Raw genomic sequence first — 72,089 nt, 5'->3', positions numbered from 1 at the left:
ATCCGAAGGTAGAGAGAGACTTTATTATCTAATTCAATGTGTATTAGGTAGAGAAGGGTTATCTAGGTGGGTTGTCCAACAGCTTTTTATGCAGACTTTTGATAATCCCACTGTTTTTAGATCCTCATCTGCTTCTATGATCCTTGGTACCTCCACTCTTCAGACTTTCTGGATTTCCATAGGTACAAATTGGCTTATCTTTCTTTGGTATTCCTCTCAAAGGTCTTTTAGGTGATGGAAATCCCTGCTCCACGAAGACAGAGCCAGTTTACTTTCAATCTCCAATTGACTGGTTTAACTCTGTAGTCTACTATTGATTTATGTCTGATTTTCTTTGTTTCTCTGTGTTTGTATATTCTGAATGAAAGTTTTTGGAGCTGGAGAAGAGATACATGCATATGCTTTTCACCATGTGCTTTGCTTAGTCACTCAGTCATGTCTGACTCTGTGATCCTGTGGACTATAGCCCACCAGGCTCCTTTGTCCATGGGGATTCTCCAGGTAAGTATACTGGAGTGGGTGGGCAGGCCCTCCTTCAGGATATCTTCCCAATCCAGGGAACAAACCCAATTCTCCAGCATTGCAGGCAGATTCTTTACCATCTGAATCGCCAGGAAAGCCTACTTTTGACCATGTTAAACTACAAATCGATCTTCATGTTATTTAACTTGATTTTTTTCACCATTGAATTATATGTATGTGGGTGAAAAAGGTCACAAAGGAAAAATACAGGTGGTGATGGACAGTTTTCTTAATGGAGTGTTATTTAAGCTGAGATCTGATAAATCAGTATTAACAAAAATAAGCCAGTTGAGAGTAAGGCAGTGGACATGGCAGAAAGCACTCCATTCAGGCCAGGGAGAAGCATATGCAAGGAATTTACAAAGCTAGATGGAGAATGACACATTTGAGAACTTTAAGGAAAGCTTCACACAAGACATCGAGGAAAATCTACTTTGGGACCAGTTGCAGACCTAGGCAGACGTCATATTATGAAAGACTTTGGACACTGTGGACTTAATTCTGATGGTCTTTTGAAAGTTTATGCAAGGAAGTTATATGATGTCGTCTAAATAAATCATTCCCACTGCAGTATGGGGAATAAATTGGAAAGAGGCAAAAACTTATGCAAAAAAGGAATGTATTGCAGTGGCCATATGAAATAAAATGGTAGTGAGAACTGCCATTATTGTCAGGTAACATGAAAAGAAATGGATAAATGTAAGATTTTTAATAGTAAAGTTGGATTATTGGAATTGTTGGTAAAATTATGGTGTGTAATAAGAGGTAGGCATTCAAGATGATCCCTAGGTTTCAGGTTTGCAAGACTAGATGGATATTGGTGTCATCCACTGAGACAGGAAATAAAGGAGGAAGGTCGGTTTTGATGGGAAAGATTACAAATTTTGTTATAGTTTTCGTTTGTTGCATGAGATATCAGATAGGAAGCTGACACATAGCCTAGAACTCTGAAGAGAGCTCTCAGTTGGAGAAACAAATTTACAAGCTATGTGGATGATAATAAAAGTCGTGGGTATGGACTGAATCATCTCAGAAGAGAGGAGAGAGTGAAGAGAGAAAATGCTTATACTCTTTAAGAAAAAGGCTGACTGGTACAAAACTTGTAATTTAATAAAGGTTAATTTTACATAAGGATAACACTATGAACCTCTATTATAGAGCCTGGCACGTGATTCAGCATATGTAATTGAACTGAGCAACAAAGACAACACTTACTAATCATAAAGCTCTTTAAAATTCATCATTGTCATTTGGTTTGCAGAGAATTACCTCCAACAACCTTCTTTCCCCATCCAACTCTTATCTACTGTTCATGATAATTAAATGTTGTAATTGTTATGAAACTCCTAAAATATCATTTCTAAGAAATGGTTACTTGGTCCTTACAACAACAATACTTCCTTGGTATTGGTCATTATACTTGTTTTTTTTTTTTTAATTTAGTAATTTATGTACAATTCTTACCTTTCTCTTTCATATCTTCCCTGAGGTCAAGAGCTAAGTCCTTTTTGTGTTTTATATTCTACACATCTGTCTAGCACAAAGGTTGACACATTGTAGAAAAGTGCTTATTTAATAAATGATTAATTTGTCATTAAGCTCAGATATCGGCTGTTGTAACAAATCATTTGTGAAATCCGGGTCCCGGGATAATAACCTTATCATATCCTAGGAATGCTGCTAAGTCACTTCAGTCGTGTCCGACTCTTTGCATCCCCAGAGATGGCAGCCCACCAGGCTCCGCCGTCCCTGGGATTCTCCACGCAAGAACACTGGAGTGGGTTGCCATTTCCTTCAAACTTTAAAGGTATTTCACATTCTTTTAGACTTCTGTGGTGATATTATATTTATCTTATCACATTTGTTATTTAGAAGAAGGTAGGTTCATGCACTTATGTTTCAGATTGGATTTATATCTAAATAAATATACCATAGACCAAAATTGGATTTTTATTTTCTTTAAATTGTCAAGCAACACTAGAGGGAATGAGACATTTAGAGCTATTATTCCTGCTTGGGGGCTCCAGATAGTTCATGCTGATGTTTTATTTACATATCTCTTATTTTTAAAGATATCTAGAGATAAAAGTTTCATAGCTTGCTACAGGATATTTTATAATATTAACCATCTTCAAGATTAGAAAGCTCCTTATGTTAAGCTACTGTTTTTAATGTAATTTTGCTCAAATTCATGGTAAATATTCAAAACTACATGTCAGCACTTTATTTCCATTTTTCAATTATTTGGAGACTGTTATTAATTTGTCCCTAGTTAACTTACATGAAGATTACACAGTTTCATATTTTCTCATTATGTGCACCTTATTCTCCATTTTATTATTTAATAAATCCACTGTTGACCATTTCATTTTTACTTATCCTTCTTAATTTGTTTCAGGAATATTTTATTACAGTTCATTAAATAATTATTTAGCACCAGTATTAGCTCATATTTTCCCTTCAAATTTTGTAGGACTATTTAATAATTAACATTATTAAGTTAAATGTTTTAAAGGCAAAGTTTTATAAAAATAACTTTGTATTTTTATTGTCTATTCCTGAAGCAAAATATTAGATAAAAGAGAGCTATAGTAGTTATCTTACAAAAATATTTTTAATAAAAAACCTTCACACAGTGATTCATAATAGAGGTTAATTAAAACATTATTTTTCCCTTAGTTATCAACAACTAGCTTTGGCATAGATTATTGGATCTATAATTAGATATAATTTGACTTAATTAGTTGACTATAGCTCTTAATTATGGTATACCTTTTCCCATTATGGCCACTGTAACAGTACTTTAGGATAAACATTGATGATTCCCCTTGCCAGTGGGATTAGTTCTATCCCTTGGGTTATTTGTGTGATAATAAGAATGAGATTTCAGGAATGTGACAGACGGTCTAGGCATGAAATACCATATTGGCACAGCTCCCTTCATTGCCTTTCAAAAATGGCAGCTTATTCCACCAAAAAAAAAGAAATTTCATGTGGATTGTTACTGCTTTGGTGTGGTTTTCTATAGAGGGAAGTCAAAAGGGGACTAGGCAAACATTTAAATAATTGAGAAAGCCAAGTTTTCATTAGAAATTTCAGGAAATCTAAAATATTAATATGAATTACCTAAATTTGCTTTGATGAATAAAATTGGTTGTACATATACCTTGAATTCCTTTGTTTGGAGATTCAATGCTTTTCAAGCCTTACCCACAAAATCTATTCTTAAAAGGGTGACTATTAAAGAATGCCGTATATCTTCAAGCTAAAAGAAAGCAATTTTGTATGCTTACTGTGAATAAAGTTGAATGATACCAATTTTCAAAGGAATTAGAGAAGAATGTTTCTTAACTTATGAATACTCACATATGTTAAATACGGAAGCACACATCCTATGTTCCACAAAAGTAGTTTGGGGGTGAAAATAAAAATATTTTCATAGAGATAATATGGTAATTCTGTACTACTTCTCTTATTTGTAGACCAAATCATTCTTATTCCATTTCATAATAGCCAATTACAGGTTACTCAAGGGACATGGATCATGCAAATCAGCTCATATTTCACTGAGTGACTGTTTCTCGTGTATTTTGAGCTATTATCTTCATTACAGTACGGCACATGAATCCGACTCATCTGTACTGTAATTGCTATAAATCAAGCATTCGTTTGCTATTATTTACTGCCTACTATAAAGAGTTTTAATAATATTTAGAGGGCACTGCAATAAAAGCAATCATTTATTGTGTTCGTTACAGGGTCACTCAAGGTTTTCAACAAAAGCCAATGTCATTTCCTAATCTTTTAATATTCATAAGGTAACATCACTTGCAAATGGTACATGATGATTTATAAACATTTCCTGGCCAAGAACATAAAAGCATCATTATAATTCCTTCCCAGGAAAAGCAGTCAGATTCTGTGGGGCAGATAGCATCATGGGATACCAGAGCCTTGCTTTCTGAACCAGATCCTGTTTCTCATTGTCCGTGTGCTCTTGATCATCCCACTTAAATTTGTTCTCAAGCATAAATTACGGAGTGCTTGGCAGCATTCTTCTGCAAGGGAGGATCTGCATTAGTATTTTAAAAGGAGGTTGTGTTTTTCCTCTTTCTCATCTCAGTAATAACAGAAGTGGCATGATGTGGTAGGCAGTTCTGGCAAAAAAGGCACAAAGACCTGAGTTCAAGATCTAGTTACATCAATTACTACATATGTGACCTCTGGCAAATGAGTACACCTCGATAAGCAACTGTCTTTATGTAAAATGGTAGTAATATGAATAATACTTGGTCTATCTATTCAAAGGTAGACCTCCGCAAGGATTATATGAAAACAATTTGTAAGGTATAAAGCAATCCAACTCTTAATTGAAAATACAATGTCCTTGTGAGAAAGGTAGGGTTAATTTTCCTACAGAAAACTATTTGCAAAATTATAAGAGATTGAAGAAATGTATTTCTTTGCACTTATCTAGAAAACTCAGAGAGTCTCAGTTCTTGGGGGTTTATATCAACTGTACATATTATTGTTAAATTTTGTCTCCCATACCCCCAGACTTTGCTTGGGCACCTCCTGTGAATGCTGTGCTGTGCTTAGTTGCTTCACTTATGTTCAACTCTTTGCAACCCATAAACCTCAGGCTTCCAGCCTCCTCTGTCCATGAGATTCTCCAGGCAAGAATACTGGAGTGGGTTGCCATGCCATCCTCCAGGGGATCTTCCTGACCCAGGGATTGAACCTGTATCCCCTGAATCTCCTGCGTGGTTGGCAGATTCTTTACCACTGAGCCACTGGGGAAGCCCCTTGAGTACTTGCAGTGATGAGCAATTCATTGCTCCTGACAATAACATACTAAATCTAATAGTTCTCTCTAATTCAGTACTAAAATATCTTTTAACTCAAGGACAGACAAGTGTCTCTCTTCTTTGGGGGTCTCTATGATATTTGAGGGGCTTCCCTTGTAGTTCAGTAAAGAATCTGTCTGCAATGCAGGAGACCTGGGTTCGATTTCTGGGGTGGGAAGATCCCCTGGATAAGGAAATTGCAACCCACTCTGGTATTCTTGCCTGGAGAATCCCATGGACAGAGGAGCCTGACAGGCTACAGTCCATGGGTTCCCAAGAGTCGGATGAAATTTGAAGACAATTGCACGTCCTTCCCAAGACTTGTCTTTTTCACATTAAATATTTTTCAATTATTTCAACAATTCTTTATGAGACATGATTTCAAGTTACTATTAATAGTATATCTAGGTCAATATACTTAGATATATTGAGTAAACAGTTTGAGTAAACTGAATTCAATTCTATTAAGAAGTATTACCTATCTATTAATACTAGTGTCAGAGACGTGCCTGAAAAATCCATGGGCAGAAGAGCGTGGTGGGCTAGAGTCCAAGGTATTGCTGAGTCAAACACAACTTAGTGACTAAACAACAGAGATGTGATAGGACCAGAGATACAGTGATTGCCCTTAAGGAGCTCCTGCAGTAGCCAAGCCAACCTTCACGTTCATGGCTATAGTACAATACCATCAAATGAAATGTTGAACACTTATTCTACATCAAACTCTTCTATGGGCTGGGAATTCAGTAGTGAGTCAGGCAGGAAGAGATTTTGCCTTCATTGAGCTTTCAATTGGAGGGGAACAAAAACAAGTTAAAGAGTCCTTTATAATCAAGTATATAGGTAAGAAAAGAAAGAAAAGAGTGTTATGCTCCTGAAGGCAGAGACGATTTTTATCTTCTTCCCCTGTAAAAGACTGCAAAGATTTGCAGAGTCAGACATGTATCTGACTTGACTGAGTGACTAAGCGCTCACTCAAGCAAGCAGAAGTTAAACCACTCTGAATTAGAAGTTATCAAGAATGTAAAGATTAGGGAGATCATAAAAGAGAGGAGAGATAGTAAGAAGAAGAAGAAGAGAGAAAAGAAAGAGATAGAGAAATAGTACAAAATATGCCAGAAGGTCAGGCTGGCAGAAAATCATGTCCACTGGGAAGTTTTCAGTGCTGGAGAGGCTGATGCAATTTTAAGCACAGAAATATCAAATACTGCATTATTAGTTGTTTGCAATGCTGTGATATACACCTGCTCCATCACCTCATACCTTCAGCGGAGTTCAATACTCCATACAGCACAGTATGGAGTTGTTTAAAGTTTTGGAGCCATAAAGGGCAGTGGGTCTGATGCAAACAGACCTTAATAATTGCTCCATTTTTTCCATTCCTATGGCACTTTGGACAAATTTCTTAACAAGCTGCAGTTTTCTGAGTTAACATTTAATAATTGCTTTTTAAAACACTGCTAGCAATTATTATTTATTAACTGCTAACCATGTGCCAGGCAGTATTCTATGAGGTTTTGCATTTAACCCTCAGAATAACCCTATGAAGGTATAAACTATTTTATTTACAACCTTAACGTGCATCAAGTGAAAAAACTAAGGCACATTGAAGTTAAATAGCTTCTTTGAGGTCACACAGCTTGAAAGTGAAGGAATTGGAATTTAAAGTAAGAACTCTAGTTCCAGAGCTTATACTTTCATCCAACATGTTATAGTATTCCCCAGAGGCTGGTTACAAGGTCAGGAGAACTAAACAAGATGAAGTACGTTCACGTCAAGCATGGTGACTGCCACAGAGAGATGCTCAGAAATTTTAGTTATGGTTCTCTTTTTATTTTTCTTGAATTCACTCTGTATTTATAAAACTTATCTACAAAAAGATCAAAAGAAATTCTATTGAATGTCTTTAAGCTTAGATCCAATGTAATTTTTATATTTTCCTGACCAAGAACTGAAAGAATTCCATGAAACAAAAGAGGTTAGATACATCTTAGGCTAAGCAAACTCTACTGTCTGTTCTATCCTAGGATTTTGTTTAAGATGGAGACCAAGCTCATTTGTCTGTAGCCTCTTGATTTTTAATTCATATATTTATCAAAGTAGAGTAATATACCTTATTTGACTTGCTTCCCATAGCAACATTAACAAGAATGATATTCCTCATTTCTGTGAATGAGGCAACTGAGACTCAGAGAAGTAAATGCCTTGTTCAAAACAAGGAGCTATATGAAAAGTTGGGATACAGTTAAGGACTTAACTGTCAGGGTCAACATGGTATTTTATAATTTTCATTGTCAGTTAATTATGCATGTAAAGAGAGAGATGGTAACAAAATACAATATGCAATTAAATATTTTTTGCTATAGATAGTAGTATTATGTATGCCCCCAAATTAGGAAAATTTTCTAAAACAACACAAGATATATATCAAAACCATGTACATCACTGTCATTATTTCTATTCATTAGATTAAATAATTAAGAAAGATAGCATTCAGGATTTCCTGCATGTAACAATTTCAACAGATAAAAATAACTGAATCTTAAAGAAGAAAGAAAACCAAAACTGTGGAAATAAAAAAATCAGAAGCCTAGATAATACATTAAATTTAATGATAACAATTTTTTTCTTCTAACCTGTAATACTTCTGCTGAGCTGAAATCTGAATATCTTAAAAATTCTTACTTAAATATAGTTAAAACCATGAACAAATCTCTATAGCAAATAGACTTTCCATGTCTGCAGAGTCAAGAGCTGACAAATAGTTTCTATTAGGCCCATTTTAATTGGTACTTGAACTTTTTGCTTTAAGCTGATATGACTTCTATAATCTTTCCTATCAACTGAACTGGCCAACTCCTTTAAAGTTTACTATATCTGCACGTGCTTCTCCTGTTTATGTTTCAGGTTTTGTTCTTGTTGTTTTTGACATTTCCCTCTTGTTCTTGATTGAGGTATTGATTATGTGATGTCACAAATGAATTAGCTTTGAAATTTCCATGTACTAAGATATTTAGTTTCTTCAGTCTTAAAGTCCACTTAATTTCATAAAACCCAGTCCAACAAGATATACAGATGAACAACAGGCACATGAATAGATGTTCAACAATATTAATCATCAGATCATCGGAGATGTAAATCAAAACCACAATGAGTCAACAACTCATACCTGTCAGAATGGCTATCATCAAAAAAAAAAAAAAACACAAATAACAAATGTTGGCAAGGATGTGGAGAAAGGGGAACAATGGTACACTTCTGGTGGAAATGTAAGGTGGTGTAGCCACTGTGGCAAACAATACAGAAGTATCTCAAAAAGCGAAAAACAGGACTACCATACGACTCAACAATTCCATTCCTGGGTATATATCTGAAAAAAAATAAATAAATAAAACGGTAATTTGAAAAGATACGTGCACCCCAATGTTCATAGTAGCATTATCTACAATTGCCAAGACATGGGAGCAACCTGTCTATCAACAGATGAAAGGATAAAGAAGATATATATATGCACACATATACACACACACACACACAAACACACACCATGGAATATTACCATGCAATAAAAGAATGAAATTTTGCCATTGGCAACAACATGGATGGATTTAGAGGATATTATGCAAAGTAAAATGTAAGACAGAAAAAACAAATACTGTATAATATTGCGTATCTGGGGACTCTAATGACTACAGCAAACTAGTAGTTTCAAACAAGACAGAAACAGACTCACAGATTCAGAGAACAAACTAGGGTTACCAGTGAAGAGAGGGAAGGCAGGAGGGACAAGACAGCTGTAGGGGATTAAGAGGTACAAACTACTATGTATAAAATAAATAAGCTACAAGAATATATACTGTACAACGTTGGGAATACAGCCAGTATTTTATGATATCCATAAATGGAATATAACCTGAAAATTGTGAATCATTATGTGTCTCCCTAAAACTTATGTAATACTCTATATCAACTGTATCTCAATAAAAAACAAAATCCAAACCAAAAACTCAACCCACATATTCCATAAGCTGACAGCCAACCAACCGACCAAAGAATAATGTATTTATACATAAAATCATTTTCTTATAGCAGATGCTGGTAGTTAGAGAATAGTGTGCTACTGGCTCTCGAAATTAAACATTCATTTTACCCAAGTTGCAATAAAAGAACAGTAATTTTATTCCTTTGCCTTCTCAAGCATCTCCAGCTGGTGAATTGCCTAGATTTATGTCCTAGGAGCTATAGAACAGCCGGCCATTAACCGCCTCCAGGGTTGCTGCCCAGCCCCCCGCCTCCTTGCTTCAGTTAGTCCACTTCTGTCTTCCTGCTCGGGACTTTCCAGTCCTTTCTTGCAGCAGGCTGAAAGACAGCATCCATCAGTGCGTCCATGATCTCTTCTGACGTATTCACACACTGTGCACACGCAGCTGACTGGGACTTTGCCAATAGTTCACAAGGTGCCCAACCTATGATTCGGTATTGTGGTGAAATATCAAGCTAAGGAAGTGCAAAGCATGGGCTAGAACTGTTAAAAAGACTGGACACAGCTGGTACACACGATGCCAAGCTGAATGCCAGGGAAACCACACTCCTGGGTTGTAACTTTATGAACCACCAGCTTCGCCAGGATAGGTCAGTTCAGCCAATTTACCTCAGCCTGGAAGCAAAGCGAAAGGCTGTTGATTTTTTTCTTTTAATCTTTATTCGAGGAAAGCATTTAACTAATTGGATAAATTAGCTAAAAATATACTCAACTTAATTAAAAAGCATGTTTAACAATTATGTATGTATACATATACACATGCACACATGTATGTACATATAAGTATACATTTATATATGATGCTTATGTATAATTTGTGAGAATCTTTGTTTTAAAAGAAGTTTGATTTTTCTAATGGGAATTCTAATGCTCAAAAAATCACAATAAAGTTATAAAAATCTAGGCAATCCCTCTTTAAATGGAGGTTCAACAATGAAAATTAAACTTTGATACATCTTATTTTTTAAATGTTCAAAACAATGACACCCCATCTCATTTAATGCTAAAGTCTAGTAAATTCCAAAATATGCCTTTTAACGCTTTACTTTATGTATTTGTATATATTTTCTATTAGTAAATTTAAAATAATAAAAGTAACTAAAAAAATAACCAAGAAATTCTAGCCCATCAAATAGGAACATATTTTAGTGAATTAAATAATCCAGTGAAACCTGTAGTGAGTCTCCTGTGTGAAGTGTATTTATTTTTCTTGAGTCCATTTTATATTCTGTATTCAATAACATTTGTAATACATGACTTCCCTGTGCAACAATAATTTAATGATACCTTATTCTTTGCTTGAAAAGCAAAAGAAATATTATCAGGCAGCGTTACAATAAGCTAAACCAATTACCTCCTAAAATGATTTTAATGCAGGCAAAGTACAAGAGTCATCATTTTAGCAGAGTGAGATTTATTAAGACCACAATTCAAAACAGTAAACTAGACTTCTTATATACTACTTCACTTCCTACTGGGTTTCAATTAATATCTGGAAAGTTTATATTTTTTATTATAAAAAATTTAAATGTTATATGCTAGCATATATGGTATAAAGAAATGAATAATATAGGCTATTTGGTTGTAGTTGTCATATATACACATACTCAAATTCAAGGCATACACAGCAAATGCTACTGCTTAAAGTGACAGATCCACCAAATAGTTTAAAAAAGGACTTCTATGTCAATAATTCAAAAGAGGTAAAAGTTATACAAAACTAAATGAATCTCAGACCTTTTGATAAATCCTCACTCAAGTTATTAATGTTACATGAAGTCTTGCTGATGTTATACTAGACATTCTTCTGAGGAGATAAGTAAGTATTGTAAATCAGATACTTACCTTTCTCCCCTCAAGGATAAGAATGGTTTCTGTCCCTAAATTTTCTACCCAAAGATCCTCTGCAATAAAATGATTATTTTCTCTTGTCATTGCCTGGCTCATATATTAGCATTAGGTGAATTATTTCATCTGAGGAATAAAAGAGAATTAGAGCATATATTTCCTCCTCAACCACTTTTTATCTCTTCTCCTTTAGTGGAGTTAGCATCTTTTTGCTAGTTTTTTTCTCTCTTTTTTGGCCGTGCTGCAGGGCATGCAGGATCTTAGTTCCCTAACCAGAGATCATGCCTACTTCATTGAAAGCCTTAATGAAAGCCTTCAATGAAAGTCTTAACCACCAGGCCACCAGAGCAGTCCCAACATCTTTTTGTTTCTTACCATAATAGCGAGATTAAGTACTTCTTTTCCAGAAAAATCCCAAAGAACTAAAAGAGATTAAAAAAAAATAAGTAAACTAAAACAATATCTTTTAAAAGTGATCTTTCTTTCCTACCCATACATTTATATAACTATGAACTCCAAGTGCTACAGACAACATACAACATAATAGGTTGGTTGAAAAAGAAAAGTGCATAAGTGTGCTACACGCAGGGTAAAGTATAATAAAACACTAAGAAATGCCTGCAACTTAATATTTGAGGAAGATTCAATTTTTGGTTTTAAAGTTATAAGGCCTTTCCTTTTCTTTTCTGCCTGTTGCATATTCTCACTACATTTTCTGTGTTTTCACAACAGTTATTGGATAGCTTTATACTGGCTAGAAATCATTGCTCTCAGGAAAACTAACATAGCATCAAACACGAAAATGGCAGATGCCAAGATATCACTCCCAGATGGAAGATAACGTTATGATCCAGAAGGACATAATGTAAGTTACACACCTTAGAAGTTCCCTCCTCATCATCACAAAAGTTTGTTTTTGCTATGTGCATTTTATGCGCATTGTCTCATTTAGTACCCATAAAAATTTCATAAAATACATACTGCTAGTAATCCATTTTATGTGAGGAATCTGAGAAATTTACATATGATTTGTACAAAGTCATGTATCCATAATTACAGAGGCAGTGATCTAAGCTTACTTTTGCTCCTTTTTCCTCCTTAATGTATATGGTAACCAAATTAGGACATGGAGCTGGAAGGGTCAATAGACACAGTAACTAAGACCATAGGCTCTGGAGCCAGGCCTCCTGCATTCATATCCTACCTCTGCTACTGAAGTGGCCAGTGAGTAAGTCCTTACTCTCACCTTCTCTTAGGCAAAGCAACAGTCTCTATCTTGGATCGTGGTAGAGATTAGATTACATAGCATATGTAAAGTGCTTAGAGTGTTGCCTGACATATAGAATGTCCTCAGCAAACTAAGTGATTGCATATACATTCACTTCCCAATCACTGATCAACCTTTCTCTGTGTTCCAGGCATCCGTAGGTTAGAAAAAGGAGAGACAGTCTATGTTTTCAAAGATTACACCCTAACAGGGACACTTGCACATCACTAATTAGATGTCATTAATGGATATAAATGTATTGCTAAGGGAGTTTAAAGAACAGAAAGCATGAGTGCAGACAAGGGAAAGCTTCATGCAAGAGGTGTGTTTAGACATAACTTGGATGGATGAATAGATTTTGGAGAGGAAGAGGAAAGGTAGTGGAAAGTAATTTATTTACTTGGATAGATAAAACACTGGGATAATCTTAAAATCACTTCCAAGAAACCTAGGGTCTTTCTCTCTTCTAGAGTAGGCGCACTGCCCATTCTCTTGACAAACACCCACAACATCTTTCTAGTCACTAAGAAAAATTCCCTCTTAAAGAAGAAAATTGAGGTCAAGCATTTCAACGTCTGAATCTTCCACAAACATCAGATTGTGTATTAATTTTTCATGAAGCAATAAAACTATGATTTCACTGTTTAGTAAGGAAAGTATTTTGGTGTTCTGAGAGCAATCCTAGTGTGTATGTGTGTGTGTGTGTGTGTGTGTGTGTTGGTGGGGGTCTTCTCCACTCACTACAAAGCATCAGACACCAACAGGGTGTCCAAGAGGTCAGCTCAATAATCAGGGATAGTGACAATCAGATTCTACCTGTTAAGAGTTTAGTCCTATGAGATTGCTCCCTCAACCTTCAAATGCCAGTCAAAAGTGATTCTGACTGACTGGCTATAGACTGAGGGGTTCCAGTGACCCCCACCTTAAACCTTAGTGGCATGCCACCAGTCCAGGCATACTTACCTGTACTTCTGAACAACTGACTTACATGTCGGATATTTCCACAGTCCCCTCCTAGGGTTTGATTAATTTGCTAGAGAACTCAGAGAGGCAACTTACTTACTAGATTACTGGTTTATTGTAAAAGGATATAACTCAGAATAGATAGACAGAAGAGGTGCATGGAGCAAGGTATGGGGAAAGGGTATGGGCTTCTAGGCTGTGCGAGTGCACCACTCTCCCCATATCTCTGCTTGTTTCAGTGCAATTCAGTTCAGTTGCTCAGTTGTGTCCGACTCCTTGTGACTCCATGGACTGCAGCACGCCAGGCTTCCCTGTCCATCGCCAACTCCGGGAGCCTACTCAAACTCATGTCCATTGAGTCGATGATGATATCCAACCATCTCATCCTCTGTCATCCCCTTCTTCTCCTGCCTTCAACCTTTCCCAGCATTAGGGTCTTTTCCAATGAGTCAGTTCTTTGCATCAGGTGGTAAAGTTTTGGGGTTTCGGCTTTAGCATCAGTCCTTCCCATGAATGTTTAGGACTGATTTCCTTTAGGATGGACTGGTTGGATCTCCTTGCAGTCCAAGGGACTCTCTTCAACACCACAGTGCAAAAGCGTCAATTCTTCAGCGCTCAGCTTTCTTTATAGCCCAACTCTCACATCCATACATGACTACAGGAAAAACCATAGCTTTGACTAGATATACCTTTGTTGGCAAAGTAATGTCTCTGCTTTTGAATATGCTATCTAGGTTGGTCATAACTTTCCTTCCAAGGAGTAAGCATCTTTTAATTTCATGGCTGCAGTCACCATCTGCAGTGATTTTGGAGCCCCATAAAGTCTGTCACTGCTTCCACTCTTTCCCCATCTATTTGCCATGAAGTGATGGGACCAGATGCCATGACCTTAGTTTTCTGAATGTTGAGTTTTAAGCCAACTTTTCACTCTCCTCTTTCACTTTCATCAAGAGGCTCTTTAGTTCTTCTTCACTTTCTACAATAAGTGTGGTGTCATCTGCATATCTGCAGTTATTGATATTTCTCCTGGCAATCTTGATTCCAGCTTGTGCTTCTTCCAGCCCAGCGTCTCTCATGATGTACTCTGCATGTAAGTTAAATAAGCAGGGTGATGATATGCAGCCTTGATGTACTCCTTTCTCTATTTGGAACCAGTCTGTTGTTCCATATCCAGTTCTAACTATTGTTTCCTGACCTGTATACAGATTTCTCAAGAGGCAGGTCAGGTGGTCTGGTATTCCCATCTTTTAAACAATTCTCCACTTGTTTACCAACCCAGAAACTCTCTGAAACCTGTCCTTTTGGGGTTTTGTGGAAGCCTCATCACAAAGTCATGACTGATTAGTTAACTGACCTTTGGTGACTGAGTTCCATCTTGAGCTCGTTTTCCCTCCCCAATGTCAGGGTGGGACTGAAAATTCCAACCCTCTAAGCTGGGTTGACGCCAATGGCAACAGCCCCTATCTTCAGTTGCTTCAAAATTCGTGTTGTTAACAAAACAAAAGGTACTTTTATCACTCTCAATGTTTAGGAAATTCCAAGGGTCTGGGGATCTCTGTGCCAGAAACAAGGACAAAGACTAAATATAAATTTCTTATTATAAGTCACAGTATCACAAGAAAGAAGAAAACCAGTAGCTACAATTTGAACTTGGCCTGTATGGAATTTTGTTAGAACCAGTCTAGTCTTATGTAGAGAGAGGGCTTGAATGTTATGGATCTTTCCATTTTACCTTTAGAATGTCCTTTCTCTGCCCCTCCTTTCTGGTCCCGCTTTTCACTTTAGCTTGGTTTTTAGTTCAGCCATCTAAAAAGGATAAGGTATAGAGTGCCAATTTAACTTGCCTAAAACATATCACCCTTCCCACAAACCAGATGCTCACTCACCCTCATATTCCTCACACTGGCCAGAATTAAAATTTAAGTGTCATCATCAACATTTTCCACTTGCTTCTCTCAAAGATCTGGGCCTTGAGATTAAAACTCCAAAATGTCACTAAGATTGGTGCCTTCAACCCCCATTATTTTACCACTGGACTGTTGCAATTACTTTGCAACTAGTCTCCCTATTTTCTGCCCATTTCCCCTATAATTTGTCCTAAAAGTTTTGCCAGGAAAAAAAAAAAGTCTAAAGAATAATAGTTTCTCTACTGAAAACATTTCAAAGTTTTCCTATTTTCCACAGAATAAGGTTTATACTCAGACTGGCACTCAAAGCTTTCTTGCACTGGACCTCAGTTTGCCTTGCCTCCCATTTTTACCCTCTTCTGGCTCATTTTTGAAAATTTTGACTTAAGGACAGAATAATATGATCATTCTTTTGAACAAGTTTCCTCTCTCAAATGCTTACACCATCAAAGATCTTCCTATTGAAATTCTACACATTTTTGAAAATCAACCTCAATAATTAACTACATCTGAAACTCACCAGTAGTTCCTCCTTTCTCTAAATTGCCATACCACTTTGTATATAGCTTTTGGGACATTTAGCGCATTCTAACTCATGTTATAATCACATATGTAACATTTTTCAATGAGGAGCTACTTATGTTAAAAAGAAATTCACTCTTTAGCACCTAGCTTTGTGTTTTAAATAAAAAGTTCAATAAATGTGTATCAAATAAATGAACAAATAATTAATGTATCATTGAGAATGGAAGACTGAGGGTAAGAAAGAGAAAACTTTTCATTTTGCAGAAAATAGATTTCCAAAAGTTTCACATGTTGAATACACATTTGAACTCAGTCTGGTAGGCTGCAGTCCATGGGGTTGCTAAGGGTCAGACACGACTGAGCGACTGAGCGACTTCACTTTTCACTTTCATGCATTGGAGAAGGAAATGGCAACCCACTCCAGTGTTCTTGCCTGGAGAATCCCAGGGATGGGGGAGCCTGGTGGGCTGCCATCTATGGGGTCGCACAGAGTCGGACACGACTGAAGTGACTCAGCAGCAGCATACATACAAAGCCTTCTGCTCTGTGTAATAGGAGTTGGGCATGAATTTTATTAAAGTAGGGAAATCCAAGAGTCAGCATTTTCAGATAAGAGAATAGCCCTTTGCGTATTGTCAATATATAATGTAACATCATTAAATTTATCTACCAAGATCAAAATAATATTTCCATGTGGAAATATTTCTAAATTTATGATGGAAGATACCTTGGTAGTAGATTGTGAAGGACACAATGCCGTAACAAGACAGTTGCAAGGATCTTTCAAATTTTAAACAGCTTGGAAAGACTCCTTCTTGTCTATCTATGGAGAGGTACCCGCAATTGTGTCTAACAGTTAGTTAATGCTTATTATTAGAGTTAAAAGATTATGTGGACTCTTGTGCTTCCAGACTCTGGAATTTTAAAGTCACCCTTGAACTTGAACATGCTGTATAAATTCAAAAGATAAACCATACATGAATCATGCCATTCTTGTACTAACAGTCATACTTTGTATGACCTGATGCCATAAACCTTCTGGATTCTAAGGTGTCTGAAGAGAAGGTACGATAATTTGGAATGAGATAATTTCATTTAATTTTTAACTGTCGCGTGAGCTAAAAGCATCACTCGGAATTTAAATCAAAGCCAGCTTTAAATGAACTAAACCAACCTTGGATGAAAATGCTCCATTTCACATCAACTCTCAAAGCTGATTATGCATGTATGCTGTTTGCAAAGGTGAAATTCAATCGGCTCACACAATGAAAGCTGTGTTGGAAGTTAGTATTACATCCACTTATATCTCACATGACAAGAGGCATTAGTTTGCTCTGACAAAGTAAACAAGCTGCACTGAAAAGATCACTAACACAAGAAATTTTTTGCTAACAAGATTTGGGGGTGACTTAGTTACTCATTATACAGTCAGTGAATTAGGACTCAGATTTTGAAAGATAAAGGGAGCTGTGCTTTAAAGTAACAGGGCAAAGAAATCCCTGTCTTTTCCCAGATGTTGTTGTTTAGTCACAAAGCTATGTACAACTCTTTGTGACCCTGTGGACTGTAGCCCTGCCAGGCTCCTCTGTCCATGGGATTCTCCAGCCAAGGACAGTGGAGTGGGTTGCCATTTCCTTCTCCAGGGGATCTTCCTGACCCAGGGATCAAACCTGTGTCTCCTGTCTCCTACTTGGCAGGAGGATTCTTTACCACTGAGTCACCTGGGAAGCCCCTTTTCCAGATGACTCACCTACAATCATGGCCTAAAAACCTGGGGCCTACATCCTCATCAAACTTCATCTTGACCTCTCTCCTTCCTCCTCACTCTACTTCAGATCCCCTGGAGTACCAAGCCCTTTTCCCACTTAGAGGCTGCACACTGAGCTCTTCTTAAAGGCTCATGCTTATTCTGTAGAATTGTTCTGTCCAGTACAGTAGCCACTAGCCCATATGCTATTGAACACTTAAAATGTGGCTAGTGTGAATTAAGCTGTGCTGTGTTAAAGACACTTTGTATTTTGAAAATATAGTATATAAAAAAAGAATGACTTTGCTAATAATTTTTCATATTGGCTACATGTTGAAGCGATAGTATTTTAGAGATTTGAGTTAAATAAAACATATTATTAAAATTCACTTTACTTGTTTCTTTTCATAATGTGGCTACTAGAAAGTTTGAAATTGTACAGGTGGTTTGCAGTTGTGGCTCAAATTGTATTTCAGATGGGCCATATTGTCTTCTATATCAATTCACACATCATCACAGAGAGTTAAATTTGTCAGGAGGCGTTTGTTTCCTTTGTTTTATACACTGCTGTATCCAAACAACCTGGACACGTGTGAAGCATGAAATGAACATCTGAGGAATGAATGAATGCATTATACAGACAGTAATGAAGAGCTTAGGCTTTGGAATCAAGATGCCCAGATTTTCATCCCAGTTTGGCTGGTCATTAACTGTATGAACTGGGACAAGGACTAAGTCCTCAGAGGGTGGTTGTTAGGACAAAATGAATTTTTAATATCTAATGTATTTAAATCAGGGCCCGAAGAGTAGGAAGTATCAGCTTACTGACACTATCAATAAATATTAGCTACAAGTAAGTATTATTAATCTATTCTGTAGATAGGAATATAAGATAATACTAATCCTTTGGTTATTGAAATGATAAATAGTAGAGCTAAGATTTAGCTCTTGAACTACAAGACTCCAAGACACATATGTGAATCCACAGGTGATATAAATAAAAACCTGAAGCAATTTTAAGTTGCTTCAATAAAGGTAAATATATAATTTATATGTAGCCATCCTGAGTGATTTTAGACTTTGGACTCTATATTGAATGTTATCTGTTAAAGTGTGACATGTGATACCAATTATTAAATTAGCTAACATGTATTCAGTTTTATCAGTGGCTAGGACTAGTCTTAGATATATGGATATTATAATATTCAACTCTTACAGCAACTCAGAAAGTAGACACTGTCCCTCATCATCTTTATTTTACAGAGGAGGAAATTGAGGAGATATGGAGAGGTCAAGGACCCTGCCCAGGTCACAGACTTAAGAAACAAAGGAGGTAGCTCCAGAGCCTGTCTCTCCCCCTTTCTCTGAATGTGGATTCTCTTCTCACAAATTAAGCCTGTAGAACAGTAAAAGATGGCTGAACATTCAGCCTTGAAGTTTCTGTGATTCACTCAAAGATAGGTACTGGCTTCTGGTATACATCAGTATATTTTCTAAGAAAAATGTTTTTTTCAACTCAAACAGTGGAATAGGCCATTGAAGAGTAAATTTCCCTTCCAAAAAAGTCATTTTTGTAATTAATATAAACATAGACCATCAAAACTTCTGCTGTCCTGGGGATTGTTTTGCTTTAATTGGACTTAATGCAAGAAAAAATTACCCTGTATGTCATACTACATCAAACCCAATCAAGCTCAGTAAGGGACTATTTGCCTGTCTCTTCAGAAGCCCAGCACAATAGATCCTATGATGGTTATACAATATTTAAGTAAAACCAGACTAAGTTTCTGATTGAATAAGCTATCGCCTTTCATTAGAATGAGAATATAAATTTTCCATAATAGGCTACCAACATGTTTGAATGACTCAATTCGTTTTCTAGCAGGTCGCGGCCAATACCCACTACCAGGGAAGCCCTAATACCCACTACAGAGTAGTCTTATTGAAAACAACTTTTTTAAAGAATCTACTTTGTCTTGATGGCAAAGAGGTGTGTTCTTCCCCTGACAAGAAATGAAAAATAACTAAATAAATCTAAACCCTCTAAATGTTTTTACATATCAGTGATTTGGTTCTGTGACATTCCACCCTCTGTGAGGGGGAAAAGGAGAAAGTAATAAGGAAGAGGACAGATGATTACCAGTGAGCACAGCTGGGCATATGGCGGAAGCAACCAAAACCTGGAAAACCCACCAGCCAGAGGCAGCAAATGAGAGTCTGAAAGCCCAGACTCTGTTTCAATCTGTCACTCATTACCTGTGTGTATGTGAGAATATCACAGGGCTTTTCCAAGACATTATTTACACAATTAGAGGGTTCTGTTAAGATCACAGGACCATTTGCAGTCTGTACGAGATCTTTCTTAACCTGTGCATATGTCAGAGAATTCCAGTGACTAGTGTCTTGTTCTGGAGAATCCCATGGACAGAGGAGCATGGTGTGCTACAGTTCCTAGGGTCACAAAGAGAACTGGACAAAATTGAAGTGACTTAGCACTCACACACACACACACAGCACAGAGTTTTGCTAAAATGCGTGAGTCACATGGAGTGCTCCCTTCCACAAAACTTGAAGGCGAAGGACATCACACTGTCTGGTAGATAAGGAGGTAAAATCCACACACTATGGTCTCACCCAGTCACCTGAGTGAGTCAACTGAGGAAATTCGTGGAACTCTGTGATCAAAGGGCTTGGAAACACTTACAACTTAGGAGCCCAGAGTGCAGTGTGAAAATGTCTATGTATGATGAGATCTAAACACGTGTACTTACTGTTTTTGGATAAGGATAATGTGAACGGAGGATGCACAGCCATCCTGAAAAACAGAAAAGAAAGACCGAACAGATTATTATGTATTATTTCATTATCCACCAAGGTCTGAGTCTGGGAGTATGGGAGAAAGGTATTTCCCTCTGTGGAAATGGGCAAACCAGATCCCTAGAGCCTGACACACCAGAGTGTTGCAATGAGATAATACTCATTTGCCTTGTTCTGATTGATTCTGCACTTCACAGGGTAGCCTTTGGTTCACAGGATGATGTCAATTTCCAATTTGCCTAAGGTTTATGTTTTTTTCTTTTTTAATTAAAAAGAAGTAAATCTGCATTCTGATGGAATTTCTATAAGAAATGGACCTTAGGGTGTATATGTACCAACTGGCCAATTCAAGTGTTCTATTTTAACTAATAATTGTATTTCTCACTCTAAATTAATTAATTAATTGATATTGCAATTGAAATATACCAATTTCACTTAGCTTTATTAATGGGAGTCTGTCCCTGGAAAATGAATCTTTTCTAAAGACTCTGGCAAGTGAGGTTTAAAACCAAATATCCCCAAATATTCTGGACTTTGGATTCAACGATTTTTAGATTGAACCATAGGAAATTGCTTTTTTTTTTTTTTTTTTTTTTTTACAGTGAATTTATTTCTATTGGCATATAGTTGGTTTACAATGTTAGTTTCAAGTATATAACAGTGATTTGATATTTTTATGGATTATACTCCATTTAAAGTTATTATAAAATATCAACTATATTTATTTTACACCTAGTAGTTTGTTACTCTTAGTCCATTTTTCCTATTTTTGCCCCTGCTCCCACCTCTCGCATCATTGATAACCACTAGTTTTTCTTCATGTCAATGAGTCTGTCTCTGTTCTGTTATATCCATCATTTGTTTGGGGATTCACTCTTCTTTTCAAAGTGTAAATCACAAAATTTCCAGGCTCTATCCCACTTGATTAGTAGGAAATCATGTCTTTTCACCTCTCTGAATATTTCTTGCTTTTTTAGGAATACCTGCAAGTCCTAAAACCTGTACTGATTGTCACTTAACGTCTCTGTCAGCTGTCTTCCTCCCCACCAGCAGATTTCTTTGCCAGTTGCTTTTTGCATGTCCTTAACCAGCAGCACTGTGCTTTGGTAGTTTTCCTATACAGCATCTCTGCAGATCTGGCAGAGGTTTGAAAACAAACCTAGATTACTTCACTAAAGATGTGGGCTTATGAAAAAAGAATAACCACCAAAAAATTTCTTAAAATTGGTCAAAGGTATAACTTTGAGATGAAGGCATTGTTAGAAGTTGTTGAAAACCTAGACCTTAGTAACTCAGCATGTGATCTTATCTGGAAATAGTGTTGTTGTAGATGTAATTAGTTAAGTTAAAATGAAGTTACACATGAGTAGGGTGGGCATCTAACCCAACATGATTGGTCTCCTTATAAAAAGGGGAACTTTGGACAGAAAGCACACACAAGTAGAATGTCAAGTGAAGACTGGAGTTCTGTAAGTTGGGGAACTATTAAGGGAACATTTCATGCAAAGATGGGCATGATAAAGAAGAGAAATTACAAAAACCTAACAGAAGCAGATGAGATTAAGAAGAAGTGGCAAGAATACACAGAAGAACTATACAATAAAGGTCTTAATGACCCAGATAATCATATTGGTTGGTCACTCACCTCACCTAGAATTGGACTTCTTGGAGTGTGAAGTCAAGTGGGCCATAGGAAGAATTACTATGAACAAAGCTAGTGGAGGTGATGGAATTCCAGCTGAGCTATTTAAAATCCTAAAAGATGATGCTATGAAAGTGCTGCACTCAATATGTCAGCAAATTTGGAAAACTCAGCAGGGGCCACAGGACTGGGAAAGGTCAGTTATCATTCCAATCCCAAAGAAGGGCAATGCCAAAAAATGTTCAAACTATCATACAATTGCGCTCATTTCACATGCTAGTAAGGTTATGCTCAAAAACCTCCAACCTAGTCCAGCAGTACATGAACCAAAAATGTGCAAGCTGCGTTTAGAAAAGGCAGAGGAACTAGAGGTCAAATTGCCAACATTTGTTGTATCATATAGAAAGCAAGGGAATTCCAGGAAAACATCTACTTCTGCTTTATTGACTACATGAAAGCCTTTGACTGTGTGCATCACAACAAACTGGAAAATTTCTAAAGAGATGGGAGTATCAGACCACCTTACCCATCTCCTGAGAAACCTGTATGCAGGTAAAGAGGCAACAGTTAGAATTGGACATGGAACAACTGACTAGTTCCAAACTGGGAAGGGAGTATATTAAGACTGCATATTGTCACCCTGTTTATTTAACTTATATGAAGAATACTTCACATGAAATGGCAGGCTGGATGAATCACAAGCTCCTGGAGTCAAGATTGCCAGGAGAAATATCAATAACCTCAGATGTGCAGATGATACTACTCTAATGGCAGAAAGTGAAAAGAAACTAAAGATCCTCTGGATGAGGGTGAGAGACGAGAGTAAAAAAGCTGGCTTAAAACCCAACATTAAAGTAAGATCATGGCATCCTGTCCCATCATTTCATGGCAGATAGAAGTAGGAAAAATAGAAGCAGTGACAGATTCTATTTTTCTGGGCTCCAAAATTACTGTAGATAGTGACTGCAGTCATGAAATCAAAAGATACTTGCTTCTTGGAAGGAAAGCTAAGACAAATCAGGTAGCATATTAAAAAGCAGAAATATCACTTTGCTGAAAAGGTCCATATAGTCAAAGCTCTGCTTTTTCTAGTAATCATATATGGATGTGAGAGTCGGACCATAAAGAAGGCTGAGCGCTGAAGAACTGATGTTTTCAAATTGTGGGGCTGGAGAAGACTCCTGAGAATTTCCTGGGCTGCAAGGAGATCAAACCAATCAATCCTAAAGGAAATCAACACTGAATATTCATTGGAAGGATTGATGCTAAAGCTTCAATACTGTGGCCACCTGATGTGATGAGCTGACTCATTGGAAAGACCCTGATGCTAGGAAAGATTGAAGGCAAAAGAAGAAGAGGGTGGCAGAGGATGAGATGGTTAGATAGCATCACCAACTCAATGGATGTGAATCTGAGCAAACTCCGGGAGATAGTGAAGGGCAGAGGATGCCTGCATGCTGCAGTCCATGGGGTTGCAAAGAGTAGGACACAACTTAGCAGCTGAACAACAGCAAGGAGAGAGGCCTGGAACATATCCTCCCCTAGCATTTTCAGAGGGAGCATGGCCCTGCTGACACCTGATTTTGAACTTCTAGCATACAGAATTGAGAGACAATAAACTTCTCTTGTTTAAACCACTTGGCATGTGGTACTTTGTTACAGCAGCCCTAGTAAACTAATCCAAGTATAGAATGGCTCCTTCAAACTTCAGACTAAACCCCTCCCTGTTGCATCCTAGGCCCTGCCTATTGCCACACTGCAGAGCCAAATCACCTGCAGATAAACCCATAATTCTCTGTAGAAAGATTGCTAAGCTCTCCTTACCTGCTGCCTAGGCCCAGCAAGTAACCTTCTCATATCCCTCTGAAAGATTAAAAAAATATTAAAAGATTAAAAGAAAATATTCTTTCTCTGCAGTTAGCATAAGGTCTGTTTCACAGTCAAGATCAAAACACATTCTGCTGAGATGTAATTCTAATCATGATGAGAGAAATTGTCTCGAAACTCACCATTACAGGGTAATGTTTGGCTTTACCTCTGTGTAACAAAAGAGGCCTATGAAGCTTTTACTCAGCATTAAAAACAAGGACAGTTTTCTTTCCAAGGTTGAATTCTGCTTATCACTTCAGAAAAGAAGTGTGAAATTGTAGCTTGTCTCTAGTCCTTGGGTTTCAGGGTGTTCAACACTCTGTACCATTGTTTAGTTCTGTGAGACTGGTGAACTTACTGTGGACACAGTTTGAATTTTTAGGGAGATGTCACCTCTGGATGTCCCCTGGCTGATGCTGTGTGGGGGATGGCATTCACACCCTACCTGCACCCCAGTAACACTTCTATTCTTATTCTCTCATATGCTCATGGTCCGTCTCAGCAAGCCCAGCCTGAGAGTTTTCTCTGGCCTCAGTATTCTTGGCTGTCTCTCCAGCAAGGATAAAATTCCAGAGAGTTAACAGCCCTGGGAGCAGTCCTCAATCAAAGTAAAATAAGAGATGGTGCATAAATGTCTGTTATGGTCAGTGTCATGGGTTGACTTGCAAAAGATACATTGAAGTCCTAACCCCCAGTACCTGTGAATGTGACCGTATTTTTGGAAATGGGGTCTTTGTAAGTGTAATCAGGTTAACATTAAGTCATATTGGATAAGGGTGGGCTTTAATCCAACCTGACTGGTGTCCTTATAAGAAGAAAAGTTGGCCACAAAAAGATACAGAGGGAAGATGCCATGTGAAGACGGAGGCAGAGAATGAAGTAATATTACCATAAGCCAAAGGATATCTGAGGCTACCAGAAGCTGGAAGAGGCAAGGAAGGATCTTTCTCTAGAGGCTTTGGAAGGATCGTGGCCCTGCCAAGACCCTGATTTCAGCCTTATACCTTCCAGAACTGTGAAAGAATAAATTTATTACAATAGCCCTAGGAAACCAATATGGTCAGCCTGGTTGGATTATAGTGCCAGTTATTAGACACATACTAATTTAAGTGTTGCTGTGAAGGTATTTTGTATAAATAGTCAACTTTAAGAAAAGGAGATTTCCTTTAATAATATGAGTGAATGCCTTAAGAGTAAAAATAGAAGTTTCCTAGAGAGGAAGAGATTCTGTTTCAAACCTGTATCATCTTATACTTCAAAAACAAACATATGAACAAACTCATTGGATCACCAGCTAAAGGCCATGGGGAGGGGAGGTGGAATTGGATAAAGTAAGTCAAAAGGTACTACAAATTTCTAGTTATAAGATAAATAAGTATTAGGGATGCAATGTACAGCATGATAAATATAATTAATACTGTTGTATGTAATATATAAAGGCTGTTAAGGGAATAAAGCACAAGCTGGCATCAAGATTGCCAGGAGAAATATCAATAACCTCAGATACTCAGATGGCAGCACCCTTATGGCAGAAAGCAAAGAAGAACTAAAGAGCCTCTTGATGAAAGTGAAAGAGGAGAGTGAAAAGGCTGGCTTAAAGCTCAACATTCAGAAAACTAAGATCATGGCATCCTGTCCCATCACATCATGGCAAATAGATGGGGAAACAATGAAAACAGTGAGAGACTTTATTTTTAGGGCTCCAAAATCACTGCAGATGGTGACTGCAGCCATGAAATTAAAAGACGCTTACTTCTTGAAAGAAAAACTATGGCCAACCTAGATAGCACATTAAAAAGCAGAGACACTTCTGCCAACAAAGTCCATCTAGTCAAGTTCCAGTAGTCGTGTATGGACAAGAGAGTTGGACTATAAAGAAAGCTGAGCGCTGAAGAATTGATTCTTTTGAACTGTGGTGTTGGGGAAGACTCTTGAAAGTCCCTTGGACAGCAAGGAGATCCAACCAGTCCCTCCTAAAGGAAATCAGTCCTGAATATTCATTGGAAGGACTGATGTTGAAACTGAAACTCCAATACTTTGGCCACCTGATGCAAAGAACGGACTCATTGGAAAAGACCCTTATGCTGGGAAAGATTGAGGGCAGGAGGAGAAGGGGACAGCAGAGGATGAGATGATGGGATGACATCACCAACTCGATGGACATGAGTTTGAGTAAACTCCGGGAGTTGGTGATGGACAGGGAAGCCTGGCATGCTACAGTCCATGGGATCACAAAGAGTCAGACATGACTCAGCAACTGAGCTGAACTAAAGGAGTAAATCTTAAAGTTCTCATCACATAATTTTTTTTCTCTCATTTTTAACTTTGTAGATACAAAATATGAGGTGATGAATGTTAACTGAACTTGTGATAATCATTCCATAATGCATATAAGTCAAATCATTTTCATGTACACCTTAAACTTACACAATGCTGTATGTTAAATTGTATCTCAATAAAACTGGAAGAAAAAAATAATACATCAACCCCTGCCTGAGTTGCCAGCTTACCCTGTTGCCAGCCTCACCAATTTCATGAGGCAATTCCTTAAAATAAATCACACACACACACACACACACAGTATATGTAGACGGTAATCTCACCTAGGGCCACCCAGGTAGCACTAATGGTAAAGAACCTGCCTGCCAATGGAGTAAACATAAGAGACACAAGTTTGATCCCTGGGTTGGAAGATCCCCCGGAGGAGGGCATGGCAATCCACTCTAGTATTCTTGCCTGGTGAATCTCATGGACAGAGGAGCGTGGCAGGGTACAACTTTACAGGGTTGCAAAGCATTGGACCCAATTGAAGTGACTTAGCACGCACACATTCTCACCCTGATATGACCCTGTCTGCTTGAGTGTGAGCAGGATCTGACACTTATGGCTAACAGAGGTGATGGTATATATGTCATTACATACATATTATATGTATATATTATACATGTTGTTTGCTCAGTTGTGTCTGACTCTTTTTGTGACCCCATGGACTGTAGCCCACCTGGCTCCTCTGTCCATGAAATTCTCCAGGCAAGAATACTGAAGTGGGTTGCCATTTCCTTCTCCAGGGGATCCTCACAACCCATGAATTGAACCCAAGTCTCCTGCATTGCAGGCTGATTCTTTTCTATCTGAGCCACCAGAGAAGCCCATATGTTATACATGCACACTATTATATTACATAAGATTACAGTCTTATTGAGAGTCTCTTGCTGGCTTTGAGGAAGCAAATGGCTGTGATAGTAAAGCCCACCTAGCAAAAAAGTGAGGGCAACCTTTGACCTAGATCCAATAAGAAACGGAGGCCCTCAGTCTGCCAGCCTACAAGGAACTGAGTGCTGCCAACAACCATGTTAGACAGGAAGTGGGGACTCCCTCAGCTGAACCCTAAAGGAATGAAATTGCAGCCCCAGACAACACTTTGAGTGCAGTCTTTGAGACCCAGAGCATGTTGTTTAAAAATTTTAAACTATTATGGTGACAACAGATTGGTTCCAAATAGGAAAAGGAGTACGTCAAGGCTGTGTATTGTCACCCTGCCTGCTTATTTAACTTCTATGCAGAGTACATCATGAGAAATGCTGGGCTGGAAGAAGCACAAGCTGGAATCAAGATTGCCAGGAGAAACATCAATAACCTCAGATAGGCAGATGACACCACCCTTATGGCAGAAAGTGAAGAGGAACTAAAAAGCCTCTTGATGAAAGTGAAAGTGGAGAGTGAAAAAGTTGGCTTAAAACTCAACATTCAGAAAACGAAGATCACGGCATCTGGTCCCATCACTTCATGGGAAATAGATGGGGAAACAGTGGAAACAGTGTCAGACTTTATTTTTGGGGCTCCAAAATCACTGCAGATGGTGACTGCAGCCATGAAATTAAAAGACACTTACTCCTTGGAAGGAAAGTTATGACCAAGCTAGCCAGCATTTTAAAAAGCAGAGACATTACTCTGTCAACAAAGGTCTGTCTAGTCAAGGCTATGGTTTTTCCAGTGGTCATGTATGGATGTGAGAGTTGGACTTTGAAGAAAGCTGAGCCCCGAAGAATTGATGCTTTTGAACTGTGGTGTTGGAGAAGACTCTTGAGAGTCCCTTGGACTGCAAGGAGATCCAACCAGTTCATACTAAAGGATATCAGTCCTGGGTGTTCTTTGGAAGGAATGATGCTAAAGCTGAAACTCCAGTACTTTGGCCACCTCATGTGAAGAGTTGACTCATTGGAAAAGACTCCGATGCTGGGAGGGATTGAGGGCAGGAGGAGAAGGGGACAACAGAGGATGAGATGGCTGGATGGCATCACCGACTTGATGGATGTGAGTCTGAGTGAACTCCAGGAGTTGGTGATGAACAGGGAGGCCTTGCGTGCTGTGATTCATGGGGTCGCAGAGAGTTGGACATGACTGAGCGACTGAACTGACTGATGGTGACGCACTAAATGAAAAAAACGAAGAGAGACTAGAACTTGGTCCATTAGAGTCCAAGTTCAAAGATCTTTGTTCTGTCCTTCTTTTGATCACATGAACACTTATGCTGCATACAAACCTCTGGTGCCAAGGAAAGGCTCCAACAAGAGTGGGCATGTACGTGTGACCGTAGGTGTATGCGTGTCTGTCTTTTGTGATTTGTAAGAATTTGACTTACACATCTGCACTTCCACTCATCCACCAAATCCCTATTTCCAGTTCAGAGCAACTTGGCAGTAATAAGTATCACAGATAATCATTTCATGTGAGGAAGTAGAGAGTGATTTTAACTGTTAGCACTCAGGAAATTCTGCCCTCCTGGCCTCCTGCTTCCTGACTGACATTGATTTGACTGGAAAACTGCAGAGACACGGCTGTTTCACCTCCATTTAAAGTAATTTGAATTAGTGAGAGAATGTCTAAGTGTGATACCTATTACTAGTTTTCAAAATTATCATGTACTTCTGGGAAGGGGTAAAGGGGAAACCCATATTGACCTCTGGCAGGCCAGATTATGTTAGCAAATAACCACTGAGCTCAAGGATACCACTTCCAGTAAGTTTTGCCATTTATTTTCTGTAAAAGTATGATTCTTTATCTTGACACTGCTATATAACTATGGTGCTGGGAAAATGTGTGAGATCTGAAGTCAGAAAACTCAGTAGCATGTACCCATCAACTTGCCCTGAATTGGAAAAGCAACCTAAAATCCAGGACATGCTCCGCTCCCAGGAAAGCTTCAACATCACTAAATACAGTGAACTATAGCATCCAATTTGTACAAAATTCCAGAGAGAAAAATGGATGAACCCACTGTCCATGGCTGCTATGGCTGTAAATCAGTATTCTTGTGGCTGAAAACCTTGGGAAGGCCTGCATGCCCCCATTCCATAATATTTAAAACTTCCTAAGTTTATTTTAAAATAATTTTTACTTCATGCAATTTCATCTAGCTGTGTCTGCATCTTTCTGTCAGTCTTGTCACCTTGATGTTGATATCACATGATGAAGATATACAGGGCAGTGGCAACAGAGTTGGGGTTGGGTGTGGGCATATGGGAAAGAATAAACTGATGTGCTCACAGGGTTTGTGCTTTCTATCTAACTATAAAATTACAGGTGATTTTTATCTTCTTTTTGTTTTTTTGACTTCATGAATTTTCTAAAATTTGTATTATTTGAATAGTTTTAAAATTAATTTAAAGGCAACTTTAAAATAACATGGACAGATGGTACAACAACTATACTTGAAAAAAACAATATGGATAGAAGGACTCCCACTTTGATTTGGTATCTATATATACCACTTATAAACCAATTATTAATAGTTGTGCTTGTTATCTTTGGTTGGTAAGATAATTTTTTTGCTTATAGGCATTTTAAAATGTATAATCAAAATAATACCAACACTTAAAATTTTAAGAGTATCCTCATACTTGAAATATTAGGAATCACAGTGTAGGCTCCAGTCACTCAAAGGATACATCACAGAGCAGCAGTGTCTGTCGCCATCACAGGGGCAGTACAGAAACTCAGGCTTCACCCCAGATTTGCTTATTCAGGATCTGCCTTTCAGTAAGATCTTGGGGACTTTGTATGGGCATTAAAGTTTCACAAGTCCTTGTGTGGCTGATAATTCACTCTGCAGAGACTTTTTTCACCCATATTATCAAGGCATTATCATTCCTCTTTTAAATATTCTGAATGGCAATAAATGATGCTATAACTGTAAGTGACTCAAGTTCAACGATGGACACTTGGTTACTCCAGGGAATTGTGAACAGGATTCTCTGTGATATTTGATAAAAAACATATATCCTTTAGAAGAGCATACATAACTTATTTGGAGGATGGAGTAGACAGAGGGGAGTCTGGGGCAAGTGTAAGGAAGAAGAAACTTGGACTATAGTAATTCTCATTGCTAGTGGAAATAGGAAGTACTATGAAATAGATACATCATGATGGGGTGAAGAGGCAGTTATTTTTTTTAGTCAGTTTTTTTTTAGTCAATTTTATACCACTGATTATCTTATTATGAAAGGATTTTTTGTATAACTTATATCTGTATGTAGCTTTAGATTTTATAAATAATTTTACCTTTACCACTACCCAATAATGATGAGGATTACTGTGATTTAGAGAAGTTGTTGTTGTTCAGTTACTTAATCATTTCGTGTCTGACTTTTTGCAACCCTATGGACTATAGCTTGCCAGGCTCCTCTGTCCTCCAATATTTCCCAGAGTTTGCTCAAATTCATATCCATTGAGTCAGTGATGCTATCGAACCATCTCATCTTCTGCCACACCCTTCTGCCTTCAATCTTTCCCAGCATCAGGTGGCCAAAGTATTGGAGCTTCAGTTTCAGTGTCAGTTCTTCCATTGAATATTCAGGGTGGATTTCCTATAGGAATGACTGGTTTGTTTTTCTTATAGTCCAAGGGACTCTGAAGAGTCTTCTCCAGCACCCCAGTTCAAAAGCATCAATTCTTGGTGCTCAGCCTTCCTTATGGTCTAACTCTCAAACCCATAAATGACTACTGGAAAAACCATAGCTTTGACTATACAGAAATTTGTCAGCAAAGTGATGTCTCTGTTTTTAAATACTCTGTCTATCTTTGTCATAGCTTTTCTTCCAAGGAGCAAGCATCTTTTAATTTCATGACTGCAGTCACTGTCCACAGTGATTTTGGAGCCTAAGAAAAGAAAATCTGTCACTGTTTCTATTCTTTCGCTCTCTATTCACCATGAAGTGATGAGACCAGATATCATGATCTTAGATTTTTTAATGTTGAGTTTTAAGTCAGTTTTTTCACTCACCTCTTTCACCCTCATCCAGAGGCTCTTTAGCTCCTCTTCACTTTCTGCCACTAGAGTGGTATCATCTGCATATCTGAGGCTGTTGATATTTCTCCTGGGGATCTTGTTTCTAGCTTGTGATTCATCTAGCCTGGCATTTTACATGATATATTCTGCATATAAGTTAAATGAAAAGGGTGACAATATACAGCCTTGTACTCCTTTCACAATTTTGAAATAGTCGGTTGTTCCACCTCCTGTTCTGCTTCTTCTTGACCCCATACAGGTTTCTCAGGAGATAGGTAATGTGGTCTGATACTCCCATCTCTTTAAGGATTTCCCAGTTTGTTGTGATCCACACAGTCAAAAGCTTTAGCTTCAAGGAAACAGATGTTTTTCTGGGACTCCCTCACTTTCTCTATGGTCTAATGAACATTGACAATTCAATCTCTTGTTCCTCTGTTTCTTTGAAACCTAGCTTGTACATCTGGAAATTCTCAGTTCACATTCATCAGACTTTACTTTCCAACCGAGGCACATCCATGGCTAAGCATCGTTACTGCTTTGGTCTAGCTGCTTCCATCTTACTGGAGCTGTTAATTATTGTGCTCTTCTCTTCTCCAGCAGCATATTGGACAGCCTCCAACCTGGTGGTGGTGGGGTGCGGCTCATCTTTCACCATCATATCTTTTTGCGTTTTCTTACTATCTGTGGGGTTCTCCAGGCAAATTACTGAAGTGGGTTGCATTTTCCTTCTCCAGTGGACCACGTTTTGTCAAAACTCTTCACTATGACCCATCTGTCTTGGGTGGCCCTACATGGCATGGCTCATAGCTTCATTGAGTTACACAAGCCCTTTCACCACAAGACTATGATCCATGAAGGAGTCCAAGAAGTTAATATCTGGCTAAACCTTGGTGAGCTAATCAGTGAAGAGACTATGAGTCAAAGCTTCCTTCTGCACTAATAGCCAAGATGGAGCCAGGAAGAACCCTTCTTATGACTTCTTCTCTCAGGGTCTCCATCTCTGGTTTCAATCCCATTCACCTACCCATGTGTCCATCTCTCCTGCCTAAGCTCAGGACTGTGAGGGCTCCAGGCAATAGTACAGAAACACGACATGCATCCTTACCAACAAGGAGCTCACACTCTAGAGAGACTCTCTTTCCCATGTTTTATATTTTTAATTCAATATGCCAAGTAGTCATGTTATCACTCTTATGAACATGATATACCCCGTACTGCATGAGGGTTCCTTCTGGGAATCACTTTTCCTTAACCACTGCTCAAGTACGTATTTTGTGATGGGTCCAGTGTTCACTCAGTCGTGTCCGACTCTTTGTGACACCATGGACAGTAACCCACCAGTCTCCTCTGTTCATGGGATTCTAGAGGCAAGAATACTGGAGTGGGTTTCCATTTCCTCCTCCAGGGGATCTTCTTGACCCAGGGATTGAATCTATGTCTCCTGTGTCTCCTGCACTGCAGGCAGATTCTTTACTGCTGAGCCATCAGGAAAGATTTGATGGGCTCAGCTGCTGCTGCTGCTGCTAAGTCGCTTCAGTCGTGTCCAAGACAGCACTGTCCCTGGGATTCTCCGGGCAAGAACGCTGGAGTGGGTTGCATTTCCTTCTCCAATGCATGAAGGTAAAAAGTGAAAGTGAAGTCACTCAGTCGTGTCCAACTCTGAGCGAACCCATGGACTGCAGCCCACCAGGCTCGTCTGTCCATGGGATTTACCAGGTAAGAGTACTGGAGTGGGGTGCCATTGCCTTCTCCTGTTAATATAAGTGAGTCTATTTTCACTAGAACACTTACTCCCTTTTAATTGTTATATTAACACTTATCCACAGAAAGCAAGAATAATGTTTCTCAGACTAACAATCCCAGACCATTTCACCATTTCAAATGGAAATCCCTGCTGATTAAGTGGCGTGTCCCTGTTCAGAAGGGCTGCACACTACAGAGCAGGGAACGATGCTAGTCTGCTAGCACTGCTGTTGCCAGTGAGAAATGGCTGCTTGGTATTGCCATCACAGCAGCATGTTTTACTGCTATGCCTACTTGCTACTTGGTTGCTGAACTCACTCAGATCACTGAAAGATTTTAGTGAAAACAGCAGCAACAACAAAAACAGTGCCTTTAATAATGAATGCTCTAATGAAAATAACAGCTTTAGTTTTCATGAATGTTAGTTAGAAAGTATTACTAAAATGTTGCCTCAGAACTAAAGCACTTTACAGACATAGAAGTTTTTCCAACATCCTTCTCATGCATTTAACTCATCCTGGGTGGTGGCCCCAGGTATGAGCTTTATAGGTAGCAAAGCAGTGGTTGAGAGTGTGGAGTCTGCAACTGTATTTCCTGAAGTTGAGTTGAGATTCTGCCAAGTGTTAGCTGTGTGCTCACAGGCAAGTTTAATCTCACTGTGACTCAGCTCACTTACTGTAAAATGGGAATAATAATAGGATCTCATAGCATTGCCATGAGCACTAAAGGAGGTCATAGGTCATCAGGGCTTGGGGTAATGCCTAGCATATACTAACACCATATATGCATTAGCTATTGTCAGGTTGTACCTTTTCTAGAACTGGAGTCCAAGCGTCTTCCCTCAGTAGGAGGAAAATATTTTCATGCTATCATATGACAATACATGTCTTTACTCCTACAGAAAAAGGTGACACAGTAGAAACAGTACTGAACAAGGAATTAGGATGTGTTGGAGGTACTATTTCCCTTAATTAGCTTGGAGATCTTGGGTAAATTTCATAGCCTTTCTGAGACACAGTTGCTTGTACGGAGAAAACAAAAAAGAGGTTAGAGTAGGTAATCTCAAAACTCCCTTTCAGTTTTAAGTTTCAGTGATTTTTTATTTATGGTTCTATTTAGTATGAGAGAGGGAGGGTTAGTATGACTTATAATAGCTAATAATTACATGTATAGTAGAATAATTGCTATTTGAAACTGAAAGAAAAACCACTTTAAACCGACTTATCTAACAGCTAAGAGTTATTCTTTACCAAAGTCTATTCCGATTATTTGGTGCTTAGATCACTAAGCAGAGTCTACTTGATTAGAGCTAACTGGCTCTCATAAAACTCACTCCAGGGAATGGATATCTGTGTGCTGAACCACACTTCCAGGAAAATGTCTAAAATAAGTTGAGGAATCTGACCCTGAAACTCCAGGCCAGCACTGTAACAATTTCACGGCTCTGGGGTCCAGTTACAGGCCAGAGCAGTCTATCTATGGGAGAATAAATCATGGCCAAATTGCATTCTCCTCCTGGAGAAAGGGGACTAGAACTCAGACAACTGGCTGCTCAGGAGTTCTTGAAGACCAACTGAGCCCCCACGTGGTGTATTCGTCACGCTTTCGTTTGTGGGACCATGCATTATGCATGTAAATCTAATAAAATCACTCCTGACTTATATCAGGGCAGAAAGTCTTAAAATACTGCCATCCATGAGTTATAATAGTAATGGAGGGTAAAAAACCATAACCAAGCTAAATATGAAATACAAGAGGTTATATTTGTGATGTTGATATGGTTCCTGGGCCTCCTGGTGCATTTAGCTAAGGATACCAGCTCATCTGGAATGCTTTGTGATATCTGAATGGGAGATAGCCTACTGACATTTGAGGAGAAACTATCATAGTTTATAATTTTCACAGACCACCCTCCCTCCAACCCCACATAACTCCATATAAAACAGTGGGAAAATAACAAACCTTAAACCTCAAACAAAATTGAGATGTGATGCTAAATGACCAGAACAGCAAAATTACAAATTAGAACATTGGCTATTCTTGAAAAAATCTTAACTGTGAATGCTAACTGTCCTTCATGTAATTACTTTAACACAGAAGATTTTGCTGATAGTAAGGACGTGGAACAACAGACTGGCTCCAATAGGAAAAGGAGTACATCAGGGCTGTATATTGTCACCTTGGGTATTTAACTTATATGCAGAGTACATTATGAGAAACACTCGGCTGGAGGAAGCACAAGCTAGAATCAAGACGGCCGGGAGAAATATCAATAACCTCAGATATGCAGATGACACCAACCTTATGGCAGAAAGTGAAGAAGAACTAAGGAGCCTCTTGATGAAAGTGAAAGAGGAGAGTGAAGAAGTTGGCCTAAAGCTCAACATTCAGAAAACTAAGATCATGGCATCTGGTCCCATCACTTCATGGGAAATAGACGGGGAAACAGTGGAAACAGTGTCAGACTTTATTTTTGGGGGCTCCAAAATCACTGCAGATGGTGATTGCAGCCATGAAATTAAAAGATGCTTACTACTTGGAAGGAAAGTTATGACCAAGCTAGCCAGCATGTTAAAAAGCAGAGACATTACTTTGCCAACAAAGGTCCATCTAGACAAAGCTATGATTTTTCCAGTAGTCATGTAAGGATGTGAGATTTGGAGTATAAAGAAAGCTGAGCACCGAAGAATTGATGCTTTTGAACTGTGGTGTTAGAGAAGACTCTTGAGAGCCCCTTGGTTTGCAAGGAGATCCAACCAGTCCATCCTAAAGGAGATCAGTCCTGGGAGTTCATTGGAAGGACTGATGTTGAAGCTGAGACTCTAATACTTTGGCCACCTGATGCGAAGCACTGACTCATTTGAAAAGACCCTGGTGCTAAGAAAGATTGAGGGCAGGAGGAGAAGGGGACGACAGAGGATGAGATGGTTGGATGGCATCACCAACTCAATAGACATGAATTTGGGTGAACTCCGGCAGTTGGTGATGGACAGGGAGGCCTGGCATGCTTCGGTTCATTTGGTTGCAAAGAGTCAGACACGACTGAGCGACTGAACTCAACTGAGCTGAACTGAAGGAAAAAAAAAAATAAGAATAGCTGGGGAAAGTTCTACGGTCACACTGTCCAAGATTCTAGCTCTGTGTGCTGTCCAGTTCGGTAGTCACTATGGCTATAAAACACCCAGATTGAGGTGTTGGCCAGGTTGATTGAGAAACAGCATTTTAAATTTTGTATTAATTTTAACTAATTTAAATACTGTGAGCAGTGATTACCATTTTGGACAGTGTAACTACAGATCCTACAATTTAGGAAACTTGAATTGTTATCATCTAGTAAATAACTCTAACTCAAGGCCACTGCCATTGTTTCCACTGACTTCTCTCAAAACCACTTGAGAAAGAAACTTACATTCTAATTTTCAAATTTGGTATTGAACAGTCTTATGCAAATCTAGCTCCAAGGAATGCTATAAGATAGATGATGTCTCTGTTGTTTTTTTCCCTGTGCCTTTTCTTAACCATCAATTATCTCCTCTAATGCCTCTTACCTTTTCTAACCATTGAATACTATGTCAAGTCACATCTCCTCTATATTTTGCTCTACTGATTATAAACTGTTAATTTATAACATCCCGTAGAGGAATTTTCATTGCAATATATGACTGCTGAAGACATATGTCTTTGAATCCCAAAATCAATGCTTTTTAGTCTGAGCTGAGAAACTCTAGCACTGGAGCCATCTGGGAATTGGGGGAATTTTATGTTCAAAATTTGGATTCCTGGCCCCTACCCCAGACACTGCCAAAATCTCAAGGAAAGGGAAAAAAGAATCTTCTAAGGACCAGCAGACCCTAGAAGCACAGATCTTCCAGGTAAGCACAGACCCTGGAAGCAGGATGGCTTCATCTGAATTCTAGTTATAGGCTTTACAAAGTGTTAAGCTTTGAGCAATTGACAAAATCTCTTTGTAGTTCCACATTCTTTCCTGTGAAATGGCATAACCATAATATTTACTTTGGGGTTGTTCTGAGGAAAAGATCAGTTGATACATGTGAGGTGCTTAATTCCTGGTATATATTAAATACTGCATTAACTATCGTTCCTATTACCTTTAGTAAGCAACCTAAATGAGTCGTATACTCACTGAAGTTTGAGAATTCCAGTCCAAGGAAAACAGTGAAAACAGTAGAAGTATAGGGAGCCCAGACTGTGTAGGAGGTGCTCCTGTCTTGTCTTTCTGAGTTTTCAGCTATAAAATACGATGGTGACATTTGCTCAGAGTTAAATGGATATAGAAAACAAATGTGAAAGCCTTTTATAGTTTATGTAAGGCTGCACTATGGTTTACATTTGAGAATACCAGATTGGGGTTTTAAAGCAATGAGATGATTGCTGCTGCTACTGCTAAGTCTCTTCAGTCCTGTTGGACTCTCTGTGACGCCATAGACAGCAGCCCACCAGGCTCCCCCGTCCCTGGGATTCTCCAGGCAAGAACACTGGAGTGGGTTGCCATTTCCTTCTCCAATGCATGAAAGTGAAAAGTGAAAGTGAAGTCGCTCAGTCGTGTCTGACTCTTTGCGACCCCATGGACTGCAGCCTACCAGGCTCCTCTGTCCATGGGATTTTCCAGGCAAGAGTACTGGAGTGGGTGGCCATTGCCTTAGGGGCTATCAAACAGAGAGAGTGTCATATGGGGGAACTGCAACAAGGAAGAATCAAATTCCTGTGTATAAGAGGGAAATGGTACATCCCCATGTGAGTACAATTGACAAACAATTGTGCTTGTAATACACAAAGACTTTCATTGGAACCACAGCACATGCCTGGGTTATGCAGCCTTTCATTTCACAAGTCACATACACCTCATAACAGGGACAGGCCTTTTCCCTTGTCAGCAAGCTGGAGTGAAAGCTTTGCTGATCACCATCCTGCCAGCTAAAAAATGGATCTCGCCATCAATTTATTCTGGAAGTGAGAAGCTTTTTGCCTTTAGGAGAGATTATAAAATGGAGTCGTTTTACTCCTGACACCTTCAAAGTCAGTTACTCCTTTTGGGACAACTCAAGATCCACGCTCTCTGCCTTTGGCAAGAAAACATTTTCTACAAGCTACTGGCTAACACCTCACAGAGGGGTTTTATTTAAGGTCCATGTGGGACTAGAAACCCAAAGGCAGTAAATTGATACTTTCTTTCTAGAGAACAAAAACATCTCAGGTCTGAAATGGAGATATTTAACATTTTTTCAGTATTATAAATCACAATTGTTTTAAATGGATAATTGAATCTGGAGTAGTGTATATGGCAAATTCTGACAATTTCTACTCTCTCATTTTCTGAAATAGATTCATAAATTAGCTCATCTCTCATTTTACTTAGAAAGCATATTGTACTCTAACTTTGATAAGATATACATTTTTAAAGTCTTATATGTCTGCTGCTACTGCTAAGTCACTTCAGTCATGTTCGACTCTGTGTGACCCCATAGACGGCAGCCCACCAGGCTCCCCCATCCCTGGGATTCTCCAGGCAAGAACACTGCAGTGGGTTGCCATTTCCTTCTCCAATGCATGAAAGTGAAAGTGAAGTTACTAGTCATGTCTGACCCTCAGCGACCCCGTGGACTGCAGCCTTCCAGGCTCCTCCGTCCATGGGATTTTCCAGGCAGGAGTACTGGAGTGGGATGCCATTGCCTTCTCCCTTATATGTCTACCATACCAGTATTTTTTTCTATGAAATATTTTTATGGTTTAGAGCATACTTCTGAAGACCAAAGTGAGTAAGTATTAGTCACTCAGTTGTGTTCAACTCTGCGACCCCATGGACTACAGCCCACCAGCCTACTTTGACCATGGAATTCTCCATGCAAGAATACTGGAATAGGTAGCCATTCCTGTCTTCCAGGGGATCTTCCTGACCCAGGGATTGAACCTGAGTCTTTTGCATTACAGGCAGGTTTGTTATCATCTGAGCCACCAGGGAAGCCCCAGAAGAGCAGAGGTTTATCTAATTTCCCAATTTATTTGTTTCCAGAGGCTAATTCAGTACAGGCTTTCCTGGAGCATGGATCATCTAGGTGCTGTAAAAGGGTTTTGGAAAAATCTAATAGGGGTGCCCCTGGTACAAAGGGGCCCTGAGAGGTCTGGTCAACTCTAAAGTTGAGCCAAGTTGAGCCTTTGGCATCTTGGAAAGATTATTATCTGAGACTTATCATAGAGTATCCTATTAAGCCAGAAAGAATTGCTAGAAGTTTGTTCAACAGGCCTCATCCTCCTGAGGACCCATGAATGGACAAGCCACCAGATTCTGGTGGGAATGAATAGGGTCACTGCTGGGGCTGTTCCCCAGCTGCACAGGTGTTAGGACATAGAGAGCTGCCACTGAAGACAGTGCCACTTAGCTACTTTTGTTCATAACAGTTTGATATGGTCTTTTTTTTTTTTCCAATTTGCAATTTCCAACTTCAATCATTTGAGCACTAAAATAAATGAACATAATTATACAAACTATCAAGAGGAAAATTTTTTATTTAACCCTCATCTCTCCATTCCTATCATGTTTTCAGACTAATATTCTCCACTGCTCCAAGAAAAGAAATATCAGCATCAAACATGAAGAGAAATAAAAAATATTAATTCTTGGCTTTTGAGCTTTTGTTGGTTCAGTCTAAGTAATATGAGGGTCACTTAAGAAAATTTCAGAGGTAAATTGTTCAACATCATTGTTGTGTGTTACTGGTTAACTTGGGCACCTAAGCCCTCATGTAAATTTTGACTTCACTTAAAGTGGTTCTTCACCTGTGGGAGTTCATGGATACCTTTGAGAATCTAAAGAAAGCAATGGACTCAGTACCTCATTAAAAAATATTTTGTATGCACAAACACAAGATTTTTTACACACTTTGAGAAGGTTCCTGGACACCATGAAGAACAAACCAAAATAATTTAAACCAAAATGCTTAATTACAATACAGCATAAAAGACTTTAGAGTCTGATGACCTAAATTTGTACCTTGACTCTGTTATTGCCTATGTGAAGTATCTTATCTAGACTTCAATTCTCTCATCTGTTAAATGGAGATGATAAAAACAGCTACTTCCTAGAATGTTTGTGAAGATGAGATGTTGTATAGAAAACCAACTCCCACAGGCATAGCACATAGAGCACACTCAATCAAAGCTGGCACTATTTGAAAATCCATAACCTGAAAACAAATATGGATGGGATTCAACAAAACTTAGCATTAGCCTAGATGTTAACATTCTGCTGTCGTCTTTTCCCAGAAGTTAGAGGTAAAACAAAGTGAATATAAAGAAAAAAAAATAGACAAAGACAGAGAGAAGCACTTGAAAAATGGAAAACATGAGGCTGAATTAAAGGTACTACGGTAGAGGAATAAGATGAGGAGGGTTTTTAAGCTGTATTTTTGTTTACTTTTATCCTTTTTTTTTATTGAGTGAAAGGGTCTTTAAATTCTATAGTGTTTTACAATTTTCAAAAATTTCATACACATGATCCCATAATGACCCCTTCCCACCCTGTACCCCTATATTGCCCCTCCTCCCTTCCCTTGTCCCAGTGGTAATCACTAATTTGTATTCTCTGTATCTGTGAGTCTGTTAAGCTGTATTTTTTGAAAATTATGCTGGTCACATGATAACTCACGGAACCAAAAAACCAACACTGCCTACCCAGTGTCACTGGATCAGCAGATAACAGCTAGGCTACGCAAGAGATGGATAACAAAAGGACTGGTGATTATGGCAAACCCCACAGCATCACCAAACCCATCCCCAGCATTAACCAATGACAACCAAGCAGTCAAGATCATCTGGTGAGGAGAGAGCAAAGGATGGCCAAGCTAGACAGTAACATCGTGGGCTCTCTGCCCAGAAGCATCATCCTGCCACCCATCCTCAGTCCCCAAGAGCAGCACAAGCTAGAACCTGGGTCTCCCTATTTGCAAAACCAGCCAGAGAGAAACAAGTTCAAAGGCAAGAATAACTAGACATCCAAGGAGCGTAACCACTACTAAACAAAGGCAACAAACCCAACTGCAAATACTAGGTGAACCAGTTATTATTTATTTGCTTGCTTATTATCTTATATGTTATTCAAAATAAAACTAATGAAAATTTTCAATGAATTAAGAGAGAGTAAGTTGGAATATGAAGAAGAACAAGCATTTATAAACAAGAACTAGGCAGGTGTACTTGGTATGGAAAATATGAGTTTAAATGAATTATTAATGCAGTGGATAAATAACTAAAAGGATACAGGATAAGAATGAAATAGGGTATCAGAAAGTGGCATTATGATATTTTACAAAACAAAACAAAACAAAAAAACAACACTTGAAGAAAGAGAAATGGGAAACAAGTCAAGAGGTATGGAATCAGCAACAGAAATGTTGATACATATAAAAAAGAAGTCCTATTTGGAGAGAAAAAAATGTATATAGACACAGAAAGTGAAAGTGAAGTCACTCAGTCTTGACTCTGCGACCCCATGGACCGTAGCCTACCAGGCTCCTCCGTTCATGGGATTTTCCAGGCAAGGGTACTGGAGTGGGGTGCCATTTCACAGAAGAGGAGCTATTTCAAGCAATGATGCCCAAGAATTTCCCTAACTGAAAGAGGATAGAAAACTTCAGATTGAAAGGGTTGCAGAATGATAAAGCATGAAAAATAAGAAACTTGAGTCCGAGAAACATTATGGTAAAATGTATGGACAGAGAAACAAAGAGAAAAAATTGGTCTCTAGAGAGGAGTGGACCACTACACAGGGAAAAAGTCAGACTTTATAAAAGTATACTTCAGTGTAGAATAGAGTAGAATAACATTTTCCAAAGGTTTAAGGAAATAGCTTTTTTATTTTAAATAACAATCAAAATGTAGCTATATGCTGCCATATAATGGTCCTTAAGAGACACATTTAAAATTATATTTCTGAAGAAGAACTTGGAAAACTCATACTAAAATTTATATGGAAGAATAAAAGTCCATAAATAGCTAAGTCAGATTTGAAAAGAAAATAAAAGGTGCTTAAAAGTGTGCGAGGAGAGGGACTTTCCCTAGTAGATATTAAGACAGATCCAAAGCTATAGGGATAGAAAATTCAATACAATATTAACTCCAGAAATGAAAAGCAAACAAATGGGTGAGAATATAAATTGGAAGTAAAATGTAACATTACACAGAAACTGAGAAAAGGATTTATAATTGGTATTCAGAAAATAGGTTCACTATATGAAGGAAAATAAAACTAAGCTTAAACGTTATCATAGCATAGACAACAGATAGATTAAAAATGTGTTAAAAATAAAAAGACTTTAACAAATGTTGAAAAAAATTTTATGATCTAGGCATAGAAAAAACTTCTTAAATAAAACCCCAAACACACAATCAGGGAATAAATAAATTAAAAATGGGTTTTATTACATTAAAATTAAGCATTTCTAAATAAATTAAAAAAATATTTCTATCTAATGAAGAACAACATAAAAAAGCCAACAGACAGATGGCATACTAAGAAAGTATTTATAAATTGACAAGAAAAAGACAGAAATTTCAATAGAAAACAATGGGCAAGATCAATAAATAAGCAACTATAGACAAAAAATGCAATGGCCAAGAAGAACATCGTGAACAAATGCTCAATGCTACTATTAATCAGAAAAAGGCAAAATTAGACAATAATGAGATATCACTTTACAGCAGTCAGAAAGGCAAAAATAAAAGCATTTAATAATGAATGTTGACAAAGATGAGAAAAAGAAACTCTCACATACTGCTGTTAAGAATATTATAATGTGCTATAGATATTTCTGAAAGAAAATCCCATGGATGGAGGAGCCTAGTAGGCTGCAGTCCATGGGGTCGCTAAGAGTCGGACACGACTGAGTGAATTCAGTTTCCCTTTTCACTTTCATGCATTGGAGAAGGAAATGGAAACCCACTCCAGTGTTCTTGCCTGGAGAATCCCAGGGATGGTGGAGCCTGTTGGGCTGCCGGTCTATGGGGTCACACAGAGTCGGACATGACTGAAGCAACTTAGCAGCAGCAGCATACTGGGATAATTATCCATTTGCCTTATAACTCACGGGTTCCAATCCTAGATATATGTCCAGAGAAGTTATCATACAGCTTCCTAAAAAAATATGTATAACACTGTTAGCTGCAACATTGTTAGTGATAGTAGAAGACTAAAAACAACCTAGTTGCTGCTGATCAAGAATGTCTAAGATGTAAACCATGCAAATAATGAAAAAAACCTTCTACAATGAAAAAAAAAAAAGAAAAGAAAGTGAATGTACATGTACATACCACAAAACAGTGAGATTTCAAATGTGTTAAAGTATGAAAAGTAGAACACAGACAAGCTTAACAGCCAAATATCCTACATATAAATTTAAAATACCTTCCCACGAAATAATACTACAGGGATATGTGCATATTCAAGACCTTTATCACAGGTAGTACGGGCATGCGTGTGTGCTAAGTCATTTCAGTCGTGTCTTACTCTGCAACCCAATGGACTGCAGCCCGCCAGGCTCCTCTGTCCATGGGTTTCTCCAGGCAAGAATACTGGAGAGTGATGTCCATTAGCACCAGAGGAAAGGGAGATGGGGATGCCCAAAGGGGAAAAAAAAAATACAATAGCCAAGTTTGAAGTCTTGAATTGACTGAAATGAATGCTGACAAATGATGCAGAGTTAAGAAGTATGAGTAACACAACTCTGCACGTGAGATCAACCTAAAAATATAAAACTCATATATCTTTAAGGCTCAAAGCAAATTAGCATATAAGAATAGAACTAAATAGAAAATATTATAGAAACCAAAACAAAACTTTTAATTGGGATAGATTTAAATGTCTTAATATGGAAAAAACTGTTAAACAATTTCTTCAAATCTCCCATAATACAATATAGTGTTCTATTTTTATTGAATATTTCACTTATCCTTTCTTATATTTGAAGGATCACATATTTGGTGTGAAATTAACATCATAAGTCAAAAGATAATAGAACTGGTCATACCTAAAAAGATAAAACTTCAGAAAGTGCTGAGAAGTCACCTAATATTTAGTAATGATGATATAAATAACATTACCCATGTCTTGAGTTAGTACACCCTCTTATTTCCTAGGTGCTCAAAGAACTGTGACTGTAGCTCAGAAAATATTTGACACAAATGTTATACTGTCATTATTTTTCCTAAGTTATTACATCAGTTCCATGAAGTGAGACCTAGTGATGCCCAATCTTCACTGCCAACATCAGAAGGATTTGTAGTCATATTCTTATAATGAAGAGTAAGACTGGGCTGGTAGAACTAGCCTAAGGCAGCTATGCTGATAATGGAAAGGATTCAAACAAGAGACATGGAGACTGAAAAGAAATACTTAAAACATGTCATGATGGATAGAGTTTAGAAATTGGATCAAGTGCTATACTGGAATCTTTATATTCACATGACACATAGTTCTATTATCTCCATATCCCACCTATGCCCTGATCACCCATGTTAAAAGTTCTCATATCTGTTATTACCATGGTATCTAGTTCCCATGATACAAAATTAGGATTCCCTATTTTGTCCTTTCTAGAGCCAAGCCTTATTATTTGGTAAACTCAATTTTATTCTCTCTTTGAACATGACTAGTGTGAATTAACATAAAAAACTGATACTTTACTGATTGCTTCCAGAGACCTGCTTTATCCCATTAATCCTCCATACTAAGAAGCACTTTTTATCTATGAATTCACACATTTCTCTGCATTCCCACTTTTATAGCCAGAAATAAAGTTTGAGAAGAAAACCTTTACAGTGATACTTTTTTAGGAACACTGACCACATATCATAATTGTTGATTATGGAAATGTTTAGTGACATTCTGAAATAAATTCTTCCTACTGTTTGAAATTAGTTTTGCATTGTGATTTCAGTGCCTTGAGTATGTCAGTCCTTATAGACAACGGAAAACCAAACATTTGTTACAGAACTTGCTGAATTTTGTTTGCCATCTTTATAAGCAACCATCAAAATTTTACGAATGCAAGGATTCAAAGAGACTATTTTTCTTCTAAAAGGAAATGCCTCCTGGACAATCTCAAAATAAATAGGTAGGTCACTGACCCAGCATACTGTCATAATAAAATAGTCTATGAAAGAAGCAAAATTTCAATGTAATAATTACCCAGAACCCTATGATTCTGTGTCTACTCATGTCAGCTGAGAATTAAGAGAGGAAATCTCAGTAGTTTGATGACAGGGCTACAAATTACATATGGTTCAGACGCTAAGGCCCAGGAGGAAAAAGCCTCAGCATTTATAGAAATGAAAATTTATAGCATCTATAGAAACTATAGAATAGTTTATGCTGTTAAATGAGTGTTATTTTTCCATTAGACAAAAATGTACTAGGTCTTTGAAACAGTGAATGAAGAAAAGGAATCCTTCATACTCAGTAGAATACTGAAAAATCCTTCCCTGAGGGAAAATAATAAAATAATCTTATGATATTATTATTAACAAATGTAACCTTTCTACTCTCAGGCAATTTATCTAGTTCTCACAAATATATGCCATCATTAGTGTATTCTGCTGCTGCTTCATGATTTTTGCTTAATTATAAAGTATATGGTGCTCTCATAAACCACAGATGTTTATGTAGAGGTTTATTACTTTCCTTCATATAAAGCATACACATATTTGCTAAATTTCTTCTCCTTCCCCCTGTCATTTTCCTAATTAACATATTTCAGCATCCCCAGGCTGGGTTGCATTTGCTTTGTGGCTAAATGATCAAATACTTAATTTGAACTGAATAAATCAGTAAGGAAATAAAATACCAGAGAAAGTGCTCAGCTCCTTCTTACAATTTCTTGGCAAAAGATGTTTACTTTACAATTGAAATACCCTTCAGGAGTCTGTAATTGGTAGAGTGAAGGGAAGAGGGCGGAAAAAGAAAGGGGAGGGGAGAGAGAGAACAGGAGACACTGATATAATTGGGTCTTTATTCATCTCAGATATTTGATCCAACAATTCATTGACCCGGTGGCTCAACTGGTAAAGAATCCACCTGCAATGTGGAAGACCTGGGTTCAATTCCTGGGTTAGGAAGGTACCCTGGAGAAGGGAAAGGCTACCCACTCCAGTATTCTCCAGCCTGGAGAATTCCATGGACTGTACAGTCCAGGAAGTCTCAAAGAGTCGGAAAGGACTGAGCAACTTTCACTGTCACTGTTCATTGACCACAATTTTGTTGATGTATATAGTCCTTAAAATCACCGCCCCTTTTATTTTTATAACTGTGCTTAATTAGAGCTACATCTTTATTTGTCCTCCTTTGGGCTCAGTTACAGAAGTGTCACACACCAGGAAAAGAAGTACAGAGTGTGGCTCACTTCAACAGCTGGTGTGTAAAATATCCAAATTCATAATGAGGATGACTTCTTTATTGAGATGTAACTCACATGTATAATACTCACCCTTTTAAAATGTAAAGTTCAGCAATTTGTAGTCTATTCACAAAGTGTACAGCTCTGACTTCTAATTCCAGAATGTTTTTACCACTCCTGAAGACACTCTGTACCTCATAGCAGTCACTCCCCACTCCCTGCTCCTGCCAGGCCCTGGGAACCACTAGCCTACTTTCTGTCTTTATACATTTGCCTATTCTGAGTATATCATATAAAAGGAATCATGTAATATTTCTCCTTTTGTATATGAATTTTTTCACTTAGTATGATATTTTCGAAATGTATCTTTGTTGTAACATGAATCAATATTTCAATCTTTTTATGGTTCAAGAATATTACACTGTGTACATATAGCTATTTTGCTCACACATCAACCAGTTGATGAACATTGGGTTGTTCCCACTTTTTTGGCTATTATGAACATGTTTTGACTGCTATGGACAATCACATACATGGTCTTATATGGACATCTGTTTTCAGCTCTCTTGGACATATACATAGGAGCAGAAATACTAGGTCATATGGTAACGTTATGTTTAACCTTTCAAAGAAACTGCAAAGCCATTTTCCAAAGTAGCTGTAACATTTTTTATTCCCAAGAGTTTCAGTTTCTCCATACCCTCACCAAAATTTGTTTATTGTCTGTCTTACAGCCATTCTGATGTGAATGAAGTAGTAACGTCAATGAGTTTTAAAGAAATTCACACTAAATAAATCTTTCACCATAGAATTTCTTTAAATGATGAGTTCTGTTCTTTTAAGTTATGTCAATATATTATAAAAGTTAGCTTCAGCAAAACTGCAAAGGTTTCTTAACTATGAGAAAGTGATCCCTAGCTAAACATCATGCATATTCAAGGCCAGGTGAAGCCCCCCTAGGTCTCTGAGCATGGGCACCCAGGCCCCCTAGCTGCTCTCCCTGTTGGAGAAGGCAGGACAAAACACTGGACTCTAGCAGAAGGTTCACTGGTGGATTCAAGCAACAAACAATCATGAAAACATAATATATCTCTTCGATATATTAAAAAAAAAATAATATGGGGAATTCCCTGGTGGTCCTGTGGTTAGGATTCTGTGCTTTAACTGCCGAGGGCCCAGATTCAATTCCTAGTCAGGGAACTAAGATCCCACGAGCTGCCCTGTGTGGCCAAAAAAAAAGAAAAATAAAAAAGGAGAGAGACTGTCACAGAGCTTTGGAGAGGGAAATCAAGATGGCAAAATAGGAGAAGGCTGAGCTCACCTCCTTCTCCAAAGTTTCATCACTCAGTCGTGTCTGACTCTTTGTGATCCTACAGACTGTAGTCTGCCCAGCTCCTCTGTTTATGGATTTCTCCAGGCAAGATACTGGAGTGGGTTGCCATTTCCTTCTCCAGGGGCTCTTCCCTACCCGGGGCTCAAACCTGGGTCTCTGGCATTGCAGGCAGATTCTTCACCAACTGAGACACTGGGGAAGCCCTACCTCCCCCACAAACACATCAAAAATACTTTTACCTGTGAAGCAGCTCTTGCTGTCAACAAACTGAAAACTGACACTAAACATCTTCTACAATCAAGCCTGTAAAGAACGATCCACATGGGATCGGACAGAACAGGAGGAGAAGTGATTGGGTCTGGACCCACAACTCCAGCAGAAGACACTGTGGAGGGGAATATCAAGGGCTTGCGGATGCTCCCTGGGGAGTAAGGGGTCCGAGCCATATATTGGGCAACCCAGCCTTGGGGTCTGACACCAGAAAGGTGAGTCCCCTTAGCTAGCTTGAAAACCAGTGGAACTTACCGGAGGGCTATAAAGAACTTAGACTCTACTCCCGAAGACTGCACGTATACCCTTACTTACTCCTGGAAACAGGTGGAGAAAAAAAACTGAAAACAGCCTGGGGCTTTAGCCAATTTCCTGTAACCACCTCAGCATGTATCCTAGCACACAGTAGGCACCTGCACTAGACCCTCTTACTCCAGTGAGCTCTGCACTAGGGTAAAGGAAGGTACACTCTTCAGGAAATGAGCTGCCTCAAACCTGGTATTGCATCTGAATGGACATTGCAGGTACAGAGGCATCAGGTTCAAAGCTGCCTGGGGCAGTGACTAAGTTGTCAGGACCATCCAGGGGGCCCCAGCACATGCCAGCAACCTGCTGCAGTCCTTCTTGCTGTGGTACTGCTCCCCAGGAGTGCAGAGATGCCATTGCTGAAGGAAGAGTGCACACTTAGAGAGAAGGAAACCAGATCAGCCGTGGGTCTCTGCACTTCTGCTTCAGTAACCGGGCATCAACTCCAATGGCCAATAAGACAGTGATGGCCACTAAACACAGAAGCAGCCCAGCCTCACACCTTAAAATTTTAAATGATGATGCCCTGAATGCTCCTCTTAATTGAAGTGATGTAGTAACTAAGAAAAGTTTCAAGTATGTGAGGGAAAAACTAAAATGTTGGAAGACTGATACTATTATAGTAGCAACTTACTTATTTGGCATCGCTAGAGAATGATATGATCTCTTCAGTGGAATTGTTGGACATATCACCTTTTAAATTTCTAGTACTATTTTTTTTTTTTTTTGATGAAACTCTTACAATTAGGTGCCTTCTTAGAAACTCCTAAGAAGTAACCATTCTTTGTAGCTCAGGGAATGTGCTATGAACATCTTTCATAACATTCTGTTTAGATCCAATTAAACAATTATGGATTTCTCACATGAGATATATAGAGCCATTTGCCACTGCAGTAAATTCCCATGTATTTTGAGATATTGTGAATATTTTATAATGTTTTTCATTTTTTAACTCTTTGTTTGCTGCAATTTAGAGCATCTCTAAATTGTCCAAAGAACACTGGAGTGGGTTGCCATTTCCTTCTCCAATGCATGAAAGTGAAAAGTGAAAGTGAAGTTACATTGCTTGATACTGTCAGTGAGAATTCTTCTGAATACTTTCTATTAATTCTCATCTTCTTGGTGATTCTTAAGCTAGAAAAAATATCAATTTTTTTCAGAGCATCTCTAAATTGTCCAAATGTATACATAAAATTATATTTATATACATACATGCATATCCTGGAGAGGATTTTTTTTTTTAATCAGAAACAAGTAAAAGAATCTATGTTGCCAAAAGGTAATAAATCTCTGTCCTAGATAAAATATAGTACCACTGCTTGTTAAAACTGATAACTGGTAAATGCTAGATATATATGATCCTAATGCAACTATTTATTCCTTGTCAATATTATTGAACCATACTTCTTTATTGTGAAGACTACCTGTAGCATACATATTTGGTAATCCATTCCCTCCACATCACCCCAGTTTTGACAATGATTTAATTTGAGTGTAACAGCAGGCTCTGCTGTTTCAGAAACTAAGCCAAAAGCTCTTCAGGTCTTACATTACTGAAGTCGCTCAGTTGTGTTCAACTCTTTGCAACCCCATGGACCATAGCCTGCCATGCTCCTCTGTCTGTGGGATTTTCCAGGCAAGAGTACTGGAATGGGTTGCCATTTCCTTCTTCAGGGGATCTTCCTGACCCAAGGATCAAACCCGGGACTCCTGCACTGCAGGCAGACGCTTTACCCTCTGAGCCACCAGGGAAGCCCCAGGTCTTACATTGCCACTAAGTCGCTCCAGTCATGTCCGACTCTTGTGCGACCCCATAGAGAATCCCCCGTCCCTGGGATTCTCCAGGCAAGAACACTGGAGTGCGTTGCCATTTCCTTGTGGAAAGAGAAAGGGAAGTCCCTTAGTCGTGTCCGACTCTTAGCGACCCCGTGTACTGCAGCCTACCAGGCTCCTCTGTCCGTGGGATTTTCCAGGCAAGAGTACTGGAGTGGGGTGCCATTGCTTTCTCCAGTCTTATATTGGTTATGCCTTAAAAATAGATCCATCTGCTGCTACTGCTAAGTTGCTTCAGTCGTGTCCGACTCTGTGCGACCTCATATATGGCAGCCCACCAGACTCCCCCGTCCCTGGGATTCTCCAGGCAAGAACACTGGAGTGGGTTGCCATTTCCTTCTCCAATGCATGAAAGTGAAAAGTGAAAGTGAAGTTGCTCAGTCGTGTCCGACTCTAAGCGACCCCATGGACTGCAGCCTACCAGGCTCCGCTGTCCATGGGATTTTCCAGGCAAGAGTACTGGAGTGGGGCGCCATTGCCTTCTCCGGTCTTATATTGGTTATGCCTTAAAAATAGATCCAACTAGCTCCCTCTTATTGCTTTACCTCTTTTTAAAATTAACTCTTCCATTTCTTCCACGTTGTCCATTTTATTGGCATATAATTGTTGATAGTAGTCTCTTATGATCCTTTGTATTTCTGTGTTGTCTGTTGTGATCTCTCCATTTTCGTTTCTAATTTTATTGATTTGATTTTTCTCCCTTTGTTTCTTGATGAGTCTGGCTAATGGTTTGTCAATTTTATTTATCCTTTCAAAGAACCAGCTTTTGGTTTTGTTGATTTTTGCTATGGTCTCTTTTGTTTCTTTTGCATTTATTTCTGCTCTAATTTTTAAGATTTCTTTCCTTCTACTAACCCTGGGGTTCTTCATTTCTTCCTTTTCTAGTTGCTTTAGGTGTAGAGTTAGGTTATTTCTTTGGCTTTTTTCTTGTTTTTTGAGGTGTGCCTGTATTGCTATGAACTTTCCCCTTAGGACTGCTTTTACCATGTCCCACAGGTTTTGGGTTGTTGTGTTTTCATTTTCATTCGTTTCTATGCAAATTTTGATTTCTTTCTTGATTTCTTCTGTGATTTGTTGGTTATTCAGCAGTGTGTTGTTCAGCCTCCATATGTTGGAATTTTTAATAGTTTTTCTCCTGTAGTTGAGATCTAATCTTACTGCATTGTGGTCAGAAAAGATGCTTGGAATGATTTCTATTTTTTTGAATTTACCAAGGCTAGCTTTATAGCCCAGGATGTGATCTATCCTGGAGAAGGTTCCATGTGTGCTTGAGAAAAAGGTGAAATTCATTGTTTTGGGATGAAATGTCCTATAGATATCAATTAGGTCTAACTGGTCTATTGTATTGTTTAATGTTTGTGTTTCCTTGTTGATTTTCTGTTTAGTTGATCTATCCATAGGTGTGAGTGGGGTATTAAAGTCTCCCACTATTATTGTGTTATTGTTAATTTCTTCTTTCATACTTGTTAGCATTTGTCTTACATACTGCGGTGCTCCCATGTTGGGTGCGTATATATTTATAATTGTTATATCTTCTTCTTGGATTGATCTTTGATCATTATGTAGTGACCACCTTTGTCTCTTTTCACAGCCTTTGTTTTAAAGTCTATTTTATCTGATACGAGTATTGCTACTCCTGCTTTCTTTTGGTCCCTATTTGCATGGAAAATCTTTTTCCAGCCCTTCATTTTCAGTCTGTATGTGTCCCCTGTTTTGAGGTGAGTCTCTTGTAGACAACATATGTAGGGGTCTTGTTTTTGTATCCATTCAGCCAGTCTTTGTCTTTTGGTTGGGGCATTCAACCCATTTACGTTTAAGGTAATTACTGATAAGTATGATCCCATTGCCATTTACTTTATTGTTTTGGGTTCGAATTTATACACCGTTTTTGTGTTTCCTGTCTAGAGAATATCCTTTAGTATTTGTTGGAGAGCTGGTTTGGTGGTGCTGAATTCTCTCAGCTTTTGCATGTCTGAAAAGTTTTTGATTTCTCCTTCATACTTGAATGAGATCCTTGCTGGGTACAATAATCTGGGGTGTAGGTTATTTTCTTTCATCATTTTAAGTATGTCTTGCCATTCCCTCCTGGCTTGAAGAATTTCTATTGAAAGATCAGCTGTTATCCTTATGGGAATTCCCTTGTGTGTTATTTGTTGTTTTTCCCTTGCTGCTTTTAATATTTGTTCTTTGTGTTTGATCTTTGTTAATTTGATTAATATGTGTCTTGGGGTGTTTTGCCTTGGGTTTATCCTGTTTGGGACTCTCTGGGTTTCTTGGACTTGGGTGATTATTTCCTTCCCCATTTTAGGAAGTTTTCAACTATTATCTCCTCAAGTATTTTCTCATGGTCTTTCTTTTTGTCTTCTTCTTATGGAACCCCTATGATTCGAATGTTGTAGTGTTTAATATTGTCCTGGAGGTCTCTGAGATTGTCCTCATTTCTTTTAATTCGTTTTTCTTTTATCCTCTCTGATTCATTTGTTTCTACTATTCTATCTTCTAATTCACTAATCTTATCTTCTGCCTCTGTTATTCTACTATTTGTTGCCTCCAGAGTGTTTTTAATTTGATTTATTGCATTATTCATTATATATTGACTCTTTTTTATTTCTTCTAGGTCCTTGTTAAACCTTTCTTGCATCTTCTCAATCCTTGTCTCCAGGCTATTTATCTGTGATTCCATTTTAATTTCAAGATTTTGGATCAATTTCACTATCATTATTCGGAATTCTTTATCAGGTAGATTCCCTATCTCTTCCTCTTTTGTTTGGTTTGGTGGGCATTTATCCTGTTCCTTTATCTGCTGGGTATTCCTCTGTCTCTTCATCTTGTTTAAATTGCTGGGTTTAAGGTCTCCTTTCTGTATTCTGGCAGTTTGTGGAGTTCTCTTTATTGTGGCATTTCCTTGCTGTGTGTGGGTTTGTACAGGTGGCTTGTCAAGGTTTCCTGGTTAGGGAAGCTTGTGTCGGTGTTCTGGTGGGTGGAGCTGTATTTCTTCTCTCTGGAGTGCAATGAAATGTCCAGTAATGAGTTATGAGATGTCTATGGTTTTGAGGTGACTTTGGGCAGCCTGTATCTTGAAGCTCAGGGCTGTGTTCCTTTGTTGCTGGAGAATTTGCTTGGTATGTCTTGCCCTGGGACTTGTTGGCCCTTGTGTGGTGCTTGGTTTCAGTGTCGGTATGGAGGCGTTTGATGAGCTCCTGTCAATTAATGTTCCTTGGAGTCAGGAGTTCCCTGGAGTCAGGGTTTGGACTTAAGCCTCCTGCTTCCAGTTATCGGTCTTATTTTTACAGTAGTTTCAAAACTTCTCCTTCTATACAGCACCACTGATAAAACATCTACATTAAAGATGAAAAGTTTCTCTACTGTGAGGGTCACTCAGAGAGGTTCACAGCGTTACATGGAGAAGAGAAGAGGGAGGAGGGAGTTAGAGGTGACCCAAATGAGATGAGGTGGAATCAATAGTGGAGAGAGTGGGGTAGCCAGTAGTCACTTCCTTATGTGCACTCCACAACTGGACCACTCAGAGATGTTCACGGAGTTATACAGAGAAGAGAAGAAAGAAGAAGGAGACAGAGGTGGCCAGAAGGATAAAAGGGGGGAATGAAAAGGAGGGAGACAGATCCAGCCAGTAATCAGTTCTCTAAGTGTTCTCCACTGTCTGGAACACACAGAAATTCACAGAGTTGGGTAGAGTAGAGAGGGGTTAGGGAGGAGACACAGGCAACCTGGTGGAGAAAAAGGAGAGTCCAAAGGGAGAGAGAGCAGTCAAGCCACGTACATATGGACACCTTATCTTTGACAAAGGAGGCAAGAATATACAATGGATTAAAGACAATCTCTTTAACAAGTGGTGCTGGGAAATCTGGTCAACCACTTGTAAAAGAATGAAACTAGAACACTTTCTAAAACCATACACAAAAATAAACTCAAAATGGATTAAAGATCTAAACGTAAGACCAGAAACTATAAAACTCCTAGAGGAGAACATAGGCAAAACACTCTCTGACATACATCACAGCAGGATCCTCTATGACCCACCTCCCAGAATATTGGAAATAAAAGCAAAAATAAACAAATGGGACCTAATTAAACTTAAAAGCTTCTGCACATCAAAGGAAACTATTAGCAAGGTGAAAAGACAGCCTTCAGAATGGGAGAAAATAATAGCAAATGAAGCAACTGACAAACAACTAATCTCAAAAATATACAAGCAACTCCTACAGCTCAACTCCAGAAAATAAATGACCCAATCAAAAAATGGGCCAAAGAACTAAATAGACATTTCTCCAAAGAAGACATACAGAGGGCTAACAAACACATGAAAAGATGCTCAACATCACTCATTATCAGAGAAATGCAAATCAAAACCACAATGAGGTACCATTTCACACCAGTCAGAATGGCTGCGATCCAAAAGTCTACAAATAATAAATGCTGGAGAGGGTGTGGAGAAAAGGGAACCCTCTTACACTGTTGGTGGGAATGCAAACTAGTACAGCCACTATGGAGAACAGTGTGGAGATTCCTTAAAAAACTGGAAATAGAACTGCCTTATGATCCAGCAATCCCACTGCTGGGCATACACTCTGAGGAAACCAGAAGGGAAAGAGACACGTGTACCCCAATGTTCATCACAGCACTGTTTATAATAGCCAGGACATGGAAGCAACCTAGATGTCCATCAGCAGATGAATGGATAAGAAAGCTATGGTACATATGCACAATGGAGTATTACTCAGTCATTAAAAAGAATACATTTGAATCAGTTCTAATGAGGTGGATGAAACTGGAGTTTATTATACAGAGTGAAGTAAGCCAGAAAGAAAAACACCAATACAGTATACTAACGCATATATATGGAATTTAGAAAGATGGTAACAATAACCCTGTGTACGAGACAGCAAAAGAGACACTGATGTATAGAACAGTCTTATGGACTCTGTGGGAGAGGGAGAGGGTGGGAAGATTTGGGAGAATGGCATTGAAACATGTAAAATATCATGTATGAAACGAGATGCCAGTCCAGGCTCGATGCACGATACTGGATGCTTGGGGCTAGTGCACTGGGACGACCCAGAGGGATGGTATGGGGAGGGAGGAGGGAGGAGGGTTCAGGATGGGGAACACATGTATACCTGTGGTGGATTCATTTTGATATTTGGCAAAACTAATACAATTATGTAAAGTTTAAAAATAAAATAAAATTAAAAAAATAAAATTAACTCTTTCCAAAATTTATTTTCCGATTTGTTATTTTAAATGCAATAAAAGCTATTTAACTCTATTAATATACTTATGTGCATAAAACAGGCTAATTTTATTTTATCTACAGAATCCTCAGTTGGAAACTAATTATCTAGGTGTGGCCTATTCTTAAACCATACTTTCCTTCCCTAAATCTGGTAGAAAATATATTCTCTCATAGTTTCCATGTAACTTCTATCAATAGGTCAAACTGAGATTCTATTCTTTGACTTCAGGAAAATCAAATGTCCAAGACTAGAATATTAGTTACATAATTTATGATCCATTCATGTGATGGAATATTATACTGCTATAGAAATGAACTATAAAGCATTTTAATGGCATAAGGGAATTCAAACCAGATTAGAAGAAAATCTAACTGTTAAAAGGATTAGGAAGAAATATAATAAACATATCTGCCTCTGGATTTTCAGATTATGTATGAGTATGGTAATAAATATTGATTTTATCCTGAGGGGAAAAATATTTTTTAAGAAAGTACTCTCACCTTTTGATTATGATTAAAACAACACTTTGGTTGATATATAGGTAATTATTAAGGCTAAGAAAGTCGTTAGGAATCTACTGCTATAATGCAGATATAAGCTTTAAGAGATTCAAACCAGAGTGATGGGGTGGGGTAATGAGAAGTAATAGCATTTATAATATAATTTAAAGCTAATTATGACCAGGACCTAGCTGTTTAAACAACTGGGTAGATACTAGTGCTATTTACTAGTAGGAGAAATATTTGAGGATGAATACATGTGGGGCAGAGCAGGGAGTGGTGAATATTAATTACTTAATTTTCACAATATTAAATTTGGGATAGCTATCAGATAGCTAAGTCAAAGTTTAAGGTAAATTGAATTTAAGAATCTGCAGTTTGGTGGAGAGACCAGGGCTGCAATTACACATTTGGGAATTAGCAGGATACTGCGTAAGCCTACCAAGGAAGAATATGCCGATAGATTAAAAAACATTACAAGGGCTAAGCTCAAAAATTTTTTACCATATAGAAGAAGAACTGGCTACTAAGAAGTATCAAGAAATGTGAAAGTTCTGAGATTTTGCCCTTCTTGCAAGCTAACCAATCAGCTTGCTGAAGTTTCATGAATCCTAGCAGAAGATAGGCTCTAAGGTCAGAAGCAAAAAATTATATTGCTTCCAGCATAGCAGGTAAAATCAGCATCAGCATGTTTATATCCCAGGTTCCATGATAGGTAACACAGCAGGGTCCAGTAGATGCTGTACATACATGCAGCTCATTTGTGCCCTAACTGAAGACTGTGAACTTAGGAAACTTGACTCTTTCTAATAGTTAACCTTTTCCACTTTTCCCCCAGGGGGAGACATTATTTTGTTATACTGGGCAGTGAACAAATCTACTTTGGTACTGGGGAAGGACACCATGTATATCCTACAAGGCTATGTGTTACACAAAATCCTTGAAAAGATAGTTTGGACTGAAGACAGTGCCTCTGCTTGCAAGATGTGCACAAAATAGCAAAAGATTCATGGAGAATGTTTCCCAACTAGAAGTAAATAATAAAAGTATATTAGAAGAAGTGGGTAAATTAGTAGTAAGTACTATTGAATGTGGTGATGGTGCTGGTTTAGTGGCTCGGTCACGTCCAACTCTTGCGATCCCATGGACTGTAGCCTGTCAGGCTCCTCTGTCCATGAGATTTTCCAGGCAAGAATACTGGAGTGGGTTGCCATTTCCTTCTTCAGGGGTTCTTCCCAACCCAGGAATTGAACCCCAGTCTCCTGCCTTGCAGACAGACTCCTGCACTGAATGTGGTTTTTTTCACTAACTGAGCTATGAGGGACGTCACTATTGAATGTAGGGGAAGAAAATCCTATAAAATTAAGAGTTTGAAGATAAAAGGAGAAGTCAACCATGTCAACTGTGGCTATCATGACCTTTATTAGATTTATTTCAGTGATGGGTTTGAAAGCTTGATTAAAGAGAGGTGAAGAAAGAACTGAAACTGAGGAAGCAGATACAGTGAGTATGGACAGTGAATATATACAGTGAATATAGGGTGTAGTTGTATACAGATACTAGGAAGATACAGACCTTCCTAGTATCTAAAGAAAGTTTTAAGTCGTCTTTATATGCCAGTGTGCATCATCTAGGTGAGAGGGAGAAATTGATGCCGGAGATAAAGGGGGAAATTCCAAGAATAAATACTGAGGAAAGATAAAAAAGGCTACACTGTAAAGCACTTGATATGCCAGGCTCTGATCGGGTTACGATGCTCCTACTAATTTCTCTTCATTCACTTTGAGGTTATGGATGAGAAAAGTAAGGCACACAGCACCTTAGCGAATGGAGGCTGTACAGGACACTAGTGGAGGAGTAGCATTAGAGAGGGAGAGAGAGCTTTTTCTTCTATTTTAATGCAATGTGGTTATGTAGATGTAGGGTGGTTGGTGCATTTGGTTGTAGGAAAGGGGAGTAGTTCTAATCTGGTAGCTTTAATTTTCTCTCTCAATATGAAACAGTGATTGGCCAACATGGATATAGGGACATATGTTAGAACCTGAAAGAGGCTAGGAACAGGTTTGCGGTACTCATTTCAGAGACTAGGGAAGGCAGTTTATTTGAGAGGTATAATATTACATGAAAGTATATAAGTGGCCATTATGATTCATGGCTATAGGCAAAGAATAAGAGAATTAGGGGATGTATAGAGATGCAAAGGTGTTGAGGGGAAGACTATGTTGATTCTGATGGACTCAGAATCTAAAGTTGTGTAAGGAAGGGCATGGGGACATGGTGGTGACAGAGGGTGAAATACAGTGCACTGAATTGACCGGAGGTCCTGAGGTGGTTAAACGCAAGGACCGAAACACAGAATTGAAAAGATTGGAGGTCAAGAGGGAGATATTTGAAATTGAGATTTTTCAAGGTGGTGCAGTTAAAGAGAAAAAAAGATCTTTTCAGGGGACATGCTAAGGAACTATGATGCCAGATTTAGAGGTCACAGATGTAGACAATAAATCACTAGAATGAAGAAGAGTATGGTGAGCCACATATTAAAGTAACTAGTAACTGATATCCAGGTGGGGAAGACAGTTGCCTGGCATTGGTAGATGATAACAAAAAGGAAGAGGAAAATCTGATTTTTTAAAAAATGGATAAACTGCACTTCAAAGAAGCAGGCATTACTGAAGGAGAATTGGTTTAGAAACAGAAATGAGGAAAAAGGAGGATACCTACTCTACGTAACTAAAAATAATTCTGCCTCCTATAAATAGGAGTTTAAATTTACTGAAACATATGTATTTATGCCAATGGAATAAATGTGGACTTAGAGAAACTAAAGTCTTATAGCATATCACATTAGACAGCTTTGACGGCACTAAAAAAGAAATGCTTACCTAAATATAAAATGGCAGTCAAGCAAAACAACATTTGAAATATTTCATTTTAAATCTTAGGAATGACTGTTTCTGTAAGGAATAAATGATGAAGATGTGAGAGAGAAAATTAATTTGATTGACCAATGTGCTTCCACCCAGGAACAAATCTAATATGAAACTGGCAAAATAACATGGGATGAAATGAGTGCATTCAATTTTATATAACCAATATTTATTTTAAGCTTTTTTGTTTTTAAGTTTATATTTACACTGGAAATAAATATAATGAACAGTCACATAGGTTGGGTAGCATTTAAACAGTAAATCATCTAATTAACTAGTCACTTGAAAGCAAAAAGGGAAATTTGAATCTTTTGTTTAATTGCCACATTTCAAGAACACATTTTAGCTGGCTGCATCTAAAAAGAAATAATAATGTGAGATCATGAAAGCATTTCATAGTAATGAGCAGGCTCTGGTTTCTATTTATTGCATATACAAAGGACACTGACAACAGTTTTGGAAAAATGAGTAAAGCTTGCAGAATAGCTAGTGTAGTGACAGGAACCATGGGTGTGAGACACATCAATTCCAACACTATCTCCTGGGAAAAGGCAGACGTTCTTCAAAATAGGAGGAATACGTGCCTCAGAATCATACGATTTTAAACAGTCACCTTTGGGCCAAATTCCAGCTCTAGCCACGTACATTCATAGAAGGGTAAACATATTGGCTTATCTGTTATATCAACCATCCTAGACATCCCTGAGACAAGGTCTCCCCTACACATCTTGAGAGAAGATTCCAATGTCTGAAATTCTTTCTTTGCAATTTCCTTTTGTGTTAAACATTGCTTCTTCCACATCCAGGAGAGTGTTAGCAAAAAAATAAAATATCAATCTCTGAAAAATTTTAAGACCTATGAATATTAGAACAGTTTTTTTTTTTCCCTTAGGCACTTAGGTGTGGTAATGGGGATGAGAAAGAACAAATGCTGAGATAAATGAGAGGATCCAAAAATAAAATGTATCAGATTTGTATCTTTCCCTGTTTTCTTTTTCACAGAAGGTTGTTTTTGCTCCATTGCTCAGGCTAACATCAATGGGGGAATTACTTTCTATCCTACCATATACTGGATATAGAAGAGGATGAAATGATATGGAAAATGCTTCTGATACGATGGTAGGTGGTGAAAAAAATAAGCAACAAGAATACAACACACTTCTACAGCCCAAGAACTAAAAAGGCCTCACAAAGCCCTCTCCTCCCCCTGCCCCACCAGCTCTCTCTCTTCATCCCCTACCATCTTCCACATTGCTTCCTGGACTCTAGCCACCTTGGCGTCCAGTCCGGTTCCTGTCTAGGGCCTCAGCCTGGCTCTGGGGCCTGTCTGGAACTCTCCCTTGACATCCACACGGCTAGCTACTTCACCTCCTTTGAGTCTTTGCTCTAGTGTTGCCTTTTCAAGGAGACCTGCTCTGCTTATACTAGTATTTAACAGTGCAATGCCCCTCCCTGCTCCCTGACACTCTTGACACCCCCATAATCTTCTTTTCTTTAACCAAAGTATTTATCACCTTTTAACAGCAACAAAATGTACTTCTTTTCTTTTCTTAATCATCTATCTTCAATCCCCTGGAATTTAATCTTCAAGAAAGCAGAGATTGGTTTTGGTCTGCTGCCGGGAGCCAGCATGAGGAACTCCGCCTGTGGCAAAGGTCATGAGGAAGGAGGCTCGGCATACGCAAAGGTGGGATTGAGCCTCAGGAGTATCCCTGGAAATTCTCGAGCATCTACCCCCAAAACCAGAGTCTGCCTACTTCACTGCTTTGTGCTCTCACCTACACCTCTGACTTTACAGGGGGCTGTCCCCCACCACCTCTCTCTGAAAAAGAGTTAACTTACAGCTCCAGTTAATAAAGTTCCTGGGCATGACAAGAGTGTTTTAGTTCACAAACTCCTTTGGAAGTTCTCTAGCCTGTCTGAACAGGTTCTTCCGGCCACATGTGATTGTTCACAGCCTCCCAACCATGAGAGGCATGAGATGTTCTAAACTTTCTAAATACAGATTCTTTTGAGCAGTTAGAAGATTATTAGTATAATATAGTGGGTTGATTAGAAATTATACTGGTGAAGGGTTTTCATTTATTGGGCCAATGTTTGCTGCTAAGTTTCCATATCCCTTACCTACTGTGTCCCTGAGAGTATATTGATTAATTAGTTGGTGTATAGGAATGTAAGTAGTAGCTTTAATGTTTGTAACCTTGGACCCTTGAGTTAATTCTTTTCTTGTTACAGCCCACCACACTTTTGCCCTATAGGAATGCAACTTTATCTAATGCTTTTGGAGGGTGGTGCCTGACTTTAGAATAATCACCTTTAGAGAAAAATAAGTTTTCTGAAGAAAGGGTCATAAAATGTTAGCAGGCCTCCTGGCCAGAAGATGATGTAAATCACCTAAACTTTTGCATATGATAAGTTTGCAGGAAGAAAGCCTGGCTTTGATAAGGATCAAGGACTGCTGACCTTGCATGACTCTACCCCTTCCCCCATTATCCTCTATGCACAACTTAAGGTATAAAAACTACTTTGGAAAATAAAGTGCGGGCCTTGCTCACCGAAGCTTGGTCTCCTCGTGTTGTTCTTTCTCTCACCTTCTGGCTGAATTCCCATCTGGAAGTGGAGGCTCGCCAAGCCTACTAATTTTGCCTGGGCTTCTAAGATCTCAGTGGGGAGGCCTTAGTGTCTCCTCTCCTTCAGGAGAACGGGAGGATGCCTGTGGCCTATGTAGGTGGCGCAAATTCCTTGTCTTGGAATTTTATTGGTTTTCCACGTAAACCAAGTTATTCAGCCTCTTTTCTCCACTGAATTTCTTCGCCGAGCTATCCCTATTTAACCACTCTTTATATCTCTAATTAATACTTAATCAATCTATTGTTTCCTGATCGCCGACACTGTCTCCCCTTCAAATTCCCTGGATCCACCGGGGCTGGACCCCAGCAGTCTGCTATAACCAAAGTTCCTAAAATCATGGTGAAAGTGAAAGTTGCTCAGTTGTGTCCGACTCTTTGTGATACCATGGACTGTATAGTCCATGGAATTCCCCAGACCAGAAAAATGGAGTGGGTAGCCTTTCTCTTCTCCAGGGCATCTTCCCAACTCAGGGATCAAACCCAGGTCTCCCACATTGCATGTGGATTCTTTACCAGCTGAGCCATGAGGGAAGCCCAACAATACTGGAGTGGGTAGCCTATCCCTTCTCCAGGGGAGCTTCCTGACCCAGGCATCCAACAGGGGTCTCCTGCATTGCAGGCAGATTCTTTACTATGAAAGAAGCCTAATCAAAATCATGTTAGCACTTAGTAAATATTTGCTGAATGAATGAGTAAACAATTTTATCACTATGTTTACTACTATGTCAAAAATTTTACAGACATATTGTCAAGGCTTCAAAAGGATAATGAAAAATTTTAAATTTAATTGTTGAGGTGAGAAGATTGTGAAGAAATGCTGTTCTTTTATTTGGCATTTAATTATAGTTTATAAAATATTTGCATAATAAGAAATAAAAATAAGTGAAAGTTTGGGGAGAGGTTTTCTTCCCATTCATGTAGAACAGGAATATTATAAATAGGATGAAGAAATTAGTTACATACTATGAAATAGTGAAATAGCCCAGGTTACACTACTCAATATTAAATGTACTTACCTTCCTCTGAGCAGATTTCAGTCTGCATCATCCAGAATTTACAGCATAGAGAGCTTCAGACATGAGAACACTTTCATTCTCTTAGAAATACATTTGAACTCTAAATTCATACAATGATTTGGTACTCTAAATATGTATCTAGAAAAAATTCTACAGAAAGTTTTGCTTGATTTCCAAAAGTGCTCCTTCATCTATTTCAGTGTGCAGTATTACCTGGAATGTCTTTTTTTTCCAGTTAATACTAGACGGTGAATAAGTAGTAGGCAACTCATTAAAATGATGCTAAGTATTACAGTCTTAGCAGCTAAAGGATAAAGTAACATTTCTTACTACTAATTCATGGTAATGAGTCTTATAGCATATTGATTATGGGTTATTGTGTGATATAAGTGATTTATCAATACACTTCATGAAAGAAAAAGCAATTCAAAGTCTCAACATCATTTCTGATACTCTTTTACTCCTTCTCATTCCATACAATGGCATGCTAACTGTCAAAAACTTTGTATAGAAAAAGCCTTATTTACTCTAATTTTAAAATGATGGTTACACTAACAACTGTCCTTTACCAAGTAATAGAACAAGAACAAAACATTATTTACTTCACTGTGGATTTCTGAAATAGTTTCTGAAACAAATAAAATGGTTTTATGTTCATGATTTTACCTATTTGCTTACAAGTTTGTCATGAAAAGAAAAGGAATTCAGAATTTTTTTTTTTTTTAAGTAGAAAAAGCTTTCTTAAATAATACTTTAACTGAGCCATTAAGATGGTGTCTTATACAAATGAAAATATTTACTGGAAAAAATCAGTATGTCACACATAACTCACATTATACTTAAAACAAAAAGAAAAAGGTATATATAGATAGTAGCCCTCAAACAGTGTCACTTACGTAGCAAACATTCAAAAAATATTTGAGAAAGTAAATTTGTTATTTATTTTGCTTGAATGTAGGGTGACAATTTGTTTTTTTGTTTGAGATCAGATTCACTGAGATATTATTTACGTTTAACAGCATTCACCTTTTTAAGTGTATAGATCTATAACTTTTGACAAATGTATGCACTCATGTAACTGCCACAACCATCGGGAGAGATAAAGTTTCATTTCTACTAGAAATTCTTTCAGACCTCTTTGTCAACACTTTCTCCCCCAAGCTCCAGCCAGGCCCCAGCAACCACTGATTGGCTTTTCAATATAGTTTTTCCTTTTTGATTCACTTTGAAATGTTGAATTAGGTTTGCATTGTTGGGTACAAGTCTCACTTGGTCTTGGTCCTGTCACCTACACATACACACACACACACACACACACGCGTGCACACACACACACATTCATGAATGCTACTCTATAGTTTTCTTATACTCTAATTGGTTTTGATATCAAGGTAATACTGGCCTCATAAAACAAGAGTATTACTTTAACTATTATATCTTTGAAAAGTTTTGTAGAATTGTCATACTTTCTTCCTTCAGTGTATGATAGAATTTATAAGTGAGAACATCAAGGCCTTATTTAGAAACTTCTTAGCTACAAATTTAATTCGTTTAATAGAAATCAGACTAATCAGATTATCTGTTTCTTCTTCAGTGTGCTTTGGTAGTTTGTGTCTTGTAAGGGACTTGTTCATTTCTTCCAACCTGTCAAATTTAAGGACGTGACACTGGCAGCCTGTTATTGCCCTATTAATATCTGCAGGTTCTACAGTGATGTTCCTTACTCATTCCATGTGTTGGTTACTTGTGTCCTCTTTTTTTCCTGATCAGCCTAGCTTGAGTTTTATCATTTTTATTGATCTATCAACTTCCCCCCAGTTTTTTGTTTCATTCTATTGGGTTTTTTTTTTTTGTTCCTGATTAAACATAATTTCCTTCCCTGTTTTTTTTAGGCTTAATTTGCTCTTTTCAACATTTCTTAACATAGAAAAACCTAGATAATAGATTTAAGATCTCTTTCCTTGTATAAGCATTTGATTTCTAGATTTTTCTCTAAGGACTATTTGAGTAACATCCCACACATTTGATGTGATGTTTTGATTATTATTCAATTCAAAATATTTTTGTGATTTCCTTTGTGACTTCTTCCCTCATGAATTGTTTAAAACAATGTGTTATCTAATTTCCAGATGTTAGAATATTTTTCAAAAGTCTATTGATTTCTGGTTCACTCCTGGTATGGAGAACATTGTATATAATTTAAATTATTTTAAAATTATTAATATTTGATTTATTCTATCAAAATATGGTGAATGTTCCATGAGTACTTGAATAAAAATGTGTACTCTGCTAGTGTTGGGTAGAGCATTCTATAAACATTAATTAGATGAAGTTAGGTGATAGCATTTTTCAAATCTTCTGTATCCTTACAGAAGGATTTGTTTATTTGTTCTATTGATTTTTGAGAGAAGAGCATTGAAGTTCCAAAATTAATTGTGCATTTGTCCATTTCTCTTTTTAATTCTATCAATTTTGCTTCATGTAATTTGAAGCTTTGTTGTAAATATGTACATATTTAGGATCTCTATGTCTTATAATTTAACTGCACCTTTTATCATGATGTAATGTCCTTCTTTTTTTCCTGATAGTATTCCTTGATCTATTTTGTATGCTATTAATATTGTCACTCCAGCTTTCTTTCGATTAGTATTGGTACAGCATATATTTTTTCATTCTTTTGCTTTTTCTCTACATTTCTCTTTATATTTAAATAGTTTATCCTAGACAGAATAAAGTTGCGTCTTGCCTTTTATCTGCCGTAAGTTGAATATGCCACTTTCCCTCCTCTGATTCTTATACTGAAATTGCAAGGTGATTAGGTCATGAGGGCTCTTTTCTCATGTGTGGACACGGTGAGAAGACAGCTGTCTATGCATCAGGAAGTAGACTCACCAGACACCAACGCTGCCAGCTGCCATGGTCGTGAACTCCCAATTTCCAGAACTGGGAGAGAGAAATGTCTGTATTATGTAAGTCACTCAATCTATAGTATTTATTGTAGCAGCCTGAACAGACTGAGACATTATCCAATCTGACAGTCTCTGCCTTTTGACTAGTGTTAAAAATTAAGCCATTTTTTTAAAGAGTAAATACGGATATAGTTTAACTGAAATCTATCATCTTGCTATTTGTTTTCCATTTGTTCCATCTGTTCTTTGTTCTTTCTTGTCTCTTTCTCATGGCTTAATTTTGATTAATTTATACAATTCATTTTATTTCCATGATTAGTTTATTATATATACCTCTTTGAGAAAATATAGTTGTTGCCCAGGTCTTTCAATATACATGATTAATTAATAACAGTGTACTTCAAATATTATGCTGCTTTATTTAGAGTGTAATTCGTATAACAGTTTATTGCCAATGATGTATGATGTCATCCACTTTACATTTACATATGTATAAACCCTAAGGCATAGCTACTAGTTTTTCTTTACATTCAATTCTTTTCTGGAGCAAATAAAAGTGAGAAAGAATGTCTTTTATATTTACCTCCACTTTATTTCTAGTGTTCTTCATTTATACATATTTGTGTGGATCCAGGTTTTTGTCCAGTATCATATTCCTTTTGCCTAAAATCTTGCATTGCTTTTCAAATTTCCTGTGGTGTAGGTCTGCTGATATTCTCTGATTTTTATATCATTCATTCATGCTTTAGTCTCAAAAACTATTTAATTTTGGGAAGGCATTTTCTAGCATTTGTACTTGACTATTTTTTTTTACATCATTTATTTTTTTCTTTGTAAAATTTCATAGCTGTTGAGGCATGTTGAATATGTTTTCCACTATATTTATAATTTATTACTTATTAATGATAGGTATTTAAAATTCCATATCTGGTATTTCCAATGTTTGGGTCATTTCTGAGTCTGATTCTGTTACTTGCTTTGTCTCTTGACAGTGGGTTCTTTTTTCTTATTTGTGTCATATATATATGACACAAATATATATATAAAACATTTAAGCCTGGGAATAGGGATGCCTTTTCTGTTAGACCAGTAGTATGAGAGGTTGAATCACTTTACTCAGTCTCTGAACTGGTTTGAGTTTTGCTTCAAGGTTATCTTGTACCAGTCTTGGGAGATAGGTAGCCAGAGGATTTTCCTCAAGGTTACTGCTCACTGTCAGCTCTCAGCCTTTCCTTTGTGCTCACACCTCAGTTTCCTTACCTCTGTCTCAGGGACAGATGTCTGTTGCTTGTCGTTTAGTGCTTTCTAACCTTATGACAGCAGTGGTACAGGGGTTCTCTGCTGTCCTGCTCCAGCTTCATTCTGAAGCAGGCGTGTCCCTTAGCCTTGAAATTGGAGGGCTGTCAATAATACTACTCCTAATCAAGGTTTTTTTTTTTTCCTTATTTCATAAATAAGCTTCTATTCTGAGGGCCATAAAAGTAATGCATTGGAATGATTTCCTGTTTTTTTCTGGAGAACCCAGTCCTTTCATAGATCTGATAGGTTTTTTTTTTATATATATAATTTAAAAAAGGGATCTCTATCTTCATTCTATTTGTGATATTTTCTCCTCACACCTTAACTATTCTATTTTCTAAGATCTCCTTGTATCACAAAGTGTGTGGTCTACAAACTACATACCCTCTGACTTATGTACCTACAGGGAACTGTAGACTGCAGTCTAGAACAGGTCCACAGATTTTTTCTTTTTTCTCACAGCCCTTTGAAAATATATAATGTTAGCCTATAGCTGATTTTGTGCTACAGCAGCAGAGATAAATATTTGTAACAGAGGCCATTCGGTCTACAAAGCCTAAATATTTGCTATATGGATCTTTATAGAAAACATTTGTTAACCTTGGTCTTGAAAGTGTGAGTATAGAAATTGTACGAATTATAGACCCCAGGGTCTAGAAAGATAGAGATGGGTCCTAAGTGGCTGTTAGGAGGTACCTAACCCAGAGAGCAGCACAGAATAAGTCTGCTACACATTCTTCTTAGGTTTATTTTGTTTTAAAGTGAAAATTTTCCCATTCATTCACTCATTTGTTTCCTGGCATGGTTCCCACCACCCCAATTATACTACCTGAGAGTTCATTCATATCACTTTTAAAAATGTTGCTTTAAATTTAATAATTCTAGTTATATATGTCATTAAAATATATCTAACAGCTTAAAAATCCTGCCAGTACTTTGCTTGTATAGCTGCTTTTTAAAATTTAGAATCCCGGGTATAATCTGATCAAAATTTCCAGTTTGGAAATAATGTCACAAGTTTTCCCCTATACATGCTGGAAAAGAAGCAGGCAAGCAGAGTTCTGATTCATGCCTAAACCCCTCCTGCCAATTTATTTCAATTTGCTTTTCAGACAACTGGCAGGAATGGCTTGCCTATGAATTTTCTTTTAATGAATCAATGTCCAACAAAAACATCAACAGATTTAGGTTACAAATAATGATCTCCTTTGACAGGCAGAAGTTAACACTATTTTTTTAAAAACTGGATTGGAAATATCTACCGTAATCCCATTTTTTCTTTCATTAGTTAAAAAGAATTCAGGATTTTAGCCAAAGCAGGATTTCAAGTGTAGCTTGTATTTTTACATGCTATAAAGTTTTACCCTTTGCCCAACAGCATATAAAACTTGCTTCAAATAACAGTCTTTGAGCTGAAGCCTAATTTTTTTTGATCATTTATAGATATGTTATATTTATATACACATATGTGTAAACATACATGTATATATTTATATTTTATATGCATATACTTTGTCTATCACTTTAAATTATAGATAGTATTAAAAATGATGACTTAAAGCTTTAAATGTAGACAAACCAAAAAAAATTAAGAATCATCTAATTCATATTTAGTTTATATTTTAGATATGAGTTTGTATTACTCTCCCTATATTCTAAAGTTTGGCTCTCCTGAATATCTTCATTTATTGGTGAGTATATCAACTGCCATCTCCCTTCTTTCACATAATTCCTCCAATGGTGGAATAGTGATAATAAGCATTTAAATTTTATCTCTACCTGTAGATTTTACATAGGAATATAATACTATATAATCCCCATTCTTGAGTGGTCCTATTCTCACTCTAACTCAGAAGAAGAAACTAAAATCAGTGTCAGGATTCAAAAGCTTAAGAGAGGAACTTAGAAGTCAATTTGCAAAATCAAGAATAGCAACATTTAAGGCCAGAGTCAAAAGAAATATATAAGGAAAACACATAATCATGAAACCTTAGAACAAGAGTTAAAATACTAATATTTACAATAATTTAAAAATGGTTTTTATACTGGAATGCAAAAGTAGGAAGTCAAGAAACACCTGGAGAAACAGGCAAATTTGGCCTTGGAATACGGAATGAAGCAGGGCAAAGACTAATAGAGTTTTGCCAAAAAAATGCACTGATCATAACAAACACCCTCTTCCAACAACACAAGAGAAGACTCTATATATGGACATCACCAGATGGTCAACACCAAAATCAGATTGATTATATTCTTTGCAGCCAAAGATGGAGAAGCTCTATACAGTCAGCAAAAACAAGACCGGGAACTGACTGTGGCTCAGACCATGAACTCCTTATTGCCAAATTCAGACTTAAATTGAAGAAAGTAGGGAAAACCACTAGACCATTCAGGTATGACCTAAATCAAATCCCTTATGATTATACAGTAGAAGTGAGAAATAGATTTAAGGGCCTAGATCTGATAGATAGAGTGCCTGATGAACTATGGAACAAGGTTCGTTACATTGTACAGGAGACAGGGATCAAGACCATCCCCATGGGAAAAAAATGCAAAAAAGCAAAATGGCTGTCTGGGGAGACCTTACAAATAGCTGTGAAAAGAAGAGAAGCGAAAAGCCAAGGAGAAAAGGAAAGATATAAACATCTGAATGCAGAGTTCCAAAGAATAGCAAGAAGAGATAAGAAAGCCATCTTCAGCTATCAATGCAAAGAAATAGAGGAAAACAACAGAATGGGAAAGACTAGAGATCTCTTCAAGAAAATCAGAGATACCAAAGGAACATTTCATGCAAAGATGGGCTCGATAAAGGACAGAAATGGTATGGACCTAACAGAAGCAGAAGATATTAAGAAGAGATGGCAAGAATACACAGAAGAACTGTACAAAAAAGTTCTTCACGACCCAGATAATCACGATGGTGTGATGGCTGACCTAGAGCCAGACATCCTGGGATGTGAAGTCAAGTGGGCATTAGAAAGCATCACTACGAACAAAGATAGCAGAAGTGATGGAATTCCAGTTGAGCTATTCCAAATCCTGAAAGATGATGCTGTGAAAGTGCTGCACTCAATATGCCAGCAAATTTGGAAAACTCAGCAGTGGCCACAGGACTGGAAAAGGTCAGTTTTCATCCCAATCCCAAAGAAAGGCAATGCTAAAGAATGCTCAAACTACCGCACAATTGCACTCATATCACACGTTAGTAAAGTAATGCTCAAAATTCTCCAAGCCAGGCTTCAGCAATATGTGAACTGTGAACTTCCTGATGTTCAAGCTGGTTTTAGAAAAGGCAGAGGACCAGAGATCAAATTGCCAACATCCGCTGGTTCATCAAAAAAGCAAGAGAGTTCCAGAAAAATATCTATTTCTGCTGTATTGACTATGCCAAAGCCTTTGACTGTGTGGATCACAAGAAACTGGGGAAAATTCTGAAAGAGATGGGAATATCAGATCACCTGACCTGCCTCTTGAGAAATTTGTATGCAGGTCAGGAAGCAACAGTTAGAACTGGACATGGAAAAACAGACTGTTTCCAAATAGGGAAGGGGATACATCAAAGCTGTATATTATCACCCTGCTTATTTAATTTATATGCAGAGTACATCATGAGAAACACTGGGCTGAATGAAGCACAAGCTGGAATCAAGATTGCTGGGAGAAATATCAGTAACTTCAGATATGCAGATGACACCACCCTTATGGCAGAAAGTGAAGAAGAACTAAAGAGCTTCTTGATGAAAGCGAAAGAAGAGAGTGAAAAAGTTGGCTTAAAGCTCAACATTCAGAAAATGAAGATCATGGCATCCGGTCCCATCACTTCATGGCAAATAGATGGGCAAACAGGAGAAATAGTGACAGATTTTATTTTGGGGGTCCACAATCACTGTAGATGGTGACTGTAGCCATGATACACTTACTCCTTGGAAGAAAAGTTATACCAACCTAGACAGCATATTAAAAATCAGAGACATAACTTTGCCAACAAAGGTCTTTCTAGTCAAAGCTATGGTTTTTCTAGTGGTCATGTATGGATGTGAGAATTGGACTATAAAGAAAGCTGAGCACTGAAGAATTGATGCTTTTGAACTGTGGTGCTGGAGAAGACCCTTGACAGTCCCTTGGACTGCAAGGAGATCCAACCAGTCCATCCTATTGGAAATCAGTCCTGAATATTCGTTGGAAGGACTGATGCTGAAGCTGAAACTCTAGTACTTTGGCCACCTGATGCGAAAAACTGACTCATTTGAAAAGACCCTGATGCTGGGAAAGTTTGAAGGCGGGAGATGAAGGGGTTGCAGAGGATGAGACTGTTGGATGGCATCACTGACTCAATGGACATGAGTTTGAATAAACTCCGGGAATTGGTGATGGATAGGGAGGCCTGGTGTGCTGCAGTCCATGAGGTTGCAAAGAGTCAGACACGACTGAGCTACTGAACTGAACTGAACTGAACCGATGCTCTACTTTCTGAAAACTGTGAATATGTTACCTTACATGGCAAAAGGGACTTTATATATGTAATTTATCTTAAGGAGCTTGAGATGCAAGATTTTCCTGGATTATCATATTGTGCCCAATTTAATCATAAGGGTGCTTAAAATGAAGAAGAAGAGAGTCAGAGGGGGATGTGACAATAGAAGAATGGTCACAAAATGCAATGTTGCTAGCTTTAACAATGGTGGAAGGAGACCACGAGCTAAAGATTGTTGACAGCTCTAAATGCTGGAAAAGTCAAGGAAGTGTTACGTAGGTAGAATAGGGAAAAGGAGTCCAAAATGGCAGTGGCTAAAAGACAAAGAAGGGAAAGGCCCTCGAAAATAGAACAAAAGAAGGTCCGAGGACTGGAGTGAGGACCTCAGGTAAAACAAATAACACTCCTGGCTGGCCCAGGGAGAGATGAACATATAAAAAGAAGAGCCAAAGCTAGCTCTCTCTCTCTGGGGTACTCTTCTCCTCGTGTCTTTGGGTCAACATGCCCTCACGCCTCGAAGATGGATTTTCCTGCTATCTTCTAAATAAAATAGAGCTATAACACTGAGCTGTAACAGATTTGTCTAAGAGTTATAACATGGTCCTTTCGAGACCTGAGAGCTATACCACGGTCTATCCAAGACCTGAGAGCTGTGACATGCCAAGGGGGCTTTAATGTCCGTCACTCCAAATCTTTTGTGATGAGACAAAGAACCGAGGAACATATGCTCACGTGACAGAAGCAAAACTTCCCCTAGAGCCTTCTGAAAGCGATGCAGCACTTCTGACACCTTGATATTAGCCCCAAAAGACACATGTCAAAATTTTAACCTGCAGAACAGTAAGAAAATAAATTGTATTGTTTAAGCTACTAAGTTTGTGATGATTAGTTACACCAGTAGAAAAAT

The 72,089-nt window shown here is 38.0% G+C and overlaps 1 long non-coding RNA gene across 2 annotated transcripts; it reads left to right on the top strand.

The window, feature by feature from the left end:
* Nucleotides 1–32,839: 32,839 nt before the first annotated feature.
* On the top strand, nucleotides 32,840–61,387 carry LOC138990409 (uncharacterized). 2 transcript variants are annotated; one of them, XR_011466503.1, is made up of 3 exons: nucleotides 32,840–33,000; nucleotides 59,883–59,973; nucleotides 60,446–61,387. It is a non-coding gene; the product is annotated as an uncharacterized lncRNA (long non-coding RNA). The 2 variants fall into 2 exon arrangements; XR_011466502.1 differs by having other exon boundaries at nucleotides 59,857–59,973.
* The last annotated feature ends 10,702 nt before the right edge of the window (nucleotides 61,388–72,089 follow it).

This window comes from Bos mutus, chromosome 2 (assembly GCF_027580195.1).
Source record: "Bos mutus isolate GX-2022 chromosome 2, NWIPB_WYAK_1.1, whole genome shotgun sequence".
NCBI classification, from domain to species: domain Eukaryota; kingdom Metazoa; phylum Chordata; class Mammalia; order Artiodactyla; family Bovidae; genus Bos; species Bos mutus.
Note: the sequence above shows the minus strand (reverse complement) of the source record. Positions and strands in the feature narration are given on the sequence as shown.